Source organism: Taudactylus pleione, unplaced genomic scaffold (genome assembly GCF_031769625.1).
Source record: "Taudactylus pleione unplaced genomic scaffold, aTauple2 ptg000142l, whole genome shotgun sequence".
Lineage (NCBI taxonomy): Eukaryota > Metazoa > Chordata > Amphibia > Anura > Myobatrachidae > Taudactylus > Taudactylus pleione.
In genome coordinates this window covers 724,013-796,101 of record NW_028284544.1, presented here as the reverse complement: position 1 = coordinate 796,101, position 72,089 = coordinate 724,013, and the positions used below count along the sequence as shown (strand labels likewise).

General features: G+C 44.1%; 1 protein-coding gene across 2 annotated transcripts; it reads right to left on the bottom strand.

Moving 5' to 3' along the window:
* Positions 1-34,308: 34,308 nt before the first annotated feature.
* FBXO25 (F-box protein 25) lies at positions 34,309-68,820 on the bottom strand. Of its 2 annotated transcripts, XM_088473831.1 has the most exons (11): positions 68,735-68,820; positions 66,210-66,341; positions 64,439-64,539; positions 63,908-63,957; positions 58,752-58,844; positions 55,778-55,871; positions 54,632-54,816; positions 54,337-54,519; positions 47,526-47,669; positions 45,888-45,914; positions 34,309-36,376 (listed from the first exon to the last, which is right to left on the bottom strand). In XM_088473831.1, exons 2-11 carry the CDS (start codon positions 66,332-66,334, stop codon positions 36,287-36,289), a joined length of 1,092 nt encoding a protein of 363 aa, XP_088329957.1. In that variant the 5' UTR covers positions 66,335-66,341; positions 68,735-68,820; the 3' UTR covers positions 34,309-36,286. The 2 variants fall into 2 exon arrangements, with proteins under 2 accessions (XP_088329957.1, XP_088329958.1); XM_088473832.1 differs by lacking the exon at positions 45,888-45,914.
* Positions 68,821-72,089: the final 3,269 nt, after the last annotated feature.

The following is a 72,089-nucleotide window of genomic DNA, read 5'->3' as shown; positions in this document are numbered from 1 at the left end:
AGAGATATAGGGATGGACATCACCATTAAACCTTTGATGCGAAAATTAGATGAAAAAACATTGCGATGTTTGCGCATGTGCAAAAAACATGTTTACACTTGCACATTAGCGACCCAAGGCCGTTCTCAATGTTAAATAGCTGAATTCAGCTGTATTGTAACATCGAATGGCCATTGCTTCCACACAATTTCATGGCGGCTGCCATCGAATGGTTACAACGCTACCATCACAAGAAAAACACCATTGATGGTTAAACCATCAAAATTCGATGTCCATCCCTAGGGAGGGAAGGAACTTGCAAACCTAAAGTTGTGTTAAATTCAATACAGCTCACGTAGACCTACAGAAATACTCATCAGTGCCCATCAGCAGGTTTATCTTTTGCATTTGCTAAAAATAAATGATTATGAGGATGATGAGGTCTTGTTATAGACCACAGTACATCATCCCCAGTGTCTGTAGCTGTAGGCTCTTGGTTATCATATCTGTGGTCAATACGGTCTTCAAACTATTTAACAAGATATCCCATACGTCAGTAATAGGCAAAACTTCGGGGGTCGTACTGGGCGCAACTTTAGCCTTCATAATGGCCGCACATTACTCTTAATCTCAGTAGCAAATGAAATTAATACAATTAATCAATGAAAGAGGCACCTTTATGTAATTACATATGAACAGGCCTTTTAAACAAGTTCTACAATCTATAACAAACAGGGAGGAGCTTTTGCCTGCAAGTAAAGGCTTGGAGGGCCACCTGTCGCCCACCATTAGCATAAATGTATGTATATAAGTTACATTGGCATGACTGCCAGAGCAGCAGCTACTGCAGGGACCCCTCCGCTGCCATGCCCTTTGTTGCTGGCCGACACCTATGGTGCCGCCTCAGCTGTACATCTCTCTCATCTGCAGGTATTTGACTACTGCTCCCAGCATATTCTTGCTGCAATTGTAATTGTATGTCCCTGCCTCAGCTGTACTAGGTATTTTACTACTGCTGTGAACAATTAACTTGAATGCATATTATCTGTAGATGTTGGTTTGGAATATAGTTTTTTAGTCCTTTCTTAGCTTTTAGATATATAGACCCAGATGCTAGCGTAATGGTATGTGCTATTTGTTTGTTTAAGGTAATTTATTGCTGACAATACTAGTGGGAGTGTTTTGGGGGTAGTTAGTAATCAGTGGCCTCACATGCCAGGTCTCCTATGTAAGGTTCATAGTAAGGCTGGTTAGCCTTTGGCTGGTGCCCTATCTTATAAGTGCCCGATTTAAAAGTGCCAATTACATTTTAAATCGAATATTGGCGTTATATCAGCGTGAAACAGAGGGAAACCCACCGATCTACAATCAAACAGCAAGCCAAACATTAATTGGACAAAGTGGAATGAACAATTGTGAATTCACATTCTCTATACTACTAGCTCCTGTGGATACATAACCAGGACTTTCATCACTGAACTCCCTGTCTGGTGGCTGCATACACCTGGTGCTTCCCTTCCTACTATTGCTGCTGGCTCTGTGCTTTACATATAATCCTAATGCATACTTATCTGTGTTAATGTCAGTTTACCTCTATAATAATGTACTTTTACTTTAGCTCTGTTTCTAAGTCTTATATCATCTAGCTCCAACCACTGTATATTTTATTATTTAATTTCTGCTCCCACCAAATATCCACTTTTATTATACTCAATAATAAACTTTTGTTTTACTGACACATTTTTCCCACACTATACTCTTATGGAGCGTACACACGGTCAGATTTGTCAGACTTGTCAGATTTGTCAGATGAACGATTGAACGATTAAACGATCTGAACGATTAGAACGATTTTACCAAAGTTTTGAACGATTTGAACGATTTGAACGATTGAACGATTTTTGACTACATTAAAATGAATGGAATCGTCCAAGTCTGACTGCAAACCCATCAGATGTCAGATATCGTTATCTGACAAACGGGAACGCGCATCGTTGATCGTCCATCGTTCAGGTATGTCAGATATGAACGATTTTCCATCAGATATGAACGACTGAACGATTTTTAAATCGTTATCGTTCATATCTGAAGGAAAAATCTGATCGTGTGTATGCACCATTACTTGCATTTCTGGGAATCTGCTCTCTCTAACATTCTTTCTTCATTCCTACTTTCAACTTTTTCTTCCCCCTATTCACATCATCCTTACTATTACCATGTTTTCTTCAACTCCCACCTTCACTCAGTGGGCCTGATTCAGAGCCGCTCGTAAGCGGCCGCTCGTTCGCTCCGAGCGATGTTCGCACATCTGCGCATGCGTATGGGTCGTAATGCGCATGCGCCAACCAGTCAGTGTGGTCGGAAAACGTGTGTTCGCAAAATTGCGAGTGCCTGCTAATTTGAGTGACAGGATGAGGCGTTTGTGGGTGGTAACAGGCGAAGGTGCTTGAAAACAGGGAGTGGAGATAAGAACGCAGGCGTGCCAAACGGTCAAAACGGGCGTTTTAAGGTTGTGCATAATTAACAAAGCAGCGTCATCGACCACGTCACTTGGTTGTTTCTTAGCCTGAACTGTTCGTATGATTGCGGTAGGAAAATCCAACCACAAGCACTGCAAGCAGTTCAGACGCCTTTCGATGTACTCGATTAATCTAATAAATAGCGGAGATGACGTATGATGCGAGCGGCCAGGGGGCGTCTTTACAAAATAGCGAGCGCGTGTTTCATTCGCTCGCTCATAGAGGCGTCAACAGACCGCAAAGAGCGAGCGCTCAATTTAAATAGCCGGCCCCTTTTTCTGAACGAGCGAGCGCAAATAGCGTCCGGCTCTGAATCAGGCCCTGTGTCTACCTAATCTTTTGTTCTGCCCCTTGCTTCCACCTTTATGCTTTCCCCCTTGTCTCCTCCATTTCCTCTTCCCCTTATCTCCTCTCCTCTGTTTACCTCCCTCCCCATCTTCTCCCATTACTCCACTTTCATTCTCTTATACACCAGCAGGATCCTACAACCTCACTGCTAATCCCTCCTCCCACCCCCCTCTCCATGTTACTTCACCCCACATCCATCCACATATCATTAAGCTCCCTTCCTGCCCACCTTCTGCTGGTTCCCCTTCTAGCACTGGAGACCGCACCATCGCTACATTCTATTCATCTCGGCCCCCCAAACTAATCTCACGTCCACGCTATAGCAACCCTGATAATCTCATCCAAATCTCTACAACAAACTCTGTCCCTCTATACTGTGCCCTCTGGTATGCCAGGTCAGTCTGTAATAAACTGGTCCCAACTCATGACCTTTTCATCTCCAACTCCCGGAATCTCCTAGCCATTACTGAAACCTGGATTTTACCCTCTGACACCACTTCTCCTGCAGCTCTCTCCTCTGGGGGCCTCACCTTTTCCCACACCCCACGACCTAGGGGTCGCCATGGTGGTGGTGGTGTTGGGGTCCTCCTATCCCCTGGTTACTCATACCAACCCATTCCCTCTGAACCATCCCTTACTTTCTCTACATTTGAAGTCCATGCTTTGCGCCTCTTCCACCCAGTACACCTTAGAGTAGCTGTCATTTACCGTCCCCCTGGCCCTCCCTCCAAGTTCCTTGACAACTTTGCTTCCTGGCTCCCTCACTTTCTCTCCTCAGACCTTCCCTCCATTATCCTAGGTCCTATCCAATTGATATCCCCACAGAATACTCTGCCTCCAAACTCCTCACCCTCACATCTTCACTTGGTCTCTCCCAATGGACCTCCTCACCCTCCCATGTGAGTGGCCATTTGCTTGATCTGGTCTTCACTCACCGATGTGATTTTTCTGATCACTCCAATTCCCCTTTCCCACTTACCACTGACCATCACCTTCTCTCTTTTAACCTGTCCCTCTCTCCTTCCCCTTCTCTACCTCCAAAAGCCATCATCACTAAGCGTAACATTGACGCTATCGACAGTTTCCTTTTCTTCCCTGCTTTACTCTCTTCTCTCCCCTATCCTCTCTCTCTCCTGCCCTGACCAAGCCATTTCCCTATACAATGCCTCCCTTACTTCTGCCATGGACTCTGTTGCTCCGGCGATCACTACTCACACTCGCAGATGTACTCCTCAACCCTGGCATTCCAAATGCACCAGATACCTGCAAAAGTGTTCACGAACCGCCGAGCGACAGTGGAGAAGATCACGCTCTAAGGCAGATTTTCTCCATTTCAAATTTATGCTCTCATCCTATAGTGCTGCTCTCTCCCTCTCTAAACAGTCATATTTCAAGTTCCTCATCTCCTCTCAGTCCTCTAATCCCCAGCATCTATTCATCACTTTCAACTCCCTCCTTCGCCCACCCCTCCTCGTCTCCCCTCCTTGCTCTCTGCCCTTGACTTTGCTACCTACTTTACATCTAAAATTGATTCCATACGTCAGGACATCATATTCAACCAGTCCCCCAGCTCTCCACCTCCTTCTTTCCCAGATCACCCCTCCCAATCAACTTTACCAACTCTAACATCCTTCTCCCCTGTATCTGGAGAGGAAGTCATTGCCCTCATCTGGTCCTTCCCCCCTTCCACCTCCCCCCTTGATCCTATCCCCTTCTGCCTTCTCCGCTTCCTCTCTCTTTCTGCCTGCTCCCATCTTGCCCACCTCATTAACCTCTCCCTCTCATCAGGCACTGTTCCTTCTGCATTCAAGCATGCCCTTGTCTCCCCCATTCTTAAAAAACCTACCCTTGATCCTAACCTTCTTTCTAACTACCGACCCATCTCTCTCTTCCCTTTTGCCTCCAAACTCCTTGAGCGGATTATCTATAAACACCTTACCACTTTTCTTTCCTCCCACTCCCTCCTTGACCCTTTTCAGTCTGGCTTCCGTTCTCTCCACTCCACTGAAACTGCCCTCACGAAAGTCAGCAACGACCTCCTTGCTGCCAAATCCAAGGGCCACTACTCTCTTCTCATTCTCCTTGATCTCTCTGCTGCTTTTGACACTGTGGACCACCCTCTCCTGCTGCATATGCTTCACTCCCTTGGTCTACATGACACTGCCCTCTCCTGGCTGTCATCCTACCTCTCTGACCGTTCTTTCTCAGTTTCCTCTCATGACTCCTCTTCCCCCCCACAGCCTCTTACAGTAGGTGTCCGTCAAGGTTCTGTTCTTTGACCTCTTCTATTCTCCCTCTATACTTCCTCTCTAGGTGAACTCATCAGCTCTTTTGACCTCCATTATCATCTCTATGCTGATGATACTCAAATCTACATTTCCTCCCCTGATCTCTCCCCCTCTCTTCTGACTCGTATCTCCAACTGTCTCTCTGCCATCTCTTCCTGGATGTCCCAGCGATTTCTTAAAGTCAATATGTCTAAGACAGAGCTGATAGTCTTCCCACCCTCCCACATAACCTCACTTCCCACTATTTCTTTATGAATTGATGGTATAACTATCTCATCTAGCCCCAAAGTGCGCTGTCTTGGAGTTATCCTGGACTCATCCCTCTCCTTCAAACAACATATCCAGAACCTTTCACAGTCCTGTCGTTTCCATCTCAAAAATATTTCTAAGATCAGACCCGATCTCACCCTGGATGCTACAAAAACCCTCCTACACTCACTGGTCATCTCCAGATTGGACTACTGTAACCTCCTCCTATCTGGCCTCCCCAAATCCCATCTCTCTCCTCTCCAGTCTATCCTTAATGCTGCTGCACGGCTTATCTTCCTCTCCAAATGCTCAACATCGGCCTCCCCTCTCCAACAAGCCCTCCACTGGCTCCCCTTCCCTTTTAGAACCCAATTTAAGGTTCTCACGCTCACTTACAAAGCCCTCACCCAATCTTCCCCTATATACATCTCTGATCTCATCTCCCTTCACTCTCCTCTCCGCTCTCTTCATTCAACTAATGCACGCCGCCTTTCAAGCCAGCTGATTACTTCCTCCCACTCCCGCCTCCAAGATTTTGCCCGCACTGCTCCCCACCTCTGGAACTCTCTCCCACTCCCCATCAGACTCTCCACCTCTTTGCAATCCTTCAAACAGGCTCTCAAGACCCATTATTTCATCAAAGCCTTCCAGCTGTCATTCTAACTCCCTGATACATACACCTTCCTCCCCATCTGTGTCACCCCCCGTTTGTCTTCCACTCCCCTTTTAGAATGTAATCAGGGCCCTCTAACCTCTTGTACTTCTCCCTACTTTAGTTTCATCTACTTCTTACTCACCACTAGGGCACCTAACACTTGGCTGCTTATGCTCTGTTGCTTATCTGGGTGTTATGGTCACTAATGTAGCAATATATACAATCCATGTCCTGGTCCTGTATTGTATTGTTCTGTAAGTCGCTTGTCTACAACTTGTTTATGTGCTTTGTAAGGCGCTGCGGAACATTTGTGGCGCCATATAAATAAATGATAATAATAATAATAATATGTGTATGTATCCCCTCCATGCCAGAGATTGACAAATCAGAATAACATTTTCTCCATGTACAATCAGTATCCTGTATAGGGCATCCATTTCTATTAAGCAAGATTTTGGAAAACATGATATTAGTTTCTGTTATACATGTTGATACTTTGCTAAAATAATCAGAGCTTATATCAGGTTTTCATTTCCCTGAGAATCATTCCACACCCTGATCTGTGGTTGAAGGTATTTAGTTATTGCCTTTGGTAAACTGGCAAACATGAATCTATTCATTGTTTTAGACAGAGATGGGACAAGAGTATGTACAGTAGTTTTAGTCTTGCCTGCTGGCATTTGACAAGTGTTATTGAAATGTGGTAAAGCTGGTCAGGCACATCACTGGTTTACAGGCATATGAATAGAGATAGCAGTGTGTATTTAATATTGTTGCTGTACAAAAGATACACATATACATCAAGATACTGGAATCTGTTCCTGTAGAACTGTTCTTCCACCTAGAGTAAAAGGGATTTATAGCCTAGAAAGAAAACTGTATTTCCCTTTCCATAGAGATTAGAAAGACATTTACTACCCTTTCTGTGAAGTAGTTTTTCCTCAAATTTAATCTGAGCCTCCCTCCCTCCAGTCTCAGTGCATGTCCTCGTGTTCCTGTACATCTCTTCCTTCGAAGAATGCTTCCCTCCTGTACCTTGTTAAAACCCTTCATGCATTTGAAAGTTTCTATCATGTCCCCCCTTTCCCTTCTCTGCTCCAAACTATACATATTAAGATCTTTTAGTCTTTCTGTGTATAGAGAATGCAGACTGTGGGGTCTATTTCAAACACAGCCTGAGATGGCAGTTGGGAGATGATTGGCTGGCACCTTATCACTTTTCACTCTGTCTCATAACACTGCTTAGTAAATAGACCCCTGTGCCTGCTCTGCAACATGAATATGTAAATGGATGGAGTCTGTAAGAGCAGATGGCTTGATCTAACCATTGACAGGTAACTTTTCTGGTGAGATGGGCAGAGAACTGACCCGTCATGGATTGTCTTGGCCATGTAGCCAGATTTACGTTAGTTTTTTTTAGGTATAAGTGACAATACTAAATATAACGGCTGTGGTTGCGGATGGAAAAACAGTGGGCTGGCCGGCCATCCACATGAAGAAGGATGGATAATCTGATTAGCATAAAATGTAAGGCAGACTGTCGCAGCCAGATGATAAGCAGCCATATTTGTGTGTCCAACTCAGACCCTATAGCATCATCACTCTGCATCTTGATATGACTGTTTCCTCACAAAACTGGGTTCACAACACTTTTTGCTACACATTTGGTCATCTTTACATTTAGGGGTGGGTCCCTTTTATCTTCTCTTTGCGTGCTATTTGTGCACTAGTGACTTATAAACTAATTAGGGGCCTATGTACTAAGGCTTGGAGAGAGATAAAGTGGACAGAGATACCAACCAATCAGCTCCTAACTGTTATGTTACAGGCTGCTTTTGAAAAATGACAGTTAGGAGCTAATTGGTTGGTACTTTATCTCTATCCAAGACTGAGGGCCTGATTCAGAGCCGCTCGCTAGCGCTGTGCATTCGCAAGCGGGCCAATGCTCTGCATACGCACGTTTCGTTCTGCGTTTGCACGAACTACACACTGCGTTCGCAACCCTCTCGCTCGCCCAGCAAGGCAGCCCGGGGTAATGAGTGACAGGAGAGGCCATATGTGGGTGGTAACAGGGGCAGGACACTAATAACGGGGGGTTGGAGATGCAAACGCAGGCGTGCCTGGGTGTTTCAATGCCGTTTTAGAGGCGTGCATAATTAACAGGCAGTGTCATAGTACACGTCACTTGCCATTTTTTTTTACACTATTTTCCTCGCAATGCTTGCGGTAGGGTAAAGCTACCTCAAGCACTGCGTTCGCATCCAATGGTGCTCGATGTACCAATGTTTTAATACACTTCCTGGAGACGACGTGTTGCTGGTGGGCGGCTCTGCCTGTGCGATTGGGCGTACGCATACACAAAGTGGCCGGTCGCTAAGACATGGTGGGCGTGCTTATGCCTTGGCGAGCGATCGCTTCCCGTCACTTTGAAAAATTAGCATACGCATCTAGCGAGCATACGCAGATATCGAACGGTTCTGGATCCAGCCCTTAGTGCATAGACCTGTTAGTCTTGTTTTAATATTATTTTTTACTCTTATATGCAAGCCTTTGCTCAATTTAACCATGATTGCAAATCTGATTAATACCCCTTTTCCACAAAAATTCCGCATCTGACCCAGAGTTGGAACAGAGGCCCTCATTCAGAGCCGTACGCTCTGAGCAGAGCGCACGCTCTGAATGAGGGCCGGCCTCCATGAAAATGGAGCGTCCTTCTGGACGCTCGTATAGCTGTGGGTCACCACCCACAGGCTATACGAGCGTGCATTTTGATGGCCGCGATGGTCGAGACCATCGCGACCATCGAAATTGCGAGCCGGAGCCTGCGGTTGAGGTTTTCAACCGCAAGCTCCAGAGTGATTTTGGCTCTATCAGAGCCAAAATCACTCCCACTGACATCACTAGTGATGTCAGTGGGCCCGCTTTTGACGGGAGGCGTTCCCGTGGGAACGCCCCCGTCAAGGAGGCACGCCCCCGGCACGCCTACCAAAGGGGGCGTGCTGTCAATCAACATTGACAGCACGCCCCCTTTGATCGGACACAACGAGCGAAGGACTTTCCTTCGCTCGTCGCGTCTGGCGCATGCGCACGACGGAGCTCCCTCCGTCGTGCGCATGCTCAGTCCAGAACATCGACCCACTTGCGAGCGGACAGCCGCTCGCGAGTGGGTCTGAATCAGGCCCAGAGTTCCTATCCGGATCAGAGCCGGAATTTAGCCAATGCCGATTCGGGATAATGCCGAGTCGGCGCCGCTCACACCCGAGTTTCCTGGCGTGAAAGTGGACGCTTGGAGATGACATCATCTCCAAGCGCCACTAAAGCCGGACCAATTGGCCAGCTTGCAGCGCACTCCAGGTCATCGTGACCCGGAGTGCGCTGTTCTCACAGCAGGGTTTCACGGGCTACGCCCATGTTAAACCCTGCTATTTACCTGGGTTGGTTTGCTGGGTCACTCGACCCAGCGATCCAACCCTCTCCCCTTTTACACCAGGGAACTGCCCGGGTTAACCCTGCAATAACCCGGGTTTTAGCTCTGGTGTAAAAGGGGTATTACAGAGTTATAATTTATAGATTTATCGTTTGGGATCCAGTTAAGAAAAAACATAATACAACTAGAATAAGTAAGAAAAAGTTATGCATATTTATATTGTGTGGCTTGTCTGGTAGGTGGTGTGTCTGACTAATGAAGGGATTTTCCTGTAAAGCTGTACTATTTTAACTACAAATTGCCTTAGAAAATAATTGACTGCAATTTTGTTACCTTATGAAATGTCTACTCAGGATACGGGTCCATAAGGACTACTCCCCACCACTGTACTAACTAGTAGAGACACGAGGGTCCCGTGGAATGAATTGCTGCAAGTTTAACGATGTGGCTGACTTCGGTCTCTTAATTATGGTTCATCATATTTTTTAATGACAATCAGATAATTCAGATGGTTAGGGAGTTCCAGCTCCACTCACTAATTAGGCCTAGTATATCTACTTCCATCAAGCAGGAGATCATAAACTGCAGCAAAACAAGGAACAAAGTAATTTAGCTGCTGGAATGAGAATACAATCAGCTACAGAAGAGAGTGTCCATTCATTCCACGGATTTCAATAAGCGCATTATAATAACAGCTCCAGACAAAGTCCAAAGTCCGGCACTGATGGTAGTGGAAATAAGCAAAATGTTTTTATGATTATTCATCTTACATATACATGAGAAGTGATAATAATAATTTGAAATATACGTATGTTGCAATTAATTTAAGAAAGGGGATGTCAATGGCAGCAGATGACATTAACTGTTGGTATCTCCAGCAGGGATTACAAAGTGACTGAACTGATCACCGAAATGAAATGGAATTTATTGTGGTTACAAATACAGAGATCCAAACTCTAGCCACTGTCAGGTCATAATAAAGATGGATATAGCTACCGCCCCAGTGACGTCAAATCAGAGTGCAACAAATACGTGCTTGTAGGGATGTCATTTCTTTTTATTTTGAAAAATGGTTAAAAACTATAGGAGGGATTCCCAAACATAGCCCTCAAGGCACCAACAGTCCAGGTTTTAAGGATACCCATGCTTTTGCACAGAAGTATAATGAAACTGAATGAGGGCCTGATTCAGCAAGGAACGCACAGGAGAGAATGCAAGCACTTGGCCGATGTTTGTGCACTGCGCATATGTATGCATCACACTGTGCGTGCGCGAACTAGCCAGTGCGTTCGGGTTATGGTACATGGATTGTGTATGCAGACCCTTCCAAAATTGATTGGCTGGAAGTGCCATTTGTGGGTGGTGACGTGTGGTGGTCAGGCGAACGTAGTCGTTATAACGCCATTATAGGGGCGTGTGGTGGCATACGCATACCGTAAGCTGTACACAGGAAGCGAGCAAAATCCTGCGGCAGGTCAGGTCAACCACTATCTGCCCACTGATCAGGCTGTGAGTAAAGGGAGATGGGCGGCTTAATATGGGACTGGGCGTTTGCAACTTGTGCTGCGCGGTCTCCGTGCGTATGTATTGATTAGCATATTCTCACAGTGGACGGATGCATGCATCTGCGTCTGTGCGTTCCTTGCTGAATCAGGACCTGAGTTACTAATACCCCTTTCATACCAGAGCTAAAACCCAGGTTATTGCAGGGTTAACCCTGGTAGCTCCTTGGTGTAAAAGGGGACAAGGTTCGATTCCCGGGTGGAGTGACCCGGCAATCCAACCCAGGTAACTTGCAGGGTTTTACACGGGAATAACCCGTGAAACCCTGCAGTGTAAATTGCGCGATCCGGGTAATGATGACCTGGATATTGCCGCATGCCTGCTGATTGGCCAGCTTTAGTGGCGCTTGGAGATGACGTCATCTCCAAACGTCCACTTCAACTGCAGACCCAGCTCCGGTGTGAACGGCGCCAACTCAGGAATATCTTGGGTCGACGCCTGGGAATTTCCAGGTCTGATCCGGATTGGAACCCTGGTCCAACCTCCGGGTCAGACCCGGAATTTAGGTATAAAAGCAATATCATTAAATCACCACTGCTTAAGCATGGATATCCTTAAAACCTGGACTGTTGTGGTGGTTTGAGGGCCGTGTTTGGGAACCACTGAAATATAGGCAGATAGGCTTGACTTAAATAATATATCCCAACATGACCCATTCCAGGAGGGACAAAGGGCCTGATTCAGCAAGGAATGCACGGATGCAGACGCAATTGTTTGATTTCACATTGCGCATGCGTACGCATCGCAGTGCGCGAACCAGCTATTGCGATGGGAACTGCATTGCAGAGGCAACGCAGACTCAGAGCACAGTGGCTGACAGGAAGTGCGGTGTGTGGGTGGTGACTGGGGGGTGGTCAGGCAAATGCAGACGTGCCTGTGCGTTTGGTCGGCGTTTCAGGGGCATGCTTAATTAAGCCCTAGCAGCAGCGGACGCAGCCTGAGATCTGGTTGTACATAGGGAGTCTCGCTATGTCTGTGGAAGGGTCAGGTCAACCACTATTGTGCGTATGGGTCTGATGGTTCTCAATGTTACCGATGTTTCCGCTGTCTTGCCAGGTATAGAGGACGCAAGTAAAGGGAAGTGGGTGGTATTATGTAGTGATGGGTGTCTGCTTATTCTGCTGCGATTGCCGTGCGTATACCTTTATTATCAATTAACTAGTTCAACACAGGTAACGGCAATCATAAATTAAGAGGGAAGTCCAGGAACAGAGCATTTTGTCCCTCCTGGAATGGGTCATGTTGGGAGGTATGCTTAAGCTGCTATAAGTCCAATCACCTTCTTCCAGTTGTAGGCCGAGCCACAGTAGTCCAGAACTTACTTTGTGTACCTAAAGATGGAGGTTTCACTATATTATCTCTGTTTTGAAACTTTCAACAGCGAGAACAGCTGATATAGGAGTTTAGTTCTTAGAAGCTTTATGGATAAGGTTGGCCAAAATGTAACCCATAATAGGGCAGAATGGCTGGACTTCTCTGGACGTGAATAGGTTGCCTTCTCACAAATAAAGACGCACTCTATCTTTTTCCTTGGGGATGTAGTCAGCATCCCTGCATACACAATGCCGGCGGTCAGAACCCCGGCATCGGAATCTCGACAGGAGTCAGAATCCAGGCTCCAGAATCTTAGTGGCTGCAATCCCGCTGGTGAGCATTAGGGTTAGGAATTATGGTTAGCCACTAGGGGGAGAACTAGGCTGTAGGAATGTTAGGGTTAGGCTGCAAGGGGGGGGGGGGGGCTAGATTTAGGCTACAGACAAGGTGGGCTAGGTTCAGGGGAAGGCTTACAATACTTACCTGCATGTGTTGGGATATCCAGCGTCGGGAATCTGGTGCCAGGATTTTATACACTGGCATTATGTGCACCGGGATTGGGTACCCAAAACCTATCTTATGTGGCAAAATCCCCATTCCTTTCCATTACTAGTAACAGAGGCTGCAGGTTCCTATCTTTGTTATCCGTAGGGGGTCATCATACATACAGCAATTTAAAGTGGGACTCTGAGTGCTGTGACAATGTATTGAAGCGGCTGTCAATCCAGACCATGTATTTGATTGGGAAGCAGTCGGGAAGTCGATGGATGTAATCCCGACCACCGGCTTCCCGACTGTCTAATCCCGGCAAGGCACTATTGACAGGCCTGTCATTAGACCTACGCCGGGAGCCCGCCACCCGGCTTACCGATCGAAGGTAAGCCGGGCGCGGACAGCCTCGGGGGGGGGGGGGGGCATAGGTTAGGGGCCCCGGGGAGGGACTTAGGGTTAGGCACTCCCCCCGGGGAGTTAGGTTAAGGCTAGGGGAAGGGGGGGTTGGGATTAGGGTTAGTCACCCCCCCGAATCCATTTGATTCTCTTTCTTCTTCATACATTTATAAACTATGATAGGGTTTCTCAAACTCCACCATTACAGTCCAGGTGTAAAGGATATCCATGCTTGAGTCCAGACTGTTATATCAAATTGATTGGGGTATTAAGCCACCTATGCTCAAGCATGGATATTCTTAAAACTTGGACAGTAATGGTGGAGTTTGGGCACTTCTGAACTATGACACAAATTGACAGATTCCCCACTAACAACAAATACTGGTGCCCTACCACAGTAAACCAAACTGCATAGGTCTCACCACAAGGAATCCCACCTAAGGACTAGTATGAGAGAGAGAACGGATAGCACAACACAATTGTGGAAAGAGGAGGACCCCTTTAATTCCAGAGTAGGTCAGGAAGTCTGGACCCTCTAAATTATACCCCTTTTACACCGACTTAAAAATCCCGGGATGACGTGAATGCGCATCAACCCCCGGACCCAGGGATCCGACCCAGCTGGCCTGCAGGGTTGAGTATGGGTCATTCCCGTGTCACCCTGCAGTGTAAACGGCCGTCTCAGGTCACGATAACCTGGGTCGCACCGCAAGCCGCCCGATTGGCCGGCTTCGGTGGCGCTTGGAGATACAGACCAGAATGGAGCAGTGCACCCCACCCGCCCTCTGGACCGCTTCTGTCACAAGCCGCCGCGCTGCCAATGCTATGCGGGGTGAATGCCGGACAAGCGTTCGGTCATGTCTCCTCCTTCCTCCTGTTAGGATCTGTGGTTAGCAGCATATTGTTGCAGTTCCAGTCTTGGTTGCTGCTGAGCCTCTGCACTAATTATTGCCTGTCTGTTTGCACTATCAGGTGCACACTGATTGATTCTCCTGTCTGAATACAGCCCAGGTGCTCAATAATTTGTAATTAGGGAAACTTGCTCTGGTTGGGCCCTGTTTCTGTTAAATTCCAGCCAGCCCTTCACTCCTTGCCAGTGAGAGAGTTTCTCGTACTTCCGATTGTTCCAGTCTCCTGTTTTCAAGTCGAGATCCAGAGCCAGTCTACTGTACTTATCTCCTGCTGTTTGTCCCATCCAGGTGGCGCAGTCTGCATTCCACCTGCTCGTGCTGCTTGTGTCATCTAGGCGGCATGGTGCGCTTCCTCCACTTGAAGTGCCAGTCTGTGTCTAGCGCCAGTGTCAACCCGACAACATTGGCCGCAACTCAGTGGTCCAAGTGCACAATCCAGCGCACTGTTGCCAGTGTCATCCCGGCGACACTGGTAGCAACTCAGCATCCTCAGTGCGCAATCCAGTTCACCGTCACCAGTGTCTTCCTGGCGGCACTGGTAGCAACTCAGCATCCTCCTGCTAAGTTGTTCTGCCCTCAAGGCAACAACCAGCCCAGAGGCTGCTACCAGCCCATAGGCCTCATCTCAACTCATAAGCCCACAGGCCTCAACCAGCCCAAAGGCTGCTACTGGCCAAAAGGCAGCATCTCAACTTCTAGGCCCTCAGGCCTCAACCAGCCCAGAGGCTGCTACCGGCTCAAAGGCAGCATCTCAACTTCTAGGCCCTCAGGCCTCAACCAGCCCAGAGGCTGCTACCGGCTCAAAGGCTGCATTACAACTTATAGGCCCACAGGCCTCAACCAGCCCAGAGGCTGCTACCGGCTCTCAGGCCTCAATTACAGCCCAGAGGCTGCGACAGGCCCCAAAGGCCACATCACAATTATACGGCCGCATCTTGCCAAGATACTTCAGCCCTCAAGGCTGTGCAGGACTTTTTCCCTCTAGTGACTCTGAGCCCTTAACATTTTTGAAGTAAGGTAAGGGGGTCATGGAGTGGGAAGGAGGGTAAGAAGCGCTGCTCACCTGTGCCGGAGAGCAGGGTCAGTGCTGACTTGGCTTCGGTGTGAACGGTGCCGACCTGGGCTTAGCCCGGGTCGGCGCCGCAGTGTAAAAGGGGGTCTGTCCCGGGTCTGATCCGGGTTAAAAACGTGTTCAAAATCCCGGGTTAGACCCGGGACTTTGGTGTAAAAGGGGTTTTAGAGACCCGGCTTTTATGAAGACACTTGCCAGTCCCTAATAGATACAAAGTGCATCAAAATATTTTGCAGCACCTACAAGTGTGAGAAAAAGCATAAATAGGAATCCTCGTACAGGTGACAGCTGCTAGCAGTACAAAGTAATAAAGATTCAGGCAGTTCTGGCAGAGGATCAAACAGGATCATGAGTTGTATAATACAAGAAAATTGTCAGTTAAGGTAGGTCATCCTTTTATCTGCCATCAAATTCATACTTCTAAAAGTTGTGGCTCTAAGGCCTTACTAAAAGAGACATGTTTTGTAAGGGATATGGATTTTATTAAAAGACTTATACATCTAGTACTGGCAGAAGATTTGTGGTAGACTCACTATTCCTTTTCTGTTAAACACTGAGCCAAAAAACTGAATTTAATAAGTGCTGGTGTCAGCTAGACTTTTTTCCAGGATAAAAATCACTTCATTTACTTAATAATCAGGAGGTAGCTTTCGCTGTTTCCGGGACAACAAATCACAGCTGTTTATGAGCTGCTGCTCCTATCTTGCCTCCGTTTATTGAGGTAAGTTGTACAGTAGTGGCATTCAGTATATGGCTCGCCAGTTGCTGTGGAACTATATGTCTCAGCAAGCCCTGACAGCCCCTACAACAGCTGGAGTGCCATAAGGTTCCTATCTCTGCTATATATTCAATGGAAGAACATGTGACAATGAAGGTGCCATCAGTTTGTCGTCGACCAAATTCAGTTACAATGACAGTAATGCCATAATGTATTGCGGATGTTAAAATCCATAGAGGTATCATATTCCTTAGCTGAGCAAAAGCTACAGTCCTTTACATTTGCTCAGTTGACCGATCAGTAGCTGTAAAATGTGTTCTCCATAATGTTACATACAAACCCTATTGTACAACCCCTGATTTCACATTTTTAAAATGACCTGTTCTATACTGTATGTGTAACTGTCGTTACTTACATAGTGGGCTGGTGAATGTAGTGTTGATGTTCAGACAAATTGTTTAATTCAAATGGGTTTCACTAATTTGTCTGAACAACAGTTTTCATCCATTTTGGGAGCAAATGGCTGATTGTCATTTGCTCGTATACATTACCAGATTTTTGTTCCAACCAGCTAGTTGAATGGTGGGAAAGATAATCTTTATATCATACTTGCCGACATTCAGCTCCCTCCTTCCGGGAGGGAGGTGAATGTCTACTTACAGCGGCTGGCGTGGCCAGGCAGTAAAGATGTTTTGGGGGCCTCTTCACAATGCCGGAATAAACAGCATTGCGAAGCAGGGGGCGGGACCAAGATGATGCGATTCAGGGCAAATCACGTCACCGGGACCCCCGCCGCAGGGGTTTCTATATTTACTCTGGGGGAGGGGGGGGGAGGCTTGCCTGCCTTTCCGGGGGGCCCGAAGCGGCACACAAAATTCGGGAGGCTCCCGGCCAAATCGGGAGTGTAGGCAAGCCTGCTTTAGGTGTATGCCCAGATTAACTATGAAGTTGCTATAATGGGGGAGATTTAATAAAGCTTGGAGAGAGATAAAATTGTGAGAAATAAAGCACCAACCAATCAGCTCCTAACTGTCATGTTACTGGCTGTGTTTGCAAACTTACAATTAGGAGTTGATAGGTTGGTGCTTTATCTCTCACAATTTTTATCTCTCTACAAGATTTATTAAATGTCATCCTATATCCCCACAGGAGTCATAAGAAAAGTGATTTACCAATCAGCTCCTGTCATTTTTCAAAAACATCCTGTGACATGGCAGTTAGAAGCTGATTGATTGGGACTTTCTCTCTGTTCACTTTATCTCCATCCAAGGCTTAGTAAATAGACCCCTTAGTTCATATGTCATACTCCTGTGGGCAGGGCCGGACTGGCATCCCGACAGTCAGAATTCCGACACCCAGAAGGACCAAGGTAAGTCTAACCCTTACCCCTACCTCCCCGGTGCCTAAACCTAAACTCCCCCTCCCCGCACCCTAAACCTAACCCTCCCCCCTAATGCCTAACCCCACACCATAAATCTCCCCCTCACCCCCGATACTTACCTTCAGGATGCCGGCGGTTGGGATCCTGGTGCCAGGATCCCGACGCTGTCGGGATTTCGGCGCTGGTATTTCGGCCTTCGGCATCCCGCACGTTGAGTTGCTGACTACATCCCGTTTTGAAGAAATGTGGCAGAAGTCTTTGAGAAACTTTTAAAACAACTAATAAATAGTACCTTATGGGGCTAAGAAGGAGTGTATCTCTGACCAGAACTTAGGAGCTGTGCGGGGAGCCAACCTCATAAAAAAAGAAATAATCCAAAATAATACAGCGCTAGGATGTGATCACTTGCTACTAAAGATCCGAAGCTGTGATATATAAATGAGTTTATTAAAACAAATAATACAACAACAATGTACTAAATATATAAGTAAACAATTCTAACTAAACATAAAAGTAAAAAAAAATCTTTAACATTTGATCTAAGTAAATAGAGATCTTGTGACTTTGAAGGAAAAGTAGAAAAGCAGTACTGTTCATTACCCTTTCCAACATCAGATACATCTCAGGTTTAGATCCGCCCTCAGAGCCTCTTTTGATAAGCATAATATCACAATGCGATCTGGTCTGCATGAACGTACAGTAGCCATTATATATTAACAGCCCACCTAGGGTAGCTGCAGAAAGAAATCTGTCTACAAATGCTATAATGTTGGACTCAGGTGTCGGGAACATAGTAAGTACGGTTTTATGACTTAGCATTGCCATCTACTGACTGATTTTTAATACTACATTTAAAAAAAACACTTTTCTTATAACCAGCAAGTGATGGTAAAATAATATATGTCTAAACAGCGACTTCTAATGGCATTGCTTATAATGTTATGTCATCACTTCACTTCATTAAGAATATTTGTTTATATAAGGGACTAGCTGTTGCCCTCTTCACTTCCTCACTGTCTCCAATACACAGCCCCCCTTCACAAACTGTCATCAGTACAAACCCCCTCTTCCTTCACTCTCCCCAATACATAGCTTCCCTCTTCACTCACACTCCCCAATACACATTCTCCCTATCCTTACTCACTCTCCCCAATACACAGCACCCTCTATTCCCTACCTCTCCCTAATACACAGCCTCCTCTCATCTCTCCCAATACACAACCCCCACTTTTCCTTTCCTCTCCAAATACACAGACCCCCTCATCACTCACACTCCCCTATACACATTCTCCATATCCTTACTCACTCTCCCAATACACAGCCCCACTCTTCCCTCTCTTTTCCAATACAGCCCCCTCCCATCACACACTATCCTCAATAAACAGCCCTTCTTCACTCTATATCCCCAATACATAGCTCCCCTTTTCGCTCACACTCCCCAATACACAGCACACTCTTCCCTCGCTCTCAATACTCTACCCCCTCTCTTCCCGCCCTCTCCCCAATACACAGCACCCTCTTCCCTCCCTCTCCCAATACACAGCCCTGACTCTTCCAATATACATATCCATCTCTTCCCTCACTCTACCAATACACAGACCCCTCTTCACTTACTCTCCCCAATATACAGACCCCTTCCTCACTCACTCTCCCAAATATATAGCCCCCTCTCTTCCCAAACTCTACCAATAAACAGCTCCCCTCTTCGCTCACACTCCCCAATACACATTCTCCCTATCCTTACTCTCTCCCCAATACACAGCACAATTTCTTCCCTCCCTCTCCCCAATACCCAGTCCCCTCTTCCCTCATTCTCCCCAATACACAGCCATCTCTCTTCCCTCTCTTTCCCCAATACACAGTCCCCTCTCTTCCCTTTCTCCCCAATACAGTCCCCTCTCTTCCCTCACTCTCCCCAAATACACAGCCATCTCTCTTCCCTCACTCTCCCCAATACACAGACCCCTTTCTCACTCACTCTCCCAAATATATAGCCCCCTCTCTTCCCAAACTCTACCAATAAACAGCTCCCCTCTTCGCTCACACTCCCCAATACACATTCTCCCTATCCTTACTCTCTCCCCAATACACAGCACAATCTTCCCTCCCTCTCCCCAATACCCAGTCCCCTCTCTTCCCTTTCTCCCCAATACACAATCCCCTCTCTTCCCTCACTCTCCCCAAATACACAGCCATCTCTCTTCCCACACAGTCCCCTCTCTTCCCTTTCTCCCCAATACCCAGTCCCCTCTCTTCCTTCACTCTCCCAATACACAGTCATCTCTCTTCCCTCACTCTCCCCAATACACAGTACCCTCTCTTCCCATTCTCCCCAATACACAGTCCCCTCTTCCCTCACTCTCCCCAAATACACAGCCATCTCTCTTCCCACACAGTCCCCTCTCTTCCCTTTCTCCCCAATACCCAGTCCCCTCTCTTCCTTCACTCTCCCAATACACAGTCATCTCTCTTCCCTCACTCTCCCCAATACACAGTCCCCTCTCTTCCCTTTCTCCCCAATACAGTCCCCTCTCTTCCCTCACTCTCCCCAAATACACAGCTCTCTCTCTTCCCTCACTCTCCCCAATACACAGCCATCTCTTCCCTTTCTCCCCAATACACAGTCCCCTCTCTTCCCAAATACACAGCTATCTCTCTTCCCTCACTCTCCCCAAATACACAGTCCTCTCTCTTCCCTTTCTCCCCAATACACAGTCCCCTCTCTTCCATCACTCTCCCCAAATACACAGCCATATCTCTTCCCTCACTCTCCCAATACACAGCCATATCTCTTCCCTCACTCTCCCCAAATACAATCTCGCTTCCCTCACTCTCCCAATACACAGCCATCTCTCTTCCCTCCCTCTCCCAATACACAGCCATCTCTCTTCCCTCCCTCTCCCAATACACAGCCATCTCTCTTCCCTCACTCTCCCCAATACACAGTCCCCTCTTCCCTTTCTCCCCAATACACAGTCCCCTCTCTTCCCAAATACACAGCCATCTCTCTTCCCTCACTCTCCCCAAATACACAGTCCCCTCTCTTCCCTTTCTCCCCAATACACAGTCCCCTCTCTTCCCTCACTCTCCCCAAATACACAGCCATCTCTCTTCCCTTACTCTCCCCAATACACAGTCCCCTCTCTTCCCAAATACACAGCCATCTCTCTTCCCTCACTCTCCCCAAATACACAGTCCCCTCTCTTCCCTTTCTCCCCAATACACAGTCCCCTCTCTTCCCTCACTCTCCCCAAATACACAGCCATCTCTCTTCCCTCACTCTCCCCAATACACAGTCCCCTCTCTTCCCTCACTCTCCCCAAATACACAGCCCCCTCTTCCCTCCTTCTCCCCAAATGCACAGCTTACCTCTCTCCCAATACACAGACCACTCTCTTCCCTCACTCTCCCCAATACACAGTCCCCTCTCTTCCCTCATGCTCCCCAAATTCATAGCCATCTCTCTTCACTCCATCTACCCAATGCACAGCTTCCCTCTTTCTTAACTCTCCCCAATACACAGCCCCCTCTTCACTCCATCTCCCCAATACACATTCTCCCTATCCTTACTCTCCCCAATACACAGCGCCCTCTCTTCACTCACATGCCCCAACACACAGCCTCCTCTATTCCCTCCCTCTCCCCAATACACATCCCCCTCTATTCCCTCCCTCTCCCCAATACACAGCCTTCTCTCCACACTGCCTCTCCCAATACACAACCCCCACTCTTCCCTCTCTCTCCCAATACACAGACCCTTCTGCACTAAGACTCCCCTATACACATTCTCCGTATCCTTACTCACTCTCCCAATACACAGCGTCCTCTCTTCCTTTGTTCTCCCCAACACACAGCCTCCTCTTCACTAACTCTCCCCAATACTCAGCCCCTTCTCTATCCCCAGTACACAGCCCCCTCTTACCCCCCTCTCCCCAATACACAGCACCTTCTCTTCACTATCTCCAAAACACAGAACATTATATTACTCAATTAACGCAAAATATCAACCCCCCACATCACTAACCTTTCCCAATACACAGCACCTTCTTCACTAACTCTGCCCAATACACAACCCCCTCTCTTCCCTTTACTCTCCACAATACACAGCCCCCTCTCTTCCCTCACTCTCTCTCCAATACATAGTTTATATCACTCTCTTCCTTACCTCTCCACAATACACAGCCCCCTCTCTTCCCTCACTCTGTCTCCAATACATAGATTATATCACTCTTCCTTACCTCTCCACAATACACAGCCCCCTCTCTTCACTCTCTCCCCAATACACAGGCTCCTCTCTTCCCTCACTCTCCCCAAATACACAGCACCCTCTCTTCACTCCCTCTCCCCAATATACAGTCCCCTCTTTTACCTCACTCTCCCCAATACACAGCCCCCTCGTTTCCCTCACTGTTAGAAATTATTTGTCTGTGTATACTGGTGTGGAAGTAGCAGAAGAATTTGGCACATACAAGCGGATGACTAACTATGAGCAGCCAGTTACTTAACCAGTGGTGGTGGCTTACTTGAAGATAGTACAGGTACATTCGTACTCACTGTTATACACACTAGTGGATGAAGCGGTGCTTGAGCGGAATGTGGTGTCATACAGCTCACCAGCCCGTGAGTGTATGCTGGTAGCGGTACAGGATGCTTGAACAGCGTTACTATCGCAGAGAAAAATGGGTTTATATATGGAACCAAGTAGGAGACATCCATATCCCACTGTGACACTCAACACAGGGACAACATGGCGCTGCACATGCGCTGTACTAACCTCGGTGGCCATCTTGGTACATCAGGAGGGATACTAAGATGGAATTTGCACAGTAACGCACTCCACTTTCAACACTCACTCTCTCCAGTACAAAGTCCCCCTCTTCTCTCACTCCCCAATACACAGCCATCTCTCTTCATTCACTCATCAATACACAGCTCCCCCTTTTCACTCACTTTCACCAATCTCAATCTGCCCAATTTATTGCCCCCCCACATCACTAACCTTTCCCAATTCACATCCTCTTCACTAAGTCTCCCCAATACTCAGCTCCCTCTCTTCACTTACTCTTCTCAATACACAGCCCGTATTCCCTCCCTCTCTTCCCTCTATCCCTTATACACAGCCCCCTCTTCCCTCATTCTCCTCAATACACAGCCCCTCTTTCATCACCTCTCTATGGGATGTATTTACTGTGAGTTTTTAGAAGTGGAGATGTTGCCCATAGCAACCAACTAACATTTAACTAGCACCTTCTAGAAGATAATAGCTAGAATCTGATTGGTTGCTATGGGCAACATCTCCACTTCTAAAAACTCTCACTTTAGTAAATTTACACCTATGAGTGCACATATTGATGCACTTCACACATTAAATTCCTAGTTCCGGCATGGCTGCTGGTAACAGGTGTCATTAACTGGCAGTATGGGCAGGCTCCAGGAAGGGTCTTACCCGGGACGCATACATACTTGTTAGGAGATGTATCTGTAGCGTCGGCTACTATTGATGATTATCATCAACAACAGAGAAATTGCTAGATCTGTAAAGTCAATAAATATGAGTTTCCCCCTAAAAGGTGAAACCTGCCCCAGGGCTTATAGCTTAGGCTATAGTCATCTAAGTTGGGGTGAGACGACAAAACATGTGGGGGTTCCCCTGCTTTAGTACCAACCTGTCCATGGCTGGTCAGCATGGTAGTATATTCTTAAAAGGGGAAAAAAATAGGGCTTTTCGTACAACCCTGGGAGGTGGGTGTGGGTGTGGGTAAATTATTGGTGAATAAAAGAATTGTTAAAAAAAAAATAAAAAAAAGGTATTATAAAGACATCTGCAGATAAACACTCATTCTTCAATTTATTGGTTATCTATATCTTGGGGGAGCTCATGTAGGCATGATAATAGTTCTAATGTGAAGATAACAAGCCAGTAACAACACTTGCTCCTTACAGAGCCATGGCTTAAAAGAAGTGGTGTAAATTATTTATTTATTACCAATTATTTGTATAGTGCACACATATTCCGCAGCGCTTTACAGAGAATATTTACCATTCACATCAGTCCCTGCCCCAGTGGAGCTTACACTCTATATTCCCTATCATATGCACACACACATACCCATGGCATAAATGAAGTGGTGTAAATGACGTAAAATACACATATATGAAATATTCTTAGTACCAGGAATATTATTACCTGCGTCTCTGCAGACGTAAATTGCATATCTTTTATAGACAATTTTAAATTTTTTACATAAATTGCATTCAAATCTACATAAACCCCAATATATTCAGGAATAGCCAGAATTCTTACACAGGCCATAAGTTTCCTGTCAGAGTACACATTTACTGACATGTAGACATAAAGCAACATTATAAAATATTGTTTATTTGGAGCAATTTTCTGCTCTGTTGTTTCCCAGCCAGGTATGCCTTTGGGTTGTATTGATACATTAGGTGGTTTATTTTCCTGATTACGAATATGTACAGAGGCTCTCAAATATGAATGAAAAGAAATGTCCAAAGCAACATCTTTTATTTGAATGCATAGATCTGACCGTGTGCTTTGAATTCAGTATAGAATGGTCATAAATTTCTGTTGGATGTGACCTGATTACTGTGCTGAGGAGATACTAGCTATAGCCACCAGCTATGAGACAGGACATAAGAAACTGCAGGGTGCCTGGCTATAGAAAATGGTCATATTACATGTCAGCAAAGCTAGTTACAGATGCTTGCTACGTGCTAAACACAGACTCCATCATTAATCCCTGGGTTACAGGTCTGCGCGAGTACTATACATTATTAATAAACTTGTGATTTGGTCATAATCACCACACCAGACCTCTATTCCATCTAGAATCGGTGGTAACATTTGTTAAAAAATATATGTATATATTTCTTTTTTTTATCTCAAACATGATGGGACTGAGGCAACGGTACATAGATGAAGGTGTAAGAACTACACAGTCCAGGTATAACGAGCTTGAAGAGACTTACCCAACTAGGCTCACAGCTGTAACTACTGGTACAAGTAGTTGCAGGGGTAGATGTGCTAGCGGTTACCTGCCAATATCCCTGCACTAGCTCAGCTATGGCAGTCAGGGACAGATAGCTTTATGGTACGGAGCGTGACATGCCTGCTCTCAGCCTGTAATGCTTTAGAGCTTGATGTAACAGAGAGGTTGGATACTGATGCTTCTGTAAACATGTCGACACAAAAACGAAATGGACACTTTTTTTCTTCATTCAGATCACCCAAAAGAGAATAACATGATCTGATGTGTATAGTTTCATTGAACTTGAAAGGTTTGGTATCACGCACAAGAACTATATATTTTGTCTTCTAAATCTATTCCCCTTTAATTGCTATGATCACTTTTTAATTTATATATGGGGAGGTGCACCTAAGAATAAATATATCATCACCGAAGAAAAAAGAAAACATGTATTCTTATATACGGCACACACAGATTATATAATTCTAATATTCACATAATAGGATAGAAATCGGTTTTTGTAACATTAAAACATAACTTTTATTAAATTAGTTATAAAGGCGAAATATTACAAAATAATGTGTACAATTTTTTTTTGTTAATTAAAATTGACAAAAACCTTTGTTGTGTGTTATTACTCAAGTTATTCTCCAATGAATATACTTTTGTTATTTTAATCGACCGCTTTATTTAATGGAAATCCTTTATAATATTATATATGCAGCCTAATATTGGCTCTCTCAAATATCCCTATTAAAGGTTTATACCGGTTATAAGTCCAGGTATGTAATTGAAACTATGAATGTGTACAGTCTCTAGGGAGAGACGAATATATAAGTACATAACTTGACTCTAAAATATGAATAGCACCAACCTTATAATTGTTTATTAAATTAACATGTCATATTAGTCACAGATTATATCTCTCTCATATTATACAATGATCTTAAATATCGTATTTCCTTAAGGTTATATCTATGGGAGTCAATACTACAATTTTCTCCTTTGTTATTTGGGAGAATATAGGATGTTTTATATACTTCTAAATTTTTCTGACACATTGGGAATTAAGGAGTCCCTTTCTGGAGTTAAAAAAATATTTTTATTCTTTATATAGTGAATGAACTAGCTCTCATATGCTTGGTGCTATGTATGTTCTTCACTCTAAAGTTAGTATCCGGTAACTGAGAAGAGTATCGCTTTTTGTTGCCAACCTTTAGATTTATTATTAACTCCCAAGTGCTTCAACAATTGCACATATAACAAAATATGGCAAAATAACCACAATGCCTCTAAGGATAATTCTGACATAGTATCAATTACAAACAATGTTCTATTGCTCATCCAATTTAAATGGACACAATGTATCTACTCAAAAGTATAAAATGTAATTCCACCGTGTTCTTTCAATTGCATATGGTATGCTGCTGATAATCCTGCATTTTGTGTGCCACATATAATACTTAAATGGCTGATATTTTTATTAATATAGGATAGGTTCATATATAGAATTATATATTAGAGGTGAAGTGCTTATTGTGCAGTGCCTATACTGAGACGCTGTGCTGCCAATAATCTGTTTCATACAGGTACACAATGTCTGCTCCACAAAATAAAGTATAATGCACTATATAATGCATGCACAATAAGACTTTCCACTAGTTACCAAACATTCAAGCATTCTCTGAAAACTCATCTCTTCAGACAAGCTTATCAGATTCCAGGACCGCCCACCTTACCTTTTATAGCTCCCTATTCAACTCTCTTCTTATAGTAAACACCTATCACATCTTCTCTTTCTTCAATTTAACATCCTCCTACCCCTAGGCCAACTTTCCAGTGTGATTGCAGATGTTCTTGGTGGGCTGTGTAATCCAATCGGGCTGGACCAATTTGCAATATGTAGCACCTTTCCTTGTGTATCAACACCTACTTCTCTATAGATTGTAAGCTTGCGAGCAGGGCCCTCTTACCCTTATGTCTTTTATGTATGTATGTCTATTACAACCCATTATAATGTTAATTCAAATTGTAAAGCGCAACGGAATTTGCTACACTATATAAGAAACTGTTAATAAATAAAATAATAAATATCCCATCCAACATATATTCTATGTTGCTGGCCAAAATACACCCTATTAGCAGCAGCGGCTGTACTGCGCGGTGTATATACACAGAGATAAGCTGTTTTTTATTCCCACCCACATGCATTTATAGCATTCACTTGGTATATGGCTTCAAAATAATCGTGGTTATCATGGCATACATGGTAGCGGTATCACACATTAATAACAACATAAGGTTAATCTATCCCATTTTAATAGACTAACCTTATGTTGCTATAATTCTCTGTGTACCACTTATTAATGTGTGGCTGGGAATAAAACACAGCTGATCTCCGTGTATATACACCGCGCAATATAGCTGCTGCTGCTAATAGAGTGTATTTCTGGTGGCCAATTTCTTTTGAAACAGGATTGATAAGGCCGACATTTGTCCCTTAAGAGAGGACAACCTCAGACCCTTAACCCATCCCAGGCGGGACACATAAAACCTTTCAGGTTTGAACTTGTGCTGTTCACGCCAAGAAATATATAGCTTCCATAGCTGGGATATAAATCTTAGAAATAACTGGTTTGCAAGCCTGTATCATGGTTTTCACCACAGACTCTGAAAACCATTTTGCTCTGAAAATATTGGATTCAAGAACCATGCTGTCAAAGCCAAGCAAGGAAAAATCGGGGTGACGGCATGGACCCTGAAGCAACAGATATGGACGCAGGGGCAGAGGATATGGAACATCTGCCAGCATGGTCCGAAGAATTGTGTACCAATGACACGGCCAGCCTGGAGCCACTAGAATGACCGGCTGTGCCACTGATCTGAATTACCCTTGATAACATTACCAGAGGAGGAAACATGTAACCCAGCTGGAACACCCAAGGTGCTGTCATGGCATCCACCAGAAATGCCTGAGGATCCAGGGACCAGGAGCCGTACCTTGGAGGTTTCTTGCTGAGGCGAGAAGCCATTAGATCTAAATCTGGAGATCCCCATCTGGCTACTATTTCTGCAAACACCTCCTGGTGTAATTCCATTCCCCTGGGTGCACACTGTGGTGACTTAAAAAGTCTGTCTCCCAGTTGTCCACCCCTGGAATGTAAACTGCTGAAATAGCTGGAACCCAATTTTTGGATCCGTACTGGCAAATTCTTTAGATAGCAATGAACTTAATCAATGCATATCGAATTGCCCTTAATTCCAGTATATTGATAGGAAGAACAGCTTCCTGTACAGACCAAAGACCTTGCAAGTGTGTGTCCAGAACCACGGCCCCCCAGCCTGTTAGGCTGGCATCTGTAGAGACAATGTTCCAGTCTTTTACTGACAATTGGCAACCCCTGTTCAGATTTGCATCCTGTAGCCACCACTGGAGAGACTGCCGTGTCTGCAGCGATAATCTGATCATCTGCTTGTTTAATAGAGGGTCTGATTTTACCCATCGATGAAGCAATTAGTCCTGTAGAAGTCGTGCGTGAAATCTGGCAAAAGGAACTGCTTCAACTGAAGCTACCATTTTCCCCATTATCTGCATAGCCCTTAGTACCGAGATATGAGCTATCTGTAAAATGGTTCTTATTCTGGATTGCAGATGCTAAATCTTTGCTGAGGAAGAAACATTCTGACACTGGGTATCAAAGAGAAGGCCCAAAAATAGCATCCTCTGAGATGGAATTAAATTTGATTTGGGACAGTTGATGATCCAGCCGAATCTCTGGAGCATGTCTAAGGTGATCTGAAGAGGTTGTTGCAATAGAGCTATTGAGGGAGCCCTTAGCAACAAATCGTCCAGATAAGCCAACATATTTATCTCTCTCCCCCTGAGTAGGGAGATCATGTGTGCCATAACCTTTGTAAATACTCTGGGAGCGGTGCCCAAACCGAACAGCAGAGCCGAAAACTGAAAATGCTGATGTCCCACTGCAAGCCTCTGAAGATGCTGATGACCTCTCTCCATATAGGAATATGGAAGTAGGCATTGTTGATATCTATGGAAGCCAGAAAAACCTCTTCCTCCATTGAACCAATGACTGACCTTGACTCCATCTTGAAGTTTTCCAAGTGAAGATAAGTATTTGAGTTGAAAATGGGACAAAACTACCCATCTGGTCTAAGAAAAAAGACTGGAGTAAAACTCTCTGCCTTGCTGTATTACCAGAACTGGAATGATTACGCCGAAGTAGGAAAGCGCAGAAATTGCCTGCATGAGAGCCGCCTTTCTGCACCTATCCACAGAGAAAGGAGCAGAAAAAAAATCTTTTTGGAACAGGACCCTCCAAATTCAAAATGTAACCCCTGGTTACTATCTGATTTACCCAAAAAGCCGGACTAGAAAGAACCCAATTTTCCAGGAACTTGAGTAACCATCCTCCCACCAGAGGACGGATCCCAGTCATTTGGATTGTCCTGCTGGTTTTGCAGCAGGGCGACTGGTGCCGGGGACACCTCGTCCCCTAAAGGTCCCTCTTCGGGAACCCCTAGGCACTTCCTCTGCCTCAAGTCTGAAAGGAACAAAACCTAGGAGTCTTTGTTTCAGGTGTAGTCACAGGAAGGAAAGGACTTTTTCCTCCTGTAACCTGAGAAATAATTTAATTAACTCTGAACCAAACAAAGAACCTCCTTCAAAAGGCAATGCCTCTAAAGCAAGTTTTGACTCTAGGTCTGCCTTCCATGTTTTAAGCCATAGCGAACGCCCTGCAGAAACCGCCAAGGCTGAAATATGAGACTGTACCTGAATAGTATCTATTAAAGTGTCACCTATATAGGTTAGAGCTTCCAAAATCTGATCATCTAAGGAATTCGCTTCAGAATCATCCCGATTGAAAACCAGTAATCATCTGATTTATCCAAGGACCGATAGCCTTTATCACCCAGGTGCTGGCCAGAATTAGACGCATCGAGACTCCTGACAAAGTGAATAAAGATTTAAGTACAGCCTCATTCTTTGTATCCATAGGATCTTTAAGAGTTGAAGACAGAGTTGTGGGACTAACAGTATTCCTAACCAACCAAGTAATAAGAGCATCCACCACAAGTGGCTTTTCCCAAGGTTTAGTATCCTCTTCCGAAAAAGGATGAACACATTTAAATATTTTCAGGATACGAAATTTTGAATCAGATTTTAACCAGGTTTCTTTTAAAATTTCCTCAAAATATGAAAATTCTGGAAAAACGGATACAGGTTTCTTATGTTTAAAGAAAAAACTGCACTAGTCTCTGTAATAGCTCCTGTAACTGCAGAGTTTCCCTGACCGCATCTATCAACATAGAAACTCCTGAATCTGAATGGGAGTCACCCTCCCAGTTTGAGGTGTCTTCCCAGTCATAATCCAACTCCACTTCTTCCTGGGAAGAAGTAGCTGAAGCATCTCCAGGAAAATCTACTGAGGAATGGCCTGAATGTCTTTTAACGGCTGTGGGCTCTGCAGATGGTATTTTATTTAGAGACGTCGCCACCTGAGCGAGACATCATCCCATATTCTGGGCTCTACCGAGGGATTAGCCAGAGGAGGAGCTTGAGCACAGGGTATCCTATAATTTTCCTGAAAGTGACATAATTCACCTATGGCGTCCACCATACATCTGGCATAATCAGGCATAACCGACTGTTCAGCGGGACAACCCGGTAATTAAACCCCGTGAACAACCAGCACCCCAGAATCCGTAATTTTTGGCAATTTTTTCTCACACTTTGTACAAGTATAAACCGCGACTGTTTTTTTTAGAGCCCTTGTCTGGCTTATCCATACTGAGAAAGAAAGACTAGTCTACTCCAAACAGATCGCTACCTAAATTCTCATAGAAAAAGTTGAGCCCTGAATGAATAGAAAGAAGAGAGGTTAATCAAGCCTCTTAATTTACCCATCTTTTTTTACTGCAAAAACCCCTGGCTCTTAAAAGAGCAAATTCTTTGCCAATAAACCAAAATGTAAATAGAATGTCACAACCCCCTGTATGTTACTGCCTAAATTTCAAAGAAAACAGTGCAGTAAAAATGCTTATATATCTATAATCCCAGAACACCAGGTTAAATACAGAATAGTAATATTCACAGTTTAATGCTTAGCTGGTCCACTTCCATCCCCCAGTGTGTGTTGTGGCTTTGCAGCAGCTTGTACTATTAATAAATAAATACCTGGGGGGATGGAGCCAAGGCCATCGGCGGTGTCCTGCTTATTCAGAACACCTGTAAATCATGGTGTTCGTGGCCTGGCTTGATGGCGTCACCGCTGCGTGACTACATGCGCAGCGGCTTTTACTCAGTCCAGTCACCTGCCTGACATCACCCGCTGCGCGGCTGCAGCGGCGCCATACTGACTCCAGCCACTTGTTTTCCCTTCGCCTCCGGCGTTCCCCGGAAACTACTTGTGACCCAGCCTGATGACGTCACCGCTGTGCGCCTACATGTGCAGCGGCGTCATGGAACCCAGCAAGCTCTCTCTCCTTTAAAGGCAGCAGAATGTTGATGCTCTGTAACCCCTCCAGTGTCCAAAAGAAGACTGCCAGGAATTGAAGCAGTGTGGTGCTGAGACAGCCCATGGAGGTGTGAGACAAGCCAGCTCTACAGTACACTGTAAGTATCAACAAGCCCTTGCCAATCTGCTCAAAAGCAGTGTGCCAAGAAGCAGTATATGATGGCAACAAGATCTTTCCACTCTAACAAATCTTACGTTTTTGCCTGTGGCCCCCTCAGATGTGTGTCTGGCATGAGGAGAGACCCAGGGACTATGAGTTTGGTGACTCTCTCAGGGGGCCGTCTTTAGAGTGGGATACAGGTTCACACAGACCTCCAATCTATATAACTCCCACTTAGTTAGTTCCTGGAGACAGGCGACAAACACTAAGCACCCAAACCAAAAACATTAAAATAAAGAAATTAAACCTAACTAAAAGCTATCACCCTGTCTAGCCAGTGCCTTACTCCAAAGGCACTAAAAACAAGACTAAGCCTACGGTGGAAGGGGAGGGGTTATATACGGGGTGAAACCCAGTTTTCAACTAGCTAGTGTCCAACTGCTCCCTTCAATAGGAATAATCCAGATGTAAGGCATACCCCAGATGGATGAAAAAGGAAAAAAAATAAGACCAAAATATTATATTTTAACATTATGCACTGGCAATGAAAATTATACTGTACCTTTACTAATATTTTTAAATGCAAGGGAATGAAAAGTAATGGTTCCAGTTATCCACCGATGCTTGCCTCGTGGCAGCATCTTTTACTTAGTAGTCTGCGCTATTTACTAATACTCACTGGCTGTTTTCCATTGAGCACCCCTTCCAGCTGCAAATACAAGCACAGGTTACTACAGCAAGTCAAATACGATCATGACGGACATTACAAGTTGAAGAACCTTGTTTTGGAACCATGCCACTCTCCAGGTGATGTGCAGAAGGACTCGGCGTATGCACAGTATAGCCGATGTTCAATTATTCTCAATCCAAAAAGATTAATTTGAAGCCAACATAAGTCATAGGACAGGTGCACAAAAGTACAGACATTGGAGCTCATTCAGATCCGCTCTCAAATGGCCCATATTTGCGAACTGCGCATGTGCCGTATCCGGCGTGCGCGAACCCCGCTGAGCGACTGAAGTTCAGTCGCTATGGGGCTCGCAACCAGACGGGACGGCTGTCGATGGTGAGTGACAGCTCGCCCATTTTGTGGGCGGGTAGGGGTAGTGGCTGGACAAACGCAGGTGTTCCCTTAGGAACGCCTGGTGTTTGTTGGGCAGGCAAACTGACATCACTACTGATGTCAGTAGTGGACTTCCTGCTCTATTAGAGTAGGGAGTTCACCCGGCCTTGCGGCAGCCTAGACCCTACTGCAGCGTTTCGTAGCAAGGCCGATGGTCGCGATTATCGCGATGGTCTCCTGGCCGCTCGCACAACCTGTAGGTGGTCTCCCACAGCTTTGCGAGCAGCCGGAGAAAAAAAATAAAACACACCCACAGACCCAGAGAGCAGCCAGCGGCTGCGAGCGGTTCTGAATCAGGGCCATTGCCCGGTGTCCCGCACAAGATGCTCTCATTGTTTAACCCCTACCTTGGGAATGGTGACAGATTTACTAGCAATTACATGACTACAGATATTCCAACTATACTGGACGGTATCTTACTAAAGCACTCCTGGAGATGGATGTAAGTGGGAGGTACTAGGGGTGTTACATGGTTCATTGCATCCTCATGGGTCCATCCCCAGCTTCTCAGTTGTGGCATTGTGCAGTGGGGGAGGGTGCAAGAATGATACTTGCTGAGAAATTCATCACGTCCCCCTACCGTTCAGTCAACTCAGGAAGTGGTAGGATATGGGAGGCTGGCATACTCTCTCGGGAGTCAGGGAGAGGCCCCCGAAAATAGAGAGCCTACCGAATAGAGAAGGCAACTATGATGTAAGGGCTTATGTACTAATAATCGTGACTCTGTAGTCTATACAGCAACAGATATTTTCATTTTTAATTAATATTTCCCCGCTATGTACTAACTCGCAGGGACAGCAGTAGCACTAACCACTGTCCTAGCGAGTTACTTCCCCGGCATATATCAGAGGAGGAGTGTTTCACATTTGCAAAAGACTCCTAACGGGGAATTTGACACTGCACATGTGCCTGATTCAGACCCGGTCGCTAAGCTAGGGGCGATTATCGCACATCTGCGCATGCGTAAAAGTATGCATGTGCGAACCAGTCACTGCGGCCGGGAATCATGCGCTCGTTGTACACAGACTGGACGCTACTTTAAGTGACAGCGCCGTTTATGGGTGGTGACAGGGGAAGGTGCTTGTGAACAAGGGAGTGGAACACAGGCGTGTCCGAGCGTCAAAACAGTTTAAGGGGTGTGCATAATTAGCAAAGTAGCGTCATTGAACATTACTTGGTTGTATTTTAGCCTGAACTGATCGCTGTACTTGCGTTGGGGTAGGGGCTACCTCAAGTGCTGCGTGCAGCTCCGATGGGTCTCGATGTTACCGATTAATCACACACTTCCTAGAGAGGACGTGTGATGAGAGAAAGGTGGGTCGGCTTTATACTCCTGCGTATGCTCACTGCCGTCGCCCTCTAAGACATAGAGGGCGTCCTTAAGCTAGACAATGCGATCGCAGGATTTGCATACCCGGCCCCTTTTGACAGCAAGCGAGCGAAGCTTAGCGACCGGGTCTGAATCGGGCCCAGTGTCAGATTCGGGAGCTGGACGGAAGCTGTAGGAGAGGGGTCGTAAGGTTCCTCTCCTGTGAATATGCATCAATAGGCTGAAAGTGTTTTATGCCATCTGAGTATGGTGTAAACTTATGGGCCAAACTCCGAAAGCCTCTCTTTTAGTATGTAGGGGTCATAATGTGGACTGCGTTCTGCAGCGCTAATCAGCACTGTGCCGGAAATTTCTGTGAAATCTCCTGCATTAGGCTGTTCGCACATAGCAACAATTTCTTAATTATGCAAAAACAGATTTGTCATTTTTTAAAAATTGAAAAGAAATAGGTCTATAAATAAACTAAACATGCGTTTTCTAGAGGACCAGCTGGATGGTGATATAAATGCACTACAGGAATACAAAAACACAAACCATGATCTTGGTCAACACAATGCAAGGATAAGTGCTAGCAACAAGGAACAAGGAACTTCTGTAACTTGCATTTCTGTACAATAACAACATTAAGGAAGCACATTATCTGGTCATTTTTAATCAGATTATAAAATTAAAAATAATAGTTAGTTTGGTCTGACAGTACTAGAAGACATATGCAATTATGTAAAACAGATTTGAAATCACTACACCTTTAGCATTCCAATGATCTGATAGGTAATTCTATCCCACCAACTTCAAAATAACACACACACACACACACACACACAGTTAATAGACCCCGAAAATTACTTTCCCACTTTTAATATATTGGAAATATCAACAACCACAGAAGAAACACAGCCGCAAATACATGCACACGTATAAAGTTTTAAGCTTTATTTCTTTTGCTTCCAATAGACAATGATAGATTACAGTACTTGTGCAGTTTCCATTCTTGAATACACACATTAAACAGCTATACATTTCACAATGACTTCTTTCTTAGCAGTTTACCCTGTGTCACATTTTATTGAGGCCTGATACTTTTACCAATACATAAAGAAAAGCCAAAACCATTCAACATTACAGCTTTGTGTTCAGTTACATCACACTTCTGTTACAGCTCACTACTTTAAAAGTAGCACAAAAAAAAAAAAGTTACTGTTCCCACTAAAGTCACAAATTATTTATTTGAAATCAATATAATCACTAACCAGCTATAATAGCAGAAGAGTACCTTATTAACAGCATTAGAAAACAAACACCTTGCCCAGCTACACTATTTCTACATTCATTATCATATATGTCCAGTAGATGGCAGTAAGGAGTGCCATGTCTGTAAATTACATTGTTTGTAAGCTGCTACTACATAGGTCTCACATGTCCCTGTCTCTGTTACGGAACATATACACTTTGAGCTCCAGGAAAATGTGTACCCCAGACTTCTGTTAAACCTATTTTAAAGTCTACCAGCAACTGGGTAAATAAAATCTTCATATTATGTATATTTAGACTATCTGGCTAGACTTGCCCTGTAAAGAGACTGCTGTACCCCATCCTAACTTGACCTATGAGCTGGGCACCTCAGCCTGACAATGTATGGAGACCAGGCTAAGGTATGACAACCTTGGGAGAAGGGTATAGCAATTATGTAAGCACACTTTATCTCAGTTTTAGGAACCTGAATCAGATATGCCATATAACATTTTTACACTAAGTTTGCTCAGAATCACATAGGATGAGCCATCAACCAGGTATGATCTTGTATGATTGCTAAATCAGTCTGCATGATTTGTGGACCTGGGTGAAAAGGAGCCGGTGGCAGTTCTTTAAACATTCAAATATTAGTCTAAAATTATTCTTGGTTCGGATTATAGATTTATTTTAGAGCAGCGTACTTTAATCTTACATATGATTTGGAGATTAAAATGCTCAGTGTTTTGACTTCACTTCAACAAGGCATTTAGTGGAGAAGATGGACTCCAATCAAGCCCTGCCCATGTATATTCTTTATTCCCCACTCACAAGGAGATAGAGATCTGAGGGGCCGATTCATACTGATCCATAGAGAGACGAGTTCATTTCTTCCATTAGTAAATCAGTGTTCAGTTGCCAGCTACCTATACGGATTCTGAGAAGTAACTTGCATCGAAGAGAAGTAGTAATGCCGAGGTCAAGGGCAAACTGTTCTTTAAAGACAGATTATGGGGAATAGATCTGTAGCAGGCAACATACTACCTGGGGGGAGGTGATCATATATAGATCTCCAAAAAGAACTTTGCATTTTCCTACCATTTTACCTATTCTGACCACTGGCACAACCGTAATCTGAGATTGGTTTCTTGGCAAGAAGTCATCACAACCATGTCCATAATGAGTCAAAGTGTTACTTATCCTGCCTGAGACTACTTGCAGATAGTAATGCACATCTACAAAACGGACTAGAGAAGAAGTAGAAAAATGGCCCCTTTAGGAACCAAAGTGATACCCTGAAAAATAAGATTTTCGCTGAAAAACTGGTAGTAAAATAGTGCACGAGCAAAACAAGTAAATGTGCAATATTAGGTTTGTAAAACCCTGTATATACAGTACAAATCCTTTGATTCTACTTTCATACACAAATTATAAAGTGAATTAAAGGGAGGACACAGGAAGCAATAAAACAGGTATAGTAATTAAATAATTATATAAAAACAATAAAATATATTTGGTCTTTCCCATCTGTACCATTGTCCAGCAGCGCCGCAGTTTCCACAACCATTGAAGGAGTCCTTAAAAAAAAAACTAAATCTGAATCATGAAAACAAAGAAGAGCACATTACGACTAAACAAGAGCGAGCGGAGGAAGGATGTTGTGCACTCAGAATCTGAAGAGATCAATAAAGTGCTGGGGAGAGACCGGCATGAGACAGCTTCCTGGATCATTAGCAGTGCAGGGGTGTCCCGAGTCCTGACAAGAGAAAGACGAGTTAGGCATGATCGCTCCATATAGCAAGGGGCCTTGTTACTTACTACATGCCATGACCTCTGCAATGAGGGGATGAGTTCTAGCCAAATAGATCCACAGAACCTGATATTGTGAGGATATTACTGATTAAACATCTGAAGTACTGTCATTTCAATTGAAAGACTTGAACACACCAAGGGGAACAAACAAGCATCATGTTAATGCATGCTGTGGCTTTTTAATGAACATAGCAAAAGGTAAAACGTTAATGGAGTAGACACATATAGGGCAGATATGATAACTGCATAAAATAAGGATATGAAAATAGTTTTTGTTGGCAAATTGGTGTAAACTATGGTTAAAAAAACAAAACAAAATACCATATTTCCATCCATACACAGAGCTGCACATATCTGAAGATGTATCCACGTTGGAAGAATATGTGCCTACAAGTCATCATCATCATCATCATCATCATCATCATCAGTGTGCACCTGCTCCTGCCCTGCAGCCTATCAGGACCATACTGTATGCGTGTTTCGCCATGAGCAAAGTTTCAGTATGCATATAATTACAGGACTCAGCCCATGTAAGATCGCCTCTCTCTGTCTCTCCAGTAGTAGGGAGTAGTACGTGGATTAGAGTTGAGAACTACTAACCTATAGAATTAACGTGGCAAGCAGTCGTACTGGGAGAATGTGTCTGAGGACTTTTGAAGAAAAAAAGGATACCTGTGGGTGGTCGATACCTCATCCCACCACATCTCTTAAGGTTGTCTGAGAGCGGCACTAGCATCAGTACTCACTGCAAATGCAAGATGCTGACTGCATTCCCAGTCTATCCAGTCTCTGAAATCAGACAGTGCATCCCTCACAGAGTAATATCAACACATACGGAAAGTATTCACAACGCTTCACTTTTTCCACATTTTGTTATGTTACAGCCTTATTCCAAAATGGAATAAATTAATCTTTGTCCTCAAAAAATTCTACACACAATACCCCATAATGACAACGTGTAAGTTTTTTTTTAGATTTTTGCAAATTTAAGAAAAAATAAAAAAACACACTAAGAAATCACATGTACATAAGTATTCACAGCCTTTGCCATGAAGCTCAAAATTGAGCTCAGGTGCATCCGGTTTCCACTTATCATCCTTGAGATGTTCCTACAGCTTAATTGGAGTCCACCTGTGGTAAATTCAGTTGATTGGACATGATTTTGAAAGGCATACACCTGTCTATATGAGATCCCACACTTGACAGTGCATGTCAGAGCCCAAACCAAGCATGAAGTCCAAGGGATTGTCTGTAGACCTCTGAGACAGGATTGTCTCGAGGCACAAATCTGGGAAAGGGTACAGAAAAATATCTGCAGCTTTGAAGATCCCAATGAGCACAGTGCCCTCAATCATCCATAAATGGAAGAAGTTCAGAACCACCAGGACTCTTTCTAGAGTTGGCCGGCCGTCTAAACTGAGCGATCGGGGGAGAAGGGCCCTAGTCAGGGAGGTGACCAAGAACCCAATGGTCACTCTGTCAGAGCTACAGCATTCCTCTGTGGAGAGAGGAGAACCTTCCAGAAGGACAACCATCTCAGCAATCTACCAATCAGGCCTGTATGGTAGAGTGGTAAGATGGAAGCCACTCCTTAGTAAAAAGCACATGGCAGCCCGTCTGGAGTTTGCCAAAATGCAACTGAAGGACTCTCAGACCGTGAGAGACAAAGATTGAACTCTTTGGCGTGAATGCCAGCTGTTATGTTTGGAGGAAACCAGGCACCGCTCATCACCAGGACAATACCATCCCTACAGTGAAGCATGGTGGTGGCAGCATCATCCTGTGGGGATGTTTTTCAGCGGCAGGAACTGGGAGACTAGTCAGGATAGAGGGAAAGATGAATGCAGCAATGTACAGAGACATCCTGTATAAAAACCTGCTCCAAAGCGCTCGTGACCTCAGACTGGGGCGACCGTTCATCTTTCAGCAGGACAATGACGCTAAGCACATAGCCAAGATATCAAAGCAGTGGCTTCAGGACAACTCTGTGAATGTCCTTGAGTGGCCCAGCCAGAGCCTAGACTTGAATCCTATTAAACATCTTTGGAGACATCTGAAAATGGCTGTGCACCGACGCTTCCCATCCAACCTGATGGAGCTTGAGAGGTGCTGCAAAGAGGAATGGCCGAAACTGGCCAAAGATAGGTGTGCCAAGCTTGTGGCATCATATTCAAAGAGACTTGAGGCTGTAATTGCTGCCAAAGGTGCATCAACAAAGTATGGAGCAAAGGTTGTGAATACTTATGTGCATGTGATTTCTTAGTGGGGTTTTTTTCTATTAAATTTGCAAAAATCTAAAAAAAAACTTTACACATTGTCATTATGGGGTATTGTGTGTACAATTTTGAGGACAAATATGAATTTATTCCATTTTGGAATAAGGCTGTAACATAACAAAATGTGGAAAAAGTGAAGCGTTGTGAATACTTTCCGGATGCACTGTACCATGTATAGAAGCCAAGGTACAATAATTTGGTAACCAAATTACAACAGGTTTAAATCCGTGTACAGACCCTAAGCAATTGTCCTTACGTGCATTTCACCGTGTTTGGCTTATTCACTGCCCACTGGTTATCAAATTCTTGTACCTTGGCTTCTATCTATTGTATGTGTTGATATTTAACCTAACTATAGGGTGACTGTTTAAACCTCAGCAACACTGACATTTTAACAGATCTATTTACACATCAAACACAAAGGAATATTAATGAATAGAAATTCCACATTTTATGACACCATGGTTGTTTGAGCAGAAATGGCCAACTTGGTCCTACTGACACTTTTACAACACTTCAGAATCTGGTTTTAGGGAAACCTGTAATTATCTGCCACATTGGACAGCATGGGACATGGCAAAATTGCATTTAAAGATTTTGGGATAAAAGACAGCACTGGAAGTACAGCTAGTTAGGTTGGAGGAGAGGACAGAGGAGAACAGAGAAGGACAGAGGAGATGGAAAGTCAGTGAGGTATGGTGAGTATAGGAGTCAGTCGGGAGAGAGGTCAGCACAATGTAACACAGAAGTTCAGAAGAACAAAGTTTGTGCAGGAGGAAGTACGGTAACTATAAATACTTGCAAGTATAGAATTTCTGTTATTATTAATTGTCTAGTTTATTAATTGTTTGGTTAGTTTTAGGTCTTAGGAAGCATAAACATACTAGTATATATGTCACTACTGTGTATATCTCATTCTGTATAATTTGATTTGCCTGTAAATAAATATCAGAAATCAGAGTTTGAACTTCACGTCTGAACTCACTGGAGTCATATAAAAGAGCTGCGTGTGCGTATATATATATATATATATATTATATATTGCACTAATCCACGGCACTCACCATTCCTAGATTTGGGGTGCAACATGGTATGTGACCACATTGTTTAAATAGAAATCACAGGGGCTCTGCACTCACCATAATAACTAACAATAATAATAATAAACAAACAGTGGGGTTTTGGTTTATGAATTGATCAATGCATTTAAGCTTGCAGCCCCCGTCACGGGACCCCACTTTACTGCAAGTCCCTACTCTATTGCTCAGAATTATAACATGGACATAGCCATCACATTAGTGTTAAACTCAGGGTATGCTATCAAGGATTAAAGCGAACAGCAACTTTGCTTTTAAATGTGAGACAGGTGAGCTTGGTAACTGTGGCCGGCAGTTCGCATCCCGGCAGCGGCAGGCCGACAGAAGCAGAGTTCCCGGCAGCGGAAGCCAGGCAGCGCTGGAAATCCTGATCGTCCGTAGGCAAGTAAAAACTAACCTAACCCCCTAACCCTCCTTAGGGATGCCTAACCCTAACCTGCCCCCCAAGTGCCTAACCCTAATCCCCCCCTTCCCCGCTGCCTAAACCCCCAGGGGGGTGCCTAACCATAAGTCCCCCCCGGGGGTGCCTAACCCTAACCCTCCCTCCCCGTAGCCTGACCCTAACCCTCCCGGGGAGGTGCCTAACCCTAAGTCCCCCCGGGTGCCCTAAACCTAACCCTCCCCCCTGCGGCTGTCCACTCGTGGCGCCCGGCATCCCTTCGATCGGGATGCCGGGCGCCGGTCTCCCAGCGTCGGGAAAAAGACAGGCGTCTAGATATAGACGCCTGTCATTTAACCGTCGCTGGGATAAAGCAGTTGGGAAGTTTCTCAACTGCATCCCGTTTAGGCACCCCAGATTTAATTATTATTATTTTTTTTAATTAAAAAAAAAAAAAAAAGATTCTCAAAGTACCCCAAAAATCACCTCTCTTCCTACTTTTGTTTGCATTTTTTCATTTAATTCGTTTGATTAAACCAAAAAAAAACAAAAAAAAAAGTTTGTTTTATAATTTTTTTTGCATTTAAAAAACAAAACAAAAAAACCCCATAGAAATCAGCCATTAGACACCATTTAAAATCAGTACTTTCCTAATGCCCGCAAATAGCCTTCTATATGGTCCTGCTAACAAAAATATCAATTTTGGGGGATCCAGGATGGTCTGCCCACTTTTCCATGCACTTCTCTCACATTGCATTTGGCAGTCAGTTCGCAAACCTCCGCTGCGAGTACCACAAATAGGCATTTTTAATTGGATTGGAGAATCCTAGGTTGTGCGCATTTGTGCAAAGTCTGCGAGTTTCATGAAGCAAACTCGCACCTTATTGGATTGACCCCCTACACTGTTATAATGAGCCATATTAGACAATTAACTTTGTGATATGCAGAATATTTGCATTTCATGCTTACAATGTTTTACTCTACTTGCTGATTATGTGCATTTAAAATCGGCAACATGTGCACAGTGTGCCCTGACTAATATATTTTCATGGTCAGTCAAACTGTAATCTATTCCTATATTATTCTGAATATTGGCATTGGACGTTCCCTGTGTTTGATCAAAACATCATTTCTGAAATATCTAAATTAATGTCAGCTGAAATATAGTTCTAGATCTCACTGTTTCTTGACAACTGCTGACTATTTACCTGTCTGGTTTACAAACTGCTTGATGTAAAGAATTAAGTTGTGATACTGTCTCGACATCAGTTGACCACTTATGTGTTTAGTATAAAAATGACATTGCGTAAAGAATTTATCTGTGATCATGCTGTATGCATAACATACACATCTCTGTTTGCTCTCATGAGATAGTGGAACTTCTTTTTCCTTTCATAATTAAGTGTAATCTTATCAAAAAGGTTGACTGCAATATTTTTGATTAATTCCATGTATTACCGGTAGATGTTCTTCTGAAATCTTATCTCTCAAATAGACACAAGCACACCGATTGGGGACTACAAATATTATGAGGAATATTTCCATAAAAAAAAAATATAATAAATCTTTATTGGTATACTTTAAAATATGGTTTACAATATATCCCAATGGAGAAATCTTAAAATATAGTAAATGTAAAAGAAATAGAATAATGTGTTTTAAAATATTATAAAGCCCATGTGGCAGCTGTCTGTATATTCTGTTCTTATAGCATAATAAAGGCTTAATAGCCCTCAATAAATGATATTTTGGGTCATAAAATCACTTTATTGTTGCAGAATAAAGAAGATTATTTTAAACTGTCATATTATTGTTCCTTTTGTCTTGTCTGTTTATTTCAGTAGTAGAATTATGGTTTGATTTTAACACCAGACACTTATGCTCCCTGAGCGATATCGTCTAGTGTGTCCCCGGCAGGGTGTGCTCAATGTCGTTCATGACATTGAGCACACCCACTGAACGATATAATTAACGATATAGTTCAGCGCCGGGCTCTCTTCCCCCATTCCCGAACATGCAGCAACCTGACGACATAGTCAGATTGTGCTGCATGTTCAGGCGATGGACAATGTCGGAAACGACCAGCGGGAGTGCGCATCGCTGGTCGTTTCCGAATTAAAAGTGCACGATTTGTGCACGATTACTGAGCGATTGCACGATTACGATGTCGCAATCATGCAGTCGCTCAGTAATATCGCCCAGTGTGTACCCACCATTAAAGGATACTTTAATACATTGTAACGGTTTCCAATATTCTTTATGCAGCAATGTAACAATTATGTAGCAATATGGGGCCAAAAGTAATAGGTAGTCTGTTTTAGTAACAGTACAAACTCACACACTTTCTCGCACTTTTTAAAAGTGCGAGTTTGTACTGAAACTCGCAAATTCAATAGCCTGCAAACTTTTCAGCTCGAGGCTACTGACACCTTTTAATGCGAGTAGCATTAAAAGGTGCGAGTTTTAGAGAAGCCATCACAGATCAGGGAGATCCGTGATGGCTTCTGTATGTGTGAAAAGAAAAAAAAAAGGACGTGCACCCCCTCCCCAAAAGCATAACCAGCCCCGGGCTTTATAAAGCCTGTTCTGGTTCTAAAAATACAGGGGCCAAAATGCGTAGGGGGCCCCTGTATATTAAGAACCAGCACAGGGCTTTGTTGAGCTGGTCCTGGTTCTGGAAAATCAGGGGACAAAACGAGTAGGGGTCCCCTGAAAATTCCAGAACCAGCACCGAACTCTGTCTAGCAGGGGGATAATGCCACAGCCAGGGAAAACCTTTCACCGGTTTCCCCGGCCAAAGCATTATTCCTGACCGCTAGTCAGTCCAGGCCGGGGATCCCTGGGGAGTTGAGGACCCCCCCAATAAAGGGGTCCCCCTCTCCAGGGCACCCCAGGCCTAGACTGATAGCCCGGGGCTATCCCCTGCACCCTATGCCCGTGGGTGCCGGGTTGATAGTGTTAGTGTAAAAATAAAAAGTTTCCATATTTTCTTTAGTTGTAGAACCACAAGTACCAGAAAGCCTCCCCTGCATGCTGGTATTTGGAGAACCACAAATACCAGCATGCGGAGCATTACGGGCCAGCTGGCACTTGTAGTTCCACAACTAAAGAAATATGTAAATAAACAAACATACACCGTGAAAGTAAAATTTTAATAAAACATACATGCACACTCACACTCACACATACTCACCTAGTATCCAAAGTAATCCATAGGGGTGTACCTGAAAAAAAAAATCCATACTCACCTCTCCTATGCGTAGATCGCGTCCACTTCTCCAAGTAGGCAATCCAGGGGTTAAAATAAAAAAAAAACGCAAAAAACCCGATCCATGCCGGACTGAGCAAAGGTATGTGTGTACACATAACTTTGCTCCGCGTAAATGACCGGGGAACACGTGTGCCCCGTCAGTGAAGGGGCTGCCAGCCAATCAGGGAGCATCTCCGTCGGAGCAGCTCCCTGATTAGCTGAATGCGGCCAGCCTGTGTCTCCCATAGACGTCTATGGTGAGAAATCCCCATTGAAGGCTATGGTGGGAACCGCTACATCGTAGCCGCAAGATTAATTGAGGTTAATGTTGTGGTTACATCATTGATACAATGTAACCTCAATTAATCTTGCGGCTACTATGTAGTGGTTGCCACCATAGACTTCAATGGGGATTTCTCAGGATGTACTCGCTAGCCAGAAGCAGGTCTAATATTTGGGGACTTTTTTTTATCTTTTTTTTTGCGAGTCTGAAACAGACACTCTATTACGTTGGGCGAGTTGATTGTTTTCAATGTGAAAACATCTGGATGCGAGTTTGAGAATGCAGAGTTTTAGTAACTCTGAAAAATGCGAGTTTTAGTGAACAGACACCCTATTACATTGGAGAGTTGTGAAAAATTGCGAGTTTAGCACCAAACTCGCAATTTACCAAAACAGACTACCGATTACATTTGGCCCATAGTGATTTATGAAACACTGACTTCTATCAATACAGCACTAGGTCTTATCTGTGTGTGGCGATTTCTGACTCTTCAAATCTTCTCTGAAGGATTCATATATTATATATTACAGTTTAAATGTATTTATTAAATGGATATAAAGTGACCTTATTTTTATACACCCATTGTTGTTTATAGTATTTTCTACTGAAATCTGTAGGATGTAAATACTGATCACTGTTTGTACTGTATATTCTTTATTTCTTCAAGAACCTTATACCGGTGAAATATATTATCCTAGTTGGTACAACATTTAGGGGCCCCATTTATCATTGTATATTTGAGGTTAAATCCCCCCCCAAAAACACCAGTTTTCAGGGGTTAACCGCAAACATTAAAGTTTCCCTTGGATGTATGAAGTAGGGAACGCTGTGATCCCTCCATTCCCGCTGGCAGCCGCATCCCCTATAGGTTTGTATGGGGGATGCGATGCTGCCAAATTTACCAACGTCCTGAATGCGATGCATTCCGGTTATTGGCCCCCGCAGCCAACGCCATCTGAAGATGGCGTTAGCCACTGTAGCCTATGGGCTACACCGCGCATAATTAGCTGGCAGGGGGTTCCTCCGCAACCTTCCCCGGCAATGGCAGGCGGGCATGTGCAGTCAGCATGACTGTGCATGCGCAGCAGCCCTGCGGGCACATCGCAGGGTCGGGATGACACATCCGGGCGCTATGATAGCATATTGCAATGCGATCAAGGGCGGTGATGTCATGCCCAGATCGCATTGCAATCATTAATAAATGGGGGCCTTAATTCTTAGATATATTGCCCTTCTGTTATTAGTAAAGCCAGTCACAATCACACCGTCACTGTAGTATTAACTATCGATCCGTAATGTAAAAGGATCTTTTTAGAATCTCCACTGAGCCACTATTACGGTCTGTTCAGGTTCTGGGCTGACGTTATAAGCAACAACGTGCATCTTCAATAGTTTTGGTCCATGTTTTGGTCTCTTATCTTAGATTGAGAAGTGCTGTCCTATGGAGGTCATTGCAGCCTTGATGAATCTCTGCAGTATGTGACCTCTCACTGAGCTTTCACTAAATGTGCTGTAATGTTTAAGCAGCTATGGGGATCTGTTCTCCCTCATATACGGCACTCAGCTATTATAAACACTGATCAATTGTACCCTTATTAAATACAACAACAAATATTAGTGTAAAAGTAACAGAAAGCATAAAATCTCTTTCTTCACATTCTGTTTTTTTTCTATGTGATTAAAAGGATAGTAATCTGAACAGAGCTGTCGTATCAGTGTGTCCCCGCAGCGTGCGGCTATTTTAGGAGAATCGTGCCGCTATGTTGTGTTTATTCTGCCACTACTGGAAATAACATCTTCCTTGTGCGGCTAACATTCATTTCATCTGATAGTCAGTGTCTATGACACTGATATATAAACAGAGAACACGATCAGCAGCCACAGGGACGCCAACGTACGTTTCACCTGCGGCTGCTTTTTCAATCCCTTGAATGATGCTGCCTTCAATGTGAAATCCAATTTCCATCAATATGACACTTGGCGCTGACACACACACACACACACACACACACACACACACACACAACTGAAAACAAGAATTATGGGGAATAACAGACACTGGACCAAACGAGGTGTCAAACCAGCAATATGCACTAGCGACATAAAACACACGGCATTGTGAGTGATCATACAAGTGACAGAATCTTCATGTAAAGCATGCACCAAATACCTTAAATAAAAGGGCAAGTTGGCAATCCTTTACAAAAGGAATGAAACAGATAAGCAGAACAAGAATGAGTGAGTATCTTCATATTCCATTGAACTTGCTTGTAGAAGTAAAACATATTAATCTTGTACAATATAACTTTTTACACCAAATGTTCATTAGAATACAGAGGTAATTATTTTAAGAAAAACTGCGGATGTTTAGAGTAACAATAGTTCTGTAGGCTAGAATACCAACAGGGTACAAGATTGGCACTGTACACCAACTTTTACACCCAAATCAACTTCGAGAACCAAAGTGATTGGAGATTTTGACAGGCAGAAGCAGATGTTTGTCACGGTGTGTGCAGGTTCACAACGCCCAACCCAAACCCCCGGACCTAGAAACATGAAAATGGGGGAGTATATTCCTTCCATGACATAAGCACACACTAAGCAGGAGTTTTTCAAAATTTGACTCCAAAGGGGGTGAAAAGGGGTAAAATGTTTCCTCCCCCTGTGCAATGTCCTGCCTGCCTGACCCTTCGTGGCTGCAGCACAGATCAATATTCAGATAGGGGAGCAACACCAGCTGTCACCCCAACTGCTGCCAATCATCACTGGCAGTTGGTGTGGCTCCCCTATCTGAATATTGGACTGTGCTGCAGCCCCAGCTCTGGAGCCACTATGATCCTGACAGCTCTGCAAATGGGTAAAATGTGTTTTCACAGATTCCTCGATAGCACATGAGAAGAATGTCAAATGTGTTACAACACGGGCGAGGGAAGGTCTTACTATAAAAAGGTGAGTTAAGGGTAATGTGTTACTACAGAGGTGAGGCAGAGTAATGTCTTAAGGCGGGTATCCACTAGACGATATGCTCCATGAGCGATATAGTCTAGTGTTTCCCCGGCAGTTATGCGCTCAATGTCATTAACAACACTGAGCGATATATTTTTCAGTGACGTCACCCTCCCTCATCCCTGTACTTGCAGAACTTGACGATATCGTCAGGTTGCCCAGCAAGTACAGGCGATGGAAGATGCAGTCAACGATCTGAGGGAGCGCGCATCGCTGGTCGTTGACGACATATCCACTGGACGACATTGCGGACGATGAACGATAACGTTATCACTCAAATCGTCCAATTTATCGTCTAGTGGTTACGCGGCTTCACTATAGCAGTGATGCATTACCATAGAATGAAGGATTAATGTATTACTGGAGTGGTGATATGGAAACAGTAAATATCTAAAGATGCATACACAGTAGACGACGGGTGTACGAAGTGATGCGATTGGCGAGCTGGCACTTCAGGTCGACCTGTACACACTTGACGATCCGGCACCCGACCGCCCGATATGTCGGCCCCTGCCGCATCCTGCTACATGCAGACCAACCTGACTATGCGGCAGCCGATCCAATGGGAGTGTGCACCGGAGGATATAGAGCATACACACTAGACAATTTTGAACGATATTTTGCTCCGATGCTTCGAAATCGTGCATATCGTTCCAAAAATCGTCTAGTGTGTACGCACCTTAAAGGTCTACACAGGTGATATCTGGTACATCAACTAGTAATTTACATAGAGCAGTATAAATTTGTGAAACAAGCTTTAGCTAGTTGATTGTAATGAATAACACTGCACAAAATATTTTACCTTCCAAAACAGAACACTGCAATGACGACAGAAGTGTAATGTGTCTGCATATTGTTCCCTTTTTGGATAGTACTTTTGTAGTGTGAAGAACATTAATTTCCAGTCAACGTGACCATTTTCTGTCACGATCAGATGTTTTCGAAACTAAAAAAAAATAAATTATAATATATTATTATTATCGTTTATTTATATGGCGCCATAAGTGTTCCACAGCGCCTTACACAGTACATAAACAAATAGGTTGATTTACAGTACAATACAGGACATGGATAATATACATTGCTACATTCGCGACCATAACACCCAGATAAGCAACAATGCAAAGCAACCAAATGTTAGGTGCCCTAGCAGAGAGTAAGAAGTAGATGAAGGTAGAGTAATGAGAAGCACAAGAGGGTAGAGTCCCCTAAAACTAATAAAGATACAGGAACAGTGAATTAAGCCATATGTACATCATAAAAGCCATGCAGAAAATTATTGAATACTGTATACTATATGCGATTGTAGCAGGGTAGTTTCAAGAAGAGTCTTGACATTATTTATTAAGTAGCCACAGCAGCACAATAGTGTTTCAGCAGCATCAGGGCAGTGTTACAGTAGCAGCAACATAGCTGTATCCTTCCTCCATCACATAACAAACACAGTTCAGTTACCAGGTCCTAAATACTGTATGTCTTGAATTGTAAGGGAAGGGTGGAGTCACCATGTGAATCCCAGGAGGTTAACCCCTTCCTCACAAGGGGAAATCACTCTGCCACAATGATCTACATGGGCACTAGACATGTAACATTTCTACCAATTAAGAAATTACGTTAGGAGCATTTTCGTCCACACGTGTTTTACAATTTGGTATGAGGACATGAGAAAACAGCAAGGTTCCCTTCAATATTGATTGCAAACTGCAGACTCATTTTTCTTCAGCTTTTGGTAGATTAAAACAGAGGTTCACAAACTCCGCCATTACTGGCCAGGTTTTAAAGGATATGCTTGAGCCTGGATTATTAAATCAAATTAACTGAGGTGCTAATTAAAGTAACCTGTGCCCAAACATGGATAGCCTTAAAACCTAGACTGTAAGGGCAGAGTTTGGGAACCTCTGGCATAAAAAAAAAAAAAAAAAAAAAGGAAGAGGGAGAGTTATGGTAAAACTTACCTTCGTTAACTCTCTTTCTTCGATGTCCATAGGGTCCAATGGGAGACATTGGGGTGTAGGTGGGACCTGGAGGACCGGACACCAATAGCAAATCTTTTCAATCCCAGGATGCTCCGGTCCTTCCCCCTATAGATCTGAGGGCACTTCAGTTTTGTTAACAAGCCCAAGGCAGGAGCAGGATAGGAGAGAAGGAAGACTGGCACACTGAGGAATCACACTCTCACACAGAGAAGGAAACAATTGACCAGGAGAAGAAACCCATAGGAGCGTCAGGTCGGGTGCCCTGTGGACCCTATGGACTTTGAAGAAAGAGTTAACGAAGTTTTACCATAACTCTCCTTTTCTTCTTCAGGATCCATAGGGCTCCACAAGGAGACATTGGGGATGTTCCAAAGTAGTTGTTCAAGGGCTGGTTCTGCCTCCAGGGCTACCAAAAGAAATTATGGGCCCAGGTACTGCAACATCCTGTGGGACCACAGCATGTTGGGCAAGGCTGCACCCATTTGTGGGTGGGTCTAGCATGTGAGACGCACCCACTCACTGGAGCATGGCATAGTATCCAGCAGCTGGGATTAAAGTAGTCACTACTGTATTAGGATGGTGGGACAGTCCCATAATATATCCATTTTTTATCAGGATGTATGTACAGTAGATGCTAAAATGTAACACACAATAATTAAAGTGCTACAACTTTATTTTGTACATCTCTCATGTAAATAACACATAAACAAAATCTATTTTCTGTCATAGAGATAGGTATGAAGGACTTAATCTTGACATAACATCAGGTTATCTTAAACACACACATACCGCAGCACATATCCTAACCCACTGCTCCATGCTCCTTCCTCACTATCTACCCCATCTGTGTCGTCCCTGTCTGTCTGCCCTTCCCCTTTAGAATGTAAGCTCTAACGAGCAGGGCCCTCATCCCTCACGTGCTTCTCCTCCAGTAGTTATAGTATAATTTACTCGTAACTCCACACAATGACACCTAACACCTGGTTGCTCATGTCCTGCTGCTTGTTATGCAGCTATGTTTATAAACCATGTCCTTGTCCTACATTGTTTTGTATTACTATTAACTGTTTTTCTTGTGTGCTCATTTATGTACTGTGTAAGGCGCTGCGGAACCTTTGTGGCGCCATATAAATAAAGGATAATAATAATAAAGGGCTGGAAAGCTCCTAAGCTAATAAAAGAACTCAACGCCCGAAGGAAGGCAAATGTATCTAAGGCATAAAACCTGAGAAAAGTGTGGACAGAAGACCAGGTGGCTGCCTTGCATAACTGTTCAGCTGAGGCACCACACCGGGCTGCCCACGAGGGACACACAGAGCGAGTAGAATTGGCAGATACTGAAGCCGGCATAGAAAGGCCAGTCTGTGTTTAAGCCTGTGAGATAGTCATGTGAATACATCTGGTCAGAGTCTGTTTGTTTGTTAGCTGGCCATCCCTTCTTGTGGAATCCATATAGGACAAAGAGGGAGTCCGATTTTCTGATGGAAGTAGTGCGGTCCACGGAGATCTTCAGAGCACGGACCACGTCTAACGAGACCTCACCTGCCGAGAGGTCTGGTGATTTAAATGCCGGAGCCACAATTTCCTCATTCAGGTGGAAGCAAGAAACTACCTTGGGAAGGAAACCAGGGCGCGTACGAAGAACAGTCCTGTCCTGATGAAATATTAAAAAGGGGGGAGCGATATGAAAGTGCCCCTAAAATCAAATCCTGACAGGCAGATGCTATAGCCAGAAGAAAAAGTCTTCACAGTGAGCCACTTGACATCCACTGATTCCAGGGGTTCGAATAGAGGTTCCTGAAGTGCTTGGAGCACCACTGACAAATCCCATGGAGCCACAGGAGGAACAAAGGGAGGTTGTATACGTAGAACACCTTGCATGAAGGTATGAACATCTGGTATAGTAGCAATTCAGAGACCTGCACTTTCAGAGATGCTAGGCGGAGGCCTATATCCAGTCCAGCCTGAAGAAAGGCAAGAATTTGACAAACCTTAAAGACTTGCGGATCATAGTTTCTCGGAGCACACCATTGTAAATACAGATGAGTCCACATACATCTAGCCTACTGGCATGTTAAACAGCTCTTCTAGTCGCGTCTTACCGTGGTGTGACTCAGAAGCGAAGAACGTCTTTTCGTGCGTCTTTTTACCTTCAAATGCATCTTATTCACACAAAGATGCAGCTTCTGCTGATTAAAATGATATGCGGCATGCCTATGTTCTCTGTGCGTCTGCAGGTGTATCTGCATGCTAAACACTACGTTAAAGTGTTACAGCCGCTGACACTGTAATGTAGTATTTCGCATGCAGATACACCCGCAGTTGCACACAGAATATAGGCATGCCGATTAAATTTTAATCAGCAGAAGCTGCTTGTGTTATCTATTCGCATCGTTGTGCGAATAAGATGCATTTGAAGGTAAAAAGACACACAAAACTGCCCAACTCTCAATGGCTTTTGCCACCCAGGCCGTAGCCCTAGCAGGACGAGTAATAGCTCCTGTAAGAGTGTACAGATTTAGGACAAGCTTCTATACGTCTATCTGTAGTCTCCTTCAAGGAGGTTGCAGTATGAATGGGTAAGCTGGCATTTCTAACCAGACGTGTTACATGAGAATCCACTGCTGGGGGAACTTCCCATTTAGTACAATGAAGAGGGTAAAAGGAACTGAACAGTTTTGAAATTTGAAACCTTTTACCGGGCATATTCCATGCTTCACTCATGTGATCAGATAGCTGGGCAGAGTGAGGAAACTGTTAAAACAACCTTTTGTTGCTTAAAAAGTGTGTGTTTTTTCTTAGGAGCGGGTTCATCATTTGAGGAATAGTATTAACAGCTCTAACAAGAGCTGTTACCCGTATATACTCGAGTATAAGCCTACCCGAATATAAGCCGAGGTACCTACTTTTACCCAAAAAAACTGGGAAAACTTATTGACTCGAGTATAATCCTAGTGTGGGAAATGGCAGCAGCTGGTAGTGCCCCCAGTAGTAATTTCCCCTGGTTGTGCCCCCCGTAGTAATCCCTCCTGGTAGTGCACCCAGTGGTAATCCCCCCTGGTAGTGCAGTGCACCCAGTAGTAATCCCCCCTTTCAGTGCCTCCAGTGGTAGTCCCCCCCTTTTAGTGCCCCCAGTGGTAATCCCCCCCCTGGTAGTACCCCCAGTGGTAATCACCCCTTATAGTGCCCCCTGTAGTAATCCCCCCTTTTAGTGCCCCCTGTAGTCCCCCCCCCCCCCCCCCCCCAGTAGAGAGAGAAGTGATAATAAAAAAATAAAAAAAATCACTTACCTGAAACTCCCGCTCCTGGTCCCGCCGCTATCCGCTCCTCCGGCCGCTTTGCATGGGAGAGACGTCGTCATGACGACGTGTCTCCCATTACCCACTGCGGGAGCCGGAAGATGGCTCCCGCAGTGGGAGCAGCAGCAGCCGCTGAGAGTCTGACAGACTCTCAGCGGCTGCTGATTACAGCAAACACACAGCTGCCGGCTCCGGCGGCTGTGTGTTTGTGCTGTGTAGCGCTGACCGAACTCCGTCCGGTCAGCGCTACTCTTCACTCGAGTATAAGCCGAGGGGGTCCTTTTTAGCACAAAAAATGTGCTGACAAACTCGGCTTATACTCGAGTATATACGGTATATTTAGTTTAGAGGCCGACTCCTCTTCTCCTGAGATGGAGTCAGAGTGAGAGAGATCTGCCTCCCCAGATGATATGTCAGAATCAGATGACTGTGTGGATTGGGAAGATATAGTATGTTTAGTAGGTGAAGGCTTTTCTTTTTGCTGCATCTGCTGAAAAACCGGAGAGGTATTAGCCAAACTCTGTACTGAGGTAGACATAGTAGGAACGGGGTTCCGCCTAACCTGTCCCCTGAATTCCGGGCTGCAGTTGGGGTCCGAGGAGCCAGCTACCTAGTCCCCCTTGGAGTCACGGCATCTCAGAGGGGTGACAGGGAGGCAGGACAGATGTTATACACCATTGATGGTTTATGACTGTCCCTAGTATACTCCGCATTAACTTTCTTCAAAAAACAAAAATATTTTTTTCCCCAATATGCCAAAATCAATAAGTATCGATAATCGATGCTATTGCGGGCAGTAGGACGCTGCTATATATGTCCTATGGAAGGCCATTGGTGGGGTGTCCATTGATGGTTACCATCGATGGGCCCATCGTTGATTACCATCGATAGCACAAAAGCCATCTACGGTAAATCAATGGTTTGCACCCCCTCGATGGTCACCTCTGCTGCGGCCAAGGCGGACCAATCAAAAATGGTGGCAAGGCTTAGCGAGTGTAGAGGCTAAGCTCAGTCCTGCCACAGAAAAAAAAACAAAAAACACCACATCGGCTCCCACTCATCAATCGATGGAAGAGAACCATTGGTTCTCTGCCATCAATGGGAAAACTAGTTAGCATCAGCCGGCAAGTATCGATGGTCGATGGCCATCCCTAGGATGATCTGTGAGCTCCTCAAGACTGTAAGCTGCTGGGTATGCACATGGGACAGCTGCTCTATTCGTAAGATTTCCCCTGCTGCTGCGAGGAGCAGCGCCAGATACACAGGGGGAAGCAAGGAGCCACTGCACTGCTCCACCATCAGATTGCTCGGCGGCTATGAGCAGCAGCACCGGGCACAGAAACAGTGGCAGCGGTGCCGAGGACAGGGGCAGCAGGGAGCCACTGCTCCTCTATCAGATTGCCTGGCAGCTGTCAGGAGCAACTTTGGGCACACAAACAGCAGCAGGTTATGAGAGTTTTCCCGGCGGCTGCATTTATTACACTTCCCGGGCGTCTGTGAGCACCCAGCTTCTGACATGCCTGAAGCAAGCCTCCTTACACTATCCACTTAACCCAAGCTTGCACACCTCACAGGATGCAGCACTGTAATCAGCAGGCAGGGCCGGCAACAGAAATCTTGGGGCCCAGCAATTCATGTTTTTGGGGCCCCCCATCCCTCCCCGGTAGGTACAGATCTGTCAGCCATTAGCTCACCTCCCCTGTGTCTCTCCAGCCTCATTTTGCTGTTTCTCCAGCCTCATCCACGCCTCTTTCTCTCAGTCTTATCCCCCAGTCTCTCCAGCCTCATCATCGCCTGTGTCCCTCCAGCACCATCCCTGCACCTTCAGCCTCCCCCCCTCCCCCCATGTCTCTCCCTCATCCCTCCTGTGTTACTCAACTTCAGTGTCGGAAGCAGGGAGGACGTTGTAGGGTGATGACGTGCCAGACTCCTCTATAACAGCAGGTGGGCGACTTTCCAAAAACTAGTTATAGGTGTCACCTAGTCAGTGACGGAGCCATCCTCTCAGCACAATCACTGACCAATACGGCCCTGCTTCAGCTGCTTAGACAAGGGGGAACCATGAACTTGGAATCACGGGGCCCTGTACAAGTGTCCCCCTTGTACCCCCGTCGCTGGGGCTGATAGCAGGCAAGCTAGTAAGAAAAGATGTGCAAGGAACAGTCTGATTTTCCTGTGAGGAACTTCCTGGGAACAACTGATAATGGCTTCCAAAATAAGCTATTGTTTCAGGTGACCAGCTGCCTTATATATGTTTCCATGGATATGCCACAGGTAAAACAGCACATTTATATTACAAGATGCAAAGGAATATTCAGTTTTAAAGTAAAACACTTACCATTTTCTCTGTAAAATGATATTTGCAAAGCTCTTTCCAGAGATGGCGGTCTTCACTGAGGACATGTAACGTTGGTGTTGTTTGGCCCAGGTTGATTATGTCCCAGGCATCAGAAAATCTGTACAATATATTGCTCTGCATATGCATTGGTAGATCACACAGGGTAAGGCCATCACCAAGTTGCTAAAAAAAAAAAAAAAAAAAAAAAAAAAAGGTCAAACAGACCATCATTAAGTAAGGTAAGTATTCTACTTAAGGGCGATGACAGATAAAAGGGGCGGTGAAGTGGGCATACCGGATTCATTTGAAGGTTCATAAGTTGTTGCTGCCATGAAAGAATCGTCTCTAAGCGACAAATCCAAGTGTCGATATTTCCTACCAGTACAGATTTGCCAACTTCCCAAATCAGGATGCACAAGGTGGAGCTCAGGTCATGAAGAAGCTCTCGAATTAAACGCGGGTTGTACTGATCTTCCAGAACTGAAACAATAAAAACATATAAAAGTAGCAGGACTTTGCCAAATCTGAACTAAAAGCCCTGTCGTCTGTACCTAGCTTGGACAAAACAGCTGAAGCCATGTAGAGGTGTGTGGGAAGTAAAGACATAAGTCCTTCATTGCAGCTACATCATCAGAAAACCCCTGGGATAACAGCGGGTAGGAGTGGGAAAGTACTACTATTTCACTACATGCTGCCCAAAGGCAACAATTTTTATTTAGGCAATGAACCCCTTTAAATAATTAATAAATAATATATATATATATATATATATATATATATATATATATATATATATATATATATATATATGAGATATACTGAGGACAGTAAGAAGTTAGTGTAATAAAGCAGCATAGTGTTCCCGCTAGGCTGTTTTAGCAGCCTGCCCAATTTTAAAGGGGCAAAATGCTGCCTGCCCTTTTAGCGGTGCCCCACTATCACAGCATGCCCTTTGCCTTCCCCATCTGTGGGCCGCAGTGTCCCGCAAGAGGTAAGAATTGTGGCGACTGATCTCCGCCGGGTAAATAGATGTTGTGCACATGTGAAGCCCAGCAGCTCCGTAAAGGCCGGTACACACTAGACGATGCCTAGTGTGTACCAACCTCGTAAACATCGGCAAGTGCGTATAAAATTGCCGATGCCTCGCTAATGATGTTGCCCGTCGGACCTGCATGCAGGTCAGCCGGGTGATGTCACCGACGATGCGTGGGAGTGTGCACGGTCAGCGACATTGCGGGTACACACTAGACAATGTGCCCAATATGTTGCCCGATCCAGCTCGAATGGGACGACATTGTCTAGTATGTACCCAGCATAAGGCGCACACAGGGACTCCCAGCTCACGTCCTGCCCGCAGTCTAACAGGAACACTACAGCACTTAGGTTTATAAAATATTTGTCCTATCGAAATCACCTATTCCACATTCAACAAACCCATTACCTTTTCCAACAATAGTTTCCAAAATGTTAAAATAATTCCTCTGGGCTGCACCACTCAATGATGTGATCTGGGACTTTGCAATCAGCTGAAGCAACTGAAAGATGGAAATAAAAATTGTGGCAGTAATTAGATAAGGTCCAAATAGCAAATTACAGGGATGATTCGGAGTTGGAAGCAAAATGGCGGTGTTCACGCGATGGCACTGAAACCAGACTTACAACCTTACCCTATGTGAGGGACTGTAGGGCTAATGAGAAGATCTGTGTGGCTTCAAGTTCCGCCAACCGGCTTTCCGTCCACAGCCGCAACCAACATCAATAGTATGGGAACGTGCACCAGCCCCATGCTAGGTGCAAGAGATCAGTCTTCCCTTCTCGGTGCATAAGATTCAGAACAGCGCAGAACTCTAGCTACACGCCCACAAGACACCACCCAGTTCCAGCTCTGAAACGCCCATTTCACGAAGAGACAAACAGCATAGATCCATCCAAATAGAACAGAGATTGACAAAAATGTGTAAATCCACATCTGCGCACGCTCTGTGTGCGAATACTCGCTATTTACGTCCGTGCAGAGAGTTCTGTCCGACTAGTATCAGCCCCTGCATGTCTAATTATCATACAATGTGAAATACAATAAGTGTTAATTTGACAGTAGAACTAGGCTCATATTCTAAAAGCATTTACAGTACACTGCCAACAACAAAAGCATAGAGGGGAATTCAATTGTTTTTAGCAGAGTTGTAACTAATGGGCCCCCAACAGAGCAATTTAACTGTTGCTCTGATCGGGCACGAGTGTCCATTATTTCTGCTCGCACCTTCATGAGGTGGGAAGCAGAAATTGGCGAAAAGTCCGTCTTTTGCGCGCCAAAAGTGCATTGCCAGTGAATTTGACCACGATAAGTAATGGGTGACCCGCGGCATTCCCACCTATCGGCATAACAACTGAATCCTGTCTGAGGGGCCCCAAATACTTGCGATAGTCCAAAACAATTGAAAATGAAACCTATAGAATATTTTAATTTAAAAAGCAAAACGTTACAATGCTCAATGATTGTGGTTTTGTTAAACTCTATGAATGGGATATTTCCTTTACCTCTGACCATGAAAATACACGACAAGTGCGAAGATTTAAAAAGACTTTGGCTGTGTGAACATCTATACCCTCTTCTTGCACTAAGGGTGGGGGGGCTATCTTCAGTCCAATGAGCACAATAGAGTACACTAGTTCAATGATACCACCCTATTGTGTTATGTCTGGACCGCAGCGTTTAAGTTTCAGAATACCATGGGTGTGAAGGAAAACACAAAGTCCATTCTCTCCTTCCCTGCTTTAATAATATAGACATTCTGGTGCATAAACTATCTTCAAGCATATCTGCTTACATGACATGAATGTGGCAGGAAATGCAAGGCAAAGCCAACAGCTCATTCCAGCCATCGCCCCCCAAGTTACAACTGCCATATTGCATACAGACCTACATAATGTCCATCAATGAACAGGGGAAAATTACCTTGCTATCCACTTACTGTAACATGATATAGTCACTGGGATACTCCCAGACTGAAGGCAGAAACGGAGCAGAGGGCAGCTTCAGATCAGATCCCCCCTGCACTAAATACACATGTAACGCCATCACACACAAACGGATATACAGTTCTGGTCAACATTATTGGCACTCTTGAATTTCAAGTGTAACCTGTACAATATCTTCAGAAATTAATGGAAACCCACCAACTACGAATTATGATAATATTTTAATTTCAGATGTCCAGTTATGTATGAACCCCCCCAAACAAAAAAAAAAAAAATCCTTTTCAAAGACAAAATAAAAATATATGAGGTGGACTGTATTAAAAACACCCTTCCTTAATATTTAGTGGCACACACTTTGGCAACAATGACTGCCTCCAAATGTGTCTTGTAGCCATCTATAAAACATCTTGCAACTGGTGTGCAACTGGTTTCTCACACTCTACCATTGCAATTTGCTGAAGCAGGATTCCTTTTCCCAATGGCCGATGTTTATAATATTGCTGACTCTTGAAAACAGGGATACCAAGGTCTTCGGAGATGGCCTTGTATGCTTTAGAGGACCTGTGCTTGGCGAAAATAGCAGTTCTGATGCTCTCAGACAACTCTCGTCTTTACCATTGTGACAAAGTAACAGAATAAAAAAAGTGGCCTTTTTAAAGTTAGGTGACTCATTTCTAAATTAAGTTCTCACATGACTTGAATTCTATGATAAATTATTCCACTTCAGTTCAGTTTTTTTCAAACTGATTTGAATTGCTCAAAAGGGTGCCAATAATGGTGTCATGGTAATCTTTTAGTTGTTATAGTATTTCCTCCTATCCCTTTTTCAAATTATTATCCCGTTCTGTGCCAAATATTAGTGTCTATAAACCAAAGCCATTTCACTAATATAAATCCTTTTTTCTCCAGGAGATGTTGTACATGATGTACTTAAAATTCAAGGGTGCAAATAATGCTGACCAGAACTGTTTAAACTGCTATAAAACCTAGATTACCATGGTTTCTCTATGGTTCCAAAAATAACTAAAATATATGGGATAATACTAAGCCAGGTGTAACCAATGTGACAGCATTATGTAACAGCGGCTCTGGTAACGAGATGCAAAATAGAAATTCTAGTAACTGCCATTACTTGCTCATGAAATAAGGGGTCTATTTACTAAGCCTTGAATGGAGAGAAAGTGAACAGAGAAAGTACCAGCCAATCAGCTCCTAACTACCATGTCACAGGCGGTATTTGAAAAATGATAGGAGCTGATTGGTTGGTGCTTTATCTCTGGATGGAGATAAAGTACCAACCAATCAGCTCCTGTCATTTCAAACAGCCTGTGACATGGCAGTTAGGAACCAATTGGTTGGTACTTTATCTCTATTAAAGGCTTAGTAAATAGACCTCTTAGATTGAGCATGAAGAATGAAAGTGTTAAAGGACTTACCTTGACGACATAGTTGAATCTTCGGATGTCCTGTATTGCACTTGAAAAGTCTAAACGGTTAAAGGCTTCACCCAGGGTGCAATATCCATGTCTCTGTTGAAAAAGTGAGGTTAAATAAATGCTGCTAAAGAATGTGGCAGAGTCATTAGCTAATGGAATGTTACATTAATCTGCTGAAAATATAAATTCCCAACACATTATCTGAATAATATAATCCAGTTTCCATTAATACTACCCTTCAGTGAACATTGGAGGAAAGTTACTATAGCTCAGCTTCTGGCTGGAAGGACATCAGAAGGAATGGTCAGTTCTAAAAAGGCTCTATACTGTTAGAGAACACACTAACCTGCCCCAAGTAATCACCCAATCATATAAATTTTGGACAACCACAGTGGGTAGCACGGGGGAGTAGGTATAGGCGAAGACTATAGACTAGAACACAGGTTCTCAAACTTGGTCCTCAGGACCCCAAACAGTGCATGTATTACAGGTCTCACAGAAACACAAGTGAAAGAATTCTCTCCACCTATGGATTTTTTAAAATGTGTCAGTGAGTAATGAATACACCTGTGCACCTGCTGGGTGACCTGGAAAACGTGAACTGTGTGGGGTCCTGAGGACAGAGTTTGAGAACCACTGGACTAGAGTCCATTGATTGATTCTTTGTCTCAGTTTTTGCAATGAGAACTTCATTGTAACATTTAACACTACAAACCAATTCTAACCATGTATTACATATCAAACAATATTACACAGTTCTGCGCAAAATATATTTAATAAAAAAAAGAAGAAGAGGAAATGATCTGTGGCGAAGCGGAAAAGTGGCATTTATTTGTTTTAGTTTCCATAAAAAAAAATAAAAATCAGTTACAGTCAAACTCCTGCTTCTATTTTTTTTCTGTATGGCTATTTGTTATAGCAGACCTTTCGCTGTGGGAAGGAAAGGAAGACTAGCAGTAAGGCAGGCAGGACATGTTAAAATGAAAAATATTGAAATGTAACTTTTGAATTGGAAGAAAAAAAAAAAAAAAAAAAAATAGATTTTCTCTTTTTAGAAGTAATGTATGGCTTAGATTGCAAGGGCATTGAAAATAACCTTAGAATGTATGACCTGTAAAAATACACTTGAAAAGTAGCCTTGCAACTTTATAAGGCGATATCTGATATTCTTATAATCTACAGAATATATAATAAATGATCCCTGTATGAACCAATTATTTCATGTACAAATAGCCTTTCTGATAGTAACTTGAAGAGGAACCGAAATTCTGCAAGTGAAGGAATTATACATTAGAGGTGTTTATGTGAACACACAACTCAGTAGAAATAGAACACATATATGGACACCTATGTTTACTAAAGTGCGGGATTTTAGATGTGGAGATGTTGCCCATAGTAACCAAACAGATTCTAGCTATTATCTTCTAGACCAGTGATTCCCAACCTCGGTCCTCAAGGCATACAAAAGCTGGCCACACACTAGACCAACTTTCATCCAACCAGCCAACTTGTTGATTGGTTGGAATGAAAATCTGGTAACGTATGGGAGTAACTGATGATCAGCAATTTGCTCTTAAATGCCAGAAAACAGATGAAAATGGTCGTCAGACAAGTTTGTTAAATGTTTGAGCTAAACAAATTTGTTCAAACAACAGTTTTTGTCCATTTTCCAGCATTTGGGAGCAAATAGCTGATTGTCAATATAAATATTGACAATCAGCAATTTGTCAATATACAGTAGTTCCATCAGTTCGATGGTGGAACAGTGCATTTAGTTATACTCCACCAGAGCATAATGACACAGAGAATTGTCTATCACTAGTGGAGGCAAAGCTGAGTATTTTGGTTAATTGTTGCTGCCAGATAAATAATAATAATACATTTTATTTATATAGCGCTTTTCTCCCATAGGACTCAAAGTCGCTTTACAGACATTAGAGAACATGGTACATTGAACAAGGATTTGGTGTTGCAGAAAATAGAAAACCACATCGAGATAATTAAAATCAACCAAAAACCTAGAGAGCACAATAAGCATATTACAGGGTTGGTGCAGACATTTGGGAAATAACTTCCATGGGTTATATATTCCACCCACAAAAGGTACCAAATGAGGCAGCCGTCTTGGGCGCATTATGTATGATTACCCTGGGTGGAATAGGTTACGCCTAGAAGAGATGACACAGAATGGGTGGTTGCAGCGTCCTGACGCTAGGAGTAGAGTCCCACCACAATAGTCAGGTCCATGTATTTTTCATCCCATCCACGAGTGTACCAGGTGAGGCAGCCATGTTGGGCGCACTACTAAGGTTGCACTGTGGGAGATAAGCCGTACAAGGACCCAAGGCATATATGGGAAAACTGACATGTGTGGCAGTATGCTATACCCTGTGTGAATAGATCCACATGAAGTACATCCTGCCCATGGAGGATGCACTTCAGTGGAAGTATAGCACACCAGTATATCATACAGTGGGGTGGAAGCACATTTTACAAAACAGGGAAACGTAAATACAGCAAACAGTGCTGCAGTTCGGGTATGACATTTACGGGTGACTGAAACATTTGTAATATGAAACACACTGAATGAATAGATCCATGTGTTTGTTCATCCTGCCCAAGAAAGAACCATCCGAGGCAGCCATCTGGGGCGCACTGCATAGGTTACATCTGGTAGGGTGTGCAAGTAGCGAAAGTATAACGTCCAGGTGGAGAAAAAATAAAAAAAATAAATGGCGACAGCATTATAAGTTAAAAACCATGTTAAACTTAAGCAGAAATGAATAAAATGATAGAGTGATCTGCAAAAAGCCACAGAGTCTCCTTCGCTCGAGTGTGTGGTCTTGTCGCATCCAGCAGGTTGTGGAGTTCGATTTAGCTGCAACATGAGACGGTACCCGACCCCAGTCTCAGGGGAGTGTAAATGAAGGAGGAGTGGCAGCATTCCTGTGCTGCTGTATTTGGGAAATGGCTTAATTTTTAGTTAGAAAGTAGTCAAACGTCCAAATCCGTTTCAAACTCCGGTTCTAACTCCATGCTTCAAGATGCCATGCTTCAGTGGCTGGCTAAGCAGGTGTGCGCGCAGGCTTTAAAAATGAGTCTATGGGCTAGATTTACTATTACACAGTTTGTCAAAGCCACCTGATTTAGCATTTATTTCTCTTGCCGCTTTAAATTAATTGATCAAAATCACCGATTGTTGTCTGCTTTGACAAACCGTGCATAGTAAATTTAGCCCTATGTTGATATTTGAAGACTATGACAGTACTTAGGACATACGGGTAAATTTACTTAGCGGCGCTTTTCAAAGCAGATTTGGCTGCTGGACTTACAGTGCATCCGGAAAGTATTCACAGCGCTTCACTTTTTCCACATTTTGTTATGTTACAGCTTTATTCCAAAAAGGAATAAATTAATTTTTGTCCTCAAAATTCTACACACAATACCCCATAAGGACAACGTGTAAAAAGGTTTTTTGAGATTTTTGCAAATTTAATGAAAAAAACCCACTAAGAAATCACATGTACATAAGTATTCACGGCCTTTGCCATGAAGCTCAAAATTGAGCTCAGGTGCATTCTGTTTCCACTAATCATCCTTGAGATGTTCTTACAGCTTAATTGGAGTCCACCTATGGTAAATTCAGTTGATTGGATAGGATTTTGAAAGGCATACACCTGTCTATATAAGGTCCCACACTTGACAGTGCATGTCAGAGCACAAACCAAGCACGAAGTCCAAGGAATTGTCTGTAGACCTCTGAGACAGTATGGTCTCGAGGCACAAATCTGGGGAAGCGTACAGAAAAATATCTGCTGCTTTGAAGGTCCCAATTAGCACAGTGGCCTCCAAAATCTGTAGATGGCTGGCCACCAGGACTCTTCCTAGAGTTGGCTGGCCGTCTAAACTGAGCGAACGGCGGAGAAGGGCCCTAGTCAGGGAGGTGACCAAGAACCCGATGGTCACTCTGTCAGAGCTACAGCATTCTTCTATGGAGAGAGAACCTTCCAGAAGGACAGCCATCTCTGCAGCAATCTACCAATCAGGCCTGTATGGTAGAGTGGCCAGAAGGAAGCTACTCCTTAGTAAACAGCACATGGCAGCCGGCCTGAAGTTTGCCAAAATGCACCTTAAGGACTCTCAGACCATGAGAGACAAAGACTGAACTCTTTGGCGTGAATGCCAGGCGTTGTTTGGAGGAAACCAGGCGCTGCTCATCACCAGGCCAATACCATCCCTACAGTGAAGCATGGTGGTGGAAACATCATGCTGTGGGAATGTTTTTTAGCGGCAGGAACTGGGAGACTAGTCAGGATAGAGGGAAAGATGAATGCAGCAATGTACAGAGACATCCTGGATGAAAACCTGCTCCAGAGTGCTCTTGACCTCAGACTGGGGCAACAGTTCATCTTTCAGCAGGACAACGGTCCGAAGCACACAGCCAAGATATCAAAGGAGTGGCTTCATTACAACTCCTGTGAATGTCCTTGAGTGGCCCAGCCAGAGCCCAGACTTGAATCCGATTGAACATCTCTGGAGAGATCTGAAAATGGCTGTGCACCGATACTTCCCATCCAATCTGATGGAGCTTGAGAGCTGCTGCAAAGAGGAATGGGCGAAACTGGTGTGCCAAGCTTGTGGCATCATATTCAAAAAGACGTGAGGCTGTAATTGCTGCCAAAAGTGCATCAACAAACTATTGAGCAAAGGTTGTGAATACTTATGTACATGTGATTTTATTTTATTTATTAAATTTGCAAAAAAACTTTTTACACGTTGTCATTATGGGGTATTGTGTGTAGAATTTTGAGCACAAAAATTACATTTATTCCATTTAGAAATAAGGCTGTAACATAACAAATGTGGAAAAAGTGAAGCGTTGTGAATACTTTCCGGATGCACTGTAAAGGGCCAATAATATTGTATACGAAACGTGTGTGGCTTTGTATTTAATATTGTTCCTTACATTCAGCGGCTGAAGAATAGCATTAAAAGTAAAATTTTAGTCTTTATTGTGTAGGTGGATGCATACTTGCGATAAACTAAAGAACCAGGCTACATCTGACATTATATAGGTCACTGAGCTAGATATCTCAAAGAACACAGACTTAATGAATAGAATGGCCAAAGATTACCTACTTAAATATTATACTTACTTCCCGTGTACTCTCCTTCTGAACACAAATCCATTTTTCTCTGTAATAATCTGCAAAAATAATAAAACTATATATTAAATATGCACACCCACGGTAAACTGCTAAAATATTGCCTCCATCTTCCTGACCCTACCTAGCTCCAATGTCTTATTAATATGGATCTCAGCATTGTAACAATGTATTATACATAGAGCACCACCTCCTTACCCGCTGGCATCCCCTCTATTACCTGAACCAGATGGCTAGTTCGTTATTATACCTGCACCAATAACAGCAAGCACACATTGAAGGCTGTCCAGTGCTCTCTTTAGCGGAGCCTAGTTGAAGTGCTATGGAAAGACGGAGTCCACCAGAGCTATAAATATAAATAGAAGTTTCTCCCCCATCCATTTGATATAAATATACAGGACAGTATCAGTTACGAAGAAGTGGACAAACACAAATGCCTACCTAACGTTGTTCATGGTAAAATGTAAAAGTCATTAGAGATATGAATGCTGCATTACCACACAAATATACTTATTTTCTTACATTGTGATCTTGCAGTGTTGTTGAATTGTTCCTTTATCCTTTTTTTGCTAGAAAGTACACAATCTTCAGATGTAAAGGTTTCTCTGTCATCTATATTTAATCTGGGAAAAAATTATTAATAATAATAATAATAATTGAATTCTATGTTTATTAAACAAAGCAGTGACCTTCAGTACACAGAATGATACAATGAAACATTTAAAGCTGCATTCCCAGGTAGGGTGAAACATTATCCCACCCACCACTCCCTCACCTGACCATGGGGAGTGCTCCTGGCTTTTGCTAAAGGATGTGGTTTTGTAATGCTGAGTAGGTACTATAAGCCGTCCAATATGAAGCCACAACCATGGAGCTGGCAGGTTTCTATTGGTAAACTCTCATAGCATTTTAAAATGGTGAACAACTGGCATTTATTTCACAAGTATCAGACATGACAATACACTCAATATATGTATATAACCCCATCATCGTTTTGCGATGTGCTAGTAAAGGCAAGAATATTTTTTTAGCGGTTTTGTAGTATCTTTAGCATTTAACATGGTTTTGGCTGACAGGGAGGATTTCATTTAATACACAGTGAAATAAACAACTGTTGAATCACGTTCTACAATTTCTCATAGTTAACTTTATCCAAATAATGCAAGAAATCTCCGCACAAAAGAGTGATTATATTATTAATGGTTTATTTTATTATTGTTTTTAACACATGTGGTAAGCCCCAGGGAGTGCACTGAACTAGTATTTTTCACATATTTTTCCTCAGGAGGGGCAAGAAAAATAAAAAATGCATTAAATGCCCTCTTTGGGGCTCACCGCATGATGTAACCCATAGATTCCAGACACTTAACACAGAATCCATGAGTTAACATGCATTAGCCACCCGTTTACTGTGCTGGGAATTGCTTAATAATTAGGGCGTTAGACCTCATTGAGTCACCATTTATAAATACTACCTCAAAACATAGCCCACTTACTCCTGAAATACATTTATCATTAACAGCCAGGAAAGGTTAACGGGGTGCACGCATTCTCCAAAACCGGTTACACTTAAATGTGGCAAAGGAACAACAACCTGTAGCCAATGAGAAGACTAGAATGTCAGCCGTACAGAGTATTCCAGCTAACACCTTCCCTTTCCATGGATAGGTAGCTATACAGTAGGAGAGGCTGGGCCAACATGCAGGTACTGAGTACTTAAATGCCAACTTCAGCTTAGAGGATCGAGACTTTTGTCAAACTGGGAATGGGTATGAAGTGCCGGCGGTTGAACAACCGCCGGTTCATATCCCGACGCCAGCAGCCCAAAGAGATAAGATCCTGACAGGGCAGGTAAGAATCCTATCCATCTCCCCCTTAAGCGGTGCCTAACCCTCCCCCCCCTAGTGCCTAACCTCCCCCTGGAGGTTCCTAACTATAACCCCCCCCGGGGTTGTCTATCCCTAAACCCCCCCTCCCCCCAAACCTGAGCCCGCTACACTCCCTCAAACTAACACAACACCCCCCCCCATTGCTGATAACGCCTAAGGGCACCCCAGACTTGCGTCCTTTGTCATTCCCACGTCAGGATTAAGACAGGCGTCGAAATATCTTAAGTGTTGAGACCGCGGGGGCATCACGGCCGCCGGTCTCATAACTACATCCCGTCAGACTGTTGTGGGAAGACTGTGGTAATAAGAAAAGAAGGTCATATACCCAACTTCTTTCTGCCATGGGACAGATCAGCTCATTGCAATGCTGATCAGAAGAGTAAGAAGTAATCTACTTTACTTACAGATGGAGATCAATATTGTTGTTTCTTTCAAAATCATCACAATAGAATTCAGATCTTTTCCATCCATCTTCCGTTTTCATCCAGCTCCAGCCAGGAGAGCGCCAGTCTTGACCTAGAAATGGCATGACTGTCCTGCAATTAATGCAATAATTTTATTATTATTATTTATAAAGGCGTCACAAAGTGTATGCAATGCAGCACAGGGAAAACAAATAAAATAGTAACAGGGTATTAAAGCATAAATACAATGCACAATAGCAGACCATAAGTACCAAACATTAATATCACACCACAGACTGGGCTGGACATATTGGCAGGGGCATAGGTAAGGAAACTCACTGAAGCCAGCAGGAGTAAGCAGAGGAGAGTTGATGCAGTACTCAATCTCACAATTAGGTCCCATATGAAGGACTATATTTTTAAAGGAAATAACACCTACTAGTTTGGGTCCATCAGGAGTGTAAATTATGTGAAGATAAGTATTGTGAGTTAATATTTAATGGTAAAACAAGAAAGAGGACTAATTTGGTTAAACAGGAAGACATGGCAATCCTAAATTAACCCTAAGTAGTGAACTACCGCTTAATCTAAAAAAGTATTTTGCATATAGCAGAGGTTTCCAGACGCAGTTCTCAAGGCTCCCCAACAGTTCCGGTTTTAGAGATATCCATGGTTGAGCATGGGTGTTAAATCAAATTGACTGAGATAATAAATAAGTCACCTGTGCTCAACCATGGATATCTCTATAACCTGAACTGTTGGGGAGCCTTGAGGACCACGTTGGGAACCTCTGGCTTATCTAGTTGTCCCCAGATCCAGCATCGTACCACTAAAACCGCTTTTCCACTTAAGTCCGGGTCTGACCCGAGATTTGGAACATAGTTCCAAACCTGGACATACCCCTTTTCAACTGCAGTACCGATCAGGGTTATTCCCAGATCAGCGCCGTTCACACTTCACACGACTGCAGTGCCAGCGCTTGGAGACAATATTATTTCCTTGCGCCGGAATGTCTCTCCCCATGCTGTAAACCGGTCTGATCTGATTTGGAACTATGGACCAGATTCAGACCTGCTGACGTTTGCAATCTGCGCATAAGATGCAGTGCGCGTGCACGAACCAGTCCAAGCGATTGCCCCTTGCACATAGATGCCTCGCTAGAATGAGTGGCAGGACGAGCCATTTGTGGGTGGTGACGGAAAGGGGTGTATGGTGGTGCAGGCGTGTCTGTGCATCTTAACGCCGTTTCAGAGGCGTGCATAATTAAGACGCAGCGTCATAATACACGTCACATGGCTGATTTAGGCAACTAAGCACTCACATGCTTGCGGTAGGGTATGGTCAGCCACAAGTGCTGCGTATGGGTCTGATGCACGCCAAGACATAGTGGGCGTGCTAATATCTTGGCGTGTGATCGCGGGATTTGCATACTTTGGCAGCTGACAGCTGCGTGCAAACGCATCTAGCGAGTGGGTCTGCATTGGGTCCTATGTTCCAAATCTCGGGAAGCCAACCCATTTACACTGAGCCTTACTAGGGTCCTTCCCAGGAATAACCCTACTCGCTAGCAAGGTTGGCTTCCCGGGTGGAGCAGTTTCCACGTGCCAAAATCCTGGATTGACACGCGCTCACGTGCAATAACCCGGAATTTTGAGGCTAGTGGAAAAGGGGTATAACATATCACTGACTGAAATCCAATCATAATGACGCAACAGTACGGCTTAGCAAATGTGGCCATCCCTACTTACCATCCCGGCGCAGACAGTCATTACAGAGAGGGGACAGATGCCGAAACTACAGGGCTGCCCAAGTAGATGAGCAACTGAAAGATCATGCATTAAATAATAAAGTAGCCAAATTATCACAAATCCAGCTACTGGGCGCAAAATATTTGCCTGGAAAAACAATAATGTGCTTGGTGGGATGTAACATGCACAGCCCTGGCCTCCAGTGTAGTGTAAGGTGTGCATACTGTACTTCTATACATGACAAAAGATGACACATTTCTGCATTTGCACCCCTTCCCTGGCAATATGCTCCATGGTACATATCACAGCTGGGCAAAATGTGCACCTAATTCTAATTAATTAAATAAAGATCACTATTGTTATGGCTAAGTGAAGGTGGACTTACTTTACCGTATTGCAGAAAACAACACTGGACATTTTAACAATGAAATCCTACAGAAAGTATAGTGGGGATGGGGTGGGGAATAACCTACATATGATATACGTGGGGGGGGGGGGGGGGGAGAGAGCGAGAGTTCACTTTCCTCCATTAATACAATATCATGATGCTGGAAACACTAACATACAGCCTACAGCAGAAAATAGAACGTAAATATACCATATAGATATCATTTATACCATAACAGTAAAGAATGATAATACTTGTAATATAAGCTAGAATGCATGTGTCACACACCCTGCACATCATCGTATGCAGAAGCCCGCTAATGGCCACAGAGTTAGGTAACCTGCAGATACTGTAGAGCGGCACTACAAGTCCCAGGCTAGCGCACTTACCTTCCCCCTCGGCATAGGGCGCGCGGGATTCGTTTGGTTTGTTGACGGAAGTAACCGAGCTTCTAGCTAATATGCAAATGGCGCCGTTGTCCCCGCCCACCTATGTGCTTATTGGCCGACAGCTGGCGTCTGACTCCGGATATTGAGTCCCGGATCGCTGTCACGCGCCTCTGGCTGTATTGCGGTCACGTGATGTCGACCACGCGCTTCTGTTGTTGTTGTTACTTGTTTCTCTCTCCGTATTCTGCAGCCCCTGCTGCTGCTGTGTGTCCCACTCCCTAGCTGTGCTGCTGCCGTGTGTCCCACTCCCTAGCTGTGCTGCTGCCTGTGCTCAGTGGGTGTTGGTACAGAGGGTCTGGCCTGATTCATTAAGGATTGCACTAGCGATTACACACGCAGTCTTAGTGCGATAGTATGCTAATCCACTGCGTCGCAGCACTACACAGAGACGCCCACTTTACCTTATACACATCCGTAATCTATAGCGAGACTGTGAAACCATCAGTAACATCGACTACCATCGCAGCCTTACGCATGCTTGCACAAGCTCTGACCTTACTCAGGAATTGCTAACCTTGTCGCATGCTATTAGGCCTCAGGCTGCGTAGGACATATCAGTGGATTTATGCACGCCCATGCAACGGCTTTCAAATGCACTGGCACGCCTGCGTTCCGCCGACCACCCCCGTCACCTCCCACAAATGGCACTTTCTGTCCATCCAATTTTCCTTGATGCCAGAACTTACAATATTGAGCGTACGCACTTGTCAATATCGCATACAACCGAAACAATATTTTGTATTGTTGCTCTTATACGATTTATCGCTGCTCCTGTACACACCACAAAGATCACTGGCAACATATGACGTCAAAATTCGGCAAATCGGACAGACATCTCGTCTGGTCGTCCGGTTGGCTGTACACACTACACGATTGGCACCTAATTGCATGCGATATCTTTCGGTTGCCCGGAAGACGTCGCATAAGACCCGCGGAAGTGCGCAATAGTGCTTACACACTAGCCGATATGCACGATTTGTCGTGCCGATATCGGCCAAGCGTGTAGCCGGCCTTATGCTGTTGATAGCGTATTGCTGACTGCAGAATGGCAACGCAGTTGTAGTGTTAATTCATTTTAACAGTTAAAATGCTTTAAAAAAATAACCTTACACGATATATAGTGAATATTTACTTGTTTGAGCGCTGTATTTTGTAAATGATGAGCACTGTAAACTCATTGCTGCAGATCGTCTAATTTCTAATTATTTAAAAAGTGAATAGATTACTAGTCCTAGTTCTTCTTAGCTTTGTGGCATTCACTGTTTGTTTATGTTAGGACATTTATTGCTAGCCATATTAGTGGGAGGGTATTGGGGGATGATTGGATTCATTGCATACACATGCAAGCACTGACTATTTAAGTTCATAGCAAGGCTGAAGGCCCCTGGGCTGAGTAGGGCATAATTAATATAAGTGCATAATTTGTAAAAGTGTATTTCTTACCGAATTCGGCATTATACCGAAGTTAAACTGAAGGAGACCACTCTAACCTGAAACTATTCTTTAACACGAATATATGGACAAAGTATAATCAAGAAATGTAAGTTCACAATATCTACACTACAAGCAACTGCTGTCTTCATCACCTGGACAATCCTCACTGGCCTCTGTTTGCTCACTATATGAACTTACACCTGCTATTATTTGTACTGACTCGCTCGTTTCACAAACAACTCATAGCTTACTGTATTCAGTGCCAATTTTAGTATATGTATTAGAAATAATATCTCTTCTTTTCCTAGCCTGTCATCTGTCTTCTAATTCAGTTTACTTTAATATTCCGTTTCTCCTCTTTTCCTCTGCTCAATAATAGTTTGGAAATTTTGCAGGCACATTTCCCTCCATTGTACTATTACTTGCTTCTCTGCACTCATACTTTATTCCTACATCTAGTTTTCCTCCCCCTACCCAACTCTTCCACACCATTATCCTGTGTACCTTCCCCTCCACTCACTGTCTACGTAATACTCTGCTCTACCCCCTTTTTCCTCCTATATCATTTCCCCCTTGTCTCCTCCACCTCCTTCCTTTAGCTCACCTCCTCTGTCTGCCGTCCTCCCTCTCCTCTCCCACTACTACACTTTCATTCTCTTCTACCCCTCCTTTGTCCTACTACCCCACTGATAATCCTTCCACCAAACCTCCTCTCCATGTCATCCCATACCACCCCCATCATATTAAACTCCCTCCCTGCCAACCACCTACAGGTTCCCTTCCCAGCACTGGTCCCCACATAATCTCTCCACTACATTCATCTCGGCCACCCATATTAAACTCACCTTCTCGCTACAGCAACCCAAATAATCTAATTCACATTTCTCCCACAAACACTGTCCCTCTATCCTGTGCCCTCTGGAATGCCAGATCAGTATGTAACAAACTCGTACCCACCCATGACCTTTTCAACTCTAAAAACTTGCATCTCCTAGCCATTACTGAAACCTGGATTTCACCCTGACACCACTTCCCCTGCTGCTCTCTCCTCTCGGGGCCTCATCATCTATCATACCCCTCGGCCTGGGGGTCGCCATAGTGGTGGGGTAGGGGTCCTTCTATCCCCCGGTTACTCCTTCCAACTAGGGATGTGCAGGCTCGGTTCTACTCAGTTCCGTTCGGTGTTTTATACCGAATCTTATTGGCTATCCAAAACTCGTGACAGCTGATACCCAATAAGATTCGGTAAAAAAAACCGAACGGAACCAAGTAGAACCGAGCCTGCACATCCCTACTTCCAACTCCTACCCTCTGAACCATCTCTTACTTTCTCTACATTTGAGGTTCATGCTATACTACGCCTCTTCCAACCAGTTCACCTTAGAGTAGCTGTTATTTACCGTCCCTCCTGGCCCTCCACTTTCTCACCTCTGACCTTCCCTCTATTATCCTAGGTGACTTCAATATTCCTATTGATATCTCCACAGAAGCCTCTGCCTCCAAACTCCTCACCCTCATGTCTTCATTTGGTCTCTCCCAATGGACCTCCTCACCCTCCCATGTGAGTGGGCATTCGCTAGACCTGGTCTTCACTCACCGTTGTGATATTTCTGATTACTCCAATTCCTCATTCCCCCTCTCAGACCATCACCTTCTCTCTTTTAACCTATCCCTCTCTCCTTCCCTTCCGCTACCTCCTATGGCCACTATCACTAAGCGTAACATTGATGCCATTGACACCGTTTCTTTTTATTCCCAGCTTGACTCACTTCTCTCCCCTATCCTCTCTCTCTCTTGCCCTGAACAAGCCATTTCTCTATACAATACCTCCCTTACTTCTGCTCTGGACTCTGTTGGTCCG

Coding starts and splice junctions, on each gene's coding strand:
- FBXO25 (XM_088473831.1), bottom strand. CDS start 66,334: ATGCCATTTCTAGGTCAAGACTGGCGCTCTCCTGGCTGGAGCTGGATG. Junction 47,670..54,336: donor ATCATTTTACAGAGAAAATG/GTAAGTGTTTTA, acceptor ATTTTTTTTTAG/TTTCGAAAACATCTGATCGT. Junction 36,377..45,887: donor AACTTGCCCTTTTATTTAAG/GTATTTGGTGCA, acceptor TTCTCTTGTCAG/GACTCGGGACACCCCTGCAC.